Raw genomic sequence first — 59502 nt, 5'->3', positions numbered from 1 at the left:
GCTTTGCTCTGTCTGCTTATTGTTGTTGTTGCTGTTGCTGTTGCTTTTGGCATTGGAGATGAGCAAAGCGAAACAGCGATTACAGTTGCATTACATTAGCGTACAGCGACAGCCTGTGCGTGCCAATGTATATATGTATGTATGTGTGCATGCTTTGGCAAAGTTCACATACTTGCGTGTCCCACTCTCTCAATTGTGTCTATTGCCTTGCACTTGTCCGTCAAATGCGCTCTCTCAGTCAGTTCGGCGTGATGTTGTCGCGTGGTGCTCTGAATAATTTTCTTGCATTTCTTGCATTCTTTCTTTTACATTGTATATTTCTATAGTTTATTATTGTGTGTGTGTGTTCAAGTGAAAAGTGTGTGCAATTTAATTAATTAATGCAGCTGATCTACGCTTTTTGTTGTTGTTACTAAGGTATGTACATTTGTATGTAATGCGCAGCCCTAGTTTTAAGTGCAAAGGAATCTGCTACGCACTCTTTGTTAATTTACTCTCTCTCGCTCTCTTTGGCTGTGTGATTTTTGCTGTTGCTGTTGTTGTTGTTGTTGTTGTTGGCGCATTGCAAGCGAGTTTCTAGACAACGCAGTCGACGTCGACGTCGACGCCTCGTTGGTCAGGCCCTGTGGCAGCTCTGCCACGTTCGTGTGTGGGTTGTGTGACGATTACATTGAGAGTGGAATTGAGTCCGGCTTTAAGGCTTGTGGATCGGAGGGATCTGAGGGATCTAGGGGTCTGTGTCTGCTTATTGTCGACACTGAGGCTTGGCTAATTGCAAGCCTGAGGTTCGCTGATTAATCATCGAACAAGTGGAGGCCACTTACATGCTACGCATGCCAAAAGGGCCATAGATTTCAGTGACAGCCTTGGCCAAGTATTTCCGTAACTCTTCAAGCCAAAGCGCCAAAGCCTAGCAGAGGCGTCTGACAAGGGGGGGTTAAAGTGATGGCGATTCAAATGAGCAATTTATTAAAAACAACAACTTTTATAGGCGTGTGATTTTAGTTTTTTCTTTTAAAATAATCGTTTAATTAAAAATATATTATTTACCTAAATATAGTTTAAGAATGAATAAAAACTGATGCAATAACTATGAAAATAATACCAGAAAATGCTTGAAATATATAAATTTAAAAAAAATTAAGAAAATAATATATAAAATACCTAAAAAAAATATGCAATTTTTTGAAAATTCAGTAAATAAATAAAAAATATTACTTCTTAAAATGCAATTTTTTGAGCAATATATAATCAAAACTATAATAAACAATAAACATTATCAAACAGTTAGCAAGACTATAATAAAAATATAATAAATACTTGAAATAGTATTACTAAAATCTATAATATCTTTTAAACTCATGTATTTCAAGATTCTGATGTATTAGATCTTAGTTAATTATTACCTAGTCTTATTATTATTATTATTACCTATTCTTTCATATTTTTAATTCTTTTTTTTTGTAATACGACTCAAAGAACATTCCCTCCGAATCCCTTCTTCTAAAACGCCTCTGATGAGTGAGTGTTTTTGTGTGTTATTTATGTCGCAATTTTGTCAAAGCAGATTTTGATTTATGTCGTCCACTTTGAGTGCTGAATATGAAATCAATAGATCGATTTAGGCTGTCGTCATTTGCAAATTGAAATCGTGACTTGAAGCTTTAGATAAGGCGCACGCCGTGATCCCGTATAGAATGATCTATGTAAAATAAAGACCCCAATTGCTACTCCGACATATTGTCGTGATCCAAAAATGAACAACAACAAATTTGAGTCCCAAATCCACAAACAATCAAAAAAAAACCGCGCCAAGAGCTGAGAAGAAAACCAGAAAGAAGTTGTCTGTGTGGAAGGTTAATGAACTGCTCAATACTATGATATTTAAATGACGCGCCAAGCGTATAACAGTTTTGTTCTACGCACGCATGGGCAGCACTGGTCAAACAGCTGTGCGAGGGAGAGAGCGAGAGAGAGCACGCACTCAAGGCGCAGGACATGCATAAAGAGAGAGAGAGAGCCAAAGAGAGAGCACGTTGCATAACAGCAGCTGAGCATAACAGTTTAACAGACGCGAAGAGAGAGAGCGAGGCAGAGAGAGAGTACGGAAAACAGAGAGAGAGAGACAGAGAGGGAGTTAAAGTTTTGGAGAGCGTAGGCTACTTAAGTATGTGTGTGTTTGTTGTCGGAGAAACATCTCGTCGAATGTCTCGCACCCTCCCAGAGGGGCCAAGCATTAATGCTATTCGCTTGTTTGGTGCCGATGACTAACGCCATTTGCCACGGCGTTCTACGTTCCACGGCATGTGGCATGTGGCATGCGTTCCGCGTGTCCAACTGCCTAATATGCATGACTTGCCTAAAACGCGTGCTAGCCACTTGCTGTCTTGTTTTTTTTTCCTTCTCTCCTGCTTTTTTAAAAGGGAAATTACGCAAAAAAAAATGATGAAAAAATCGAAAAGGGAATAAATGGCATAAAAGAAAGGGAAAGCGAGCCACAAAAAAAAAGGAAAAGAAAATATAGTAGCAGCAATCGAACATGTAATTAGCACCGTCTAATGGGACAGTTGACTTGACACACACACACACACACACACACACACACACATGCGGACACTCGTTTGCGGCTGCATTGGCGCACTTAAGCGCCAAGCACATTACGCATACGCCCCGTTGCTTCGAGAAGAGCCGAAAAAGCAAAAAAAAATGAATGAAAACGGAATGGAAATAAAAAATGAAAGCGTGGATTTTTGTATTAGATAAAGGCGTTACATGAGAGGGGGAGGGGGGCACATTCACTGGCAATTTACACGCTTTTTTTGCGAGTAATTTAATTTCAAATATATGCGACATTCTGTGGGCGTGGCCGGCCTGAAATTGCCGCCCCGCTTGTCTAATGCTTCAAAATGCGAACGCGTTGACGTCCTCAAGTGATGGACGATGGGCGAAAAGTGGAAAGCGGAAAAGCGGGAGCCAAGCGGGGGCAAGTTGAATTTAAACACATGCACAAGTTCTGGCTACTGGACAATTCTAGATGTGTGTGTGTGTGTGTGTGTGTGTGCTTAGGTGGATTTCGTAAGTGTCATTAACACAGCAAAGCGACCGCAAAAAAGCGCAAAAGCATCTCCAACTAAATAATACGCATACATATGCATAACTAACAGTTCAACTATGCCTCTCTCTCTCTCTCTCTGTGTGTGTGTGCTTGTGGCAAGCGAAACAACAACAACAACGACAGTTGTAGCAACATCAAGAGCAGCAAGGCAACAAAACTAACAACATGCCAAAGAAAAATACATGTATAAAAATGCTGGCTAAAATAAAAATGTCATATAAAATAAGGCAAAAACCTAAGAGCCAACAACGTTCTCCCTCTAAATGTGTGTGACTGTGTGTCTGTGTGTGTGTGTGTGTGCTAGTATGTGTGTGTGAAGCAGGGCATGTCACTTGCGGTTGCTGAAGAGATGATACAGATTGCAAGGCATTTAGTTATGCAAAAGTCTACGTTCGCTTCCCCTCCTCTTCTTCCTCCTCCTCAAAGTGTTCCTTAAATAGGACAAACACACACACACACACACACACCCTTAGGGTGCTGACATTTATGACTGCGATAAGACATATTTTTATTTAAATTATCATCAAGTTACAAAAAAGCACAAGAAAATGAACTGACAAACGTTCAAGGTCAAGCATAAAAACAAAAACCAAAAAACAAATTTGAATTGTTTTGCAAATGTTTCACACGTTTTTCTATTTTCAATCATTGTTTCTTATTTAATTTCCATCTAAATAATAATAATCATCATATTTGACGGCTATCGATTTATGCTTTTTCCGGCCAAGTGTTGGAAATTGCCAAAATATTCATTTGCCACATGATTTATGCATTTGCCGTTTACAACTTTTTCAACAAATCATCGAAAAAGGCAGAAAAAAAAACGAATAATAAGCAAAGCGAGAGCAGTTTTCTCTTTTCTGTTCTTACAATTTCAAGTGTGGGTAAAAGTTATGTACATTAAAAATTAAGACAGTTTTGAGGGCGGAACAAAAGCTTTCACAAAAAAAGTGTTGGTTAATTTTCAATGAGAAATTAATGAGTCGTCTGATGAATATATATTTTAGTAGAACAATTCATTCAAATATATTTATATAGACTTCAATCTAAATGAAGTCAGATCTTAACTCAATCAAAGTCTTTAAAGCGTTCTAAGTTCAGTCCAAGGTTATTCTCTTTTATTAATGCTATTTATTTAGAAGTTTAAACACCTCATATATTTACAAATTTTAATTTAAAAGTAGTCCAATCTTCATCTTGAGCTCACAAATATTCTTAACTCAATTCAAGTCTTTTAAACATTTCCTTAAATTGTTACTATCAAATTGTAGAATAGATTTTTAGTTCAGTCCAAGATTTTTTTATGCTAATTATTTATAAGTTCATATATTTAAAAATTTCAATTTAAAAGTAGTCTAATGTTTATCTTAAGTTAACAAGTATTTGTAACTAAATTAAAGTCTTTAAATCTTCTTAAAATGGTTTTTTGAATTTCAGAAAAGATTCTAAGTTCAGTCCAAGGTTATTCTCTTTTATTTATTTATAGTATAAGTTTATATACCTCATATATTTACAAATTTTAATTTAAAAGAATTCTAATCTTCATCTTGAGCTCATAAATATTCTTAACTCAATTCAACTCTTTAAAGCATCTCCTTAAATTGTTTCTTAAATTTTATAAAATATTCTCAGCTTAGTCCAAGGTTATTCCCTTTTTTTTTAATGCTATTTATTTATAAGTTCATACACCTCACCTACGCCGTGTGATCGTAAAAAGCCTTGCAGGGCGTCCCATTAAATATTATTTGGAATAGAATATTATCAACAAAAAAAAAAAGTAGAATGCGAAACGCAAATGAAATGCAAATGAATGTATTTCGATTTTTAATGTGAAAACGATCAAAGCCTTTGATGATCTATCGAAGAAGAGCTCTCAACTGGCATCGATTCGAAATTCGAATTCAATAGTCTTCATCATCATCGGCGTCATCATCAGTCCACCAATAAAAACCAAAATGCCAAAGACAAAAGCTAGGAGAAATAAAGTTGCTTTCCATCATAAAAAAATACAAAAAAATAGAAGCACAAAAACCAAAACCCAACAAAGGGCATAAAAATGTCATAGGCGTTATGATTTAGCTGATGTTGGCCCGAAAACCAGATCAAATTTAATGTTCGCAATATCATTTAAATACACATCATATCATAAAAGATAAAAACGAAATTTAATCAAAAATTCAAAAATCATTTATTGTTTTTTTTTGAGTTTGGCGTTTTGCATAATTATCGCTTAGATGGGCGCATAAAGAAAAAAGCGTCGTCAACTTTTTGTTTGATTTCCATTTAATTTCTCACTGATTGTTTTTGTGTTATTATCAATTTGGCAGCTGGCACAGCTAATTGCACATATCTTTTCTCTTTGCTGTTATCCACTTGAAGGCCACGCCCACATTTTGCCAAATCGTTGGCATTCCAATTACACTACAGATATCTTGAGTGCATATATATATATACATATATATTGTTTGGGGTCATTTCACGGCGATAATTGTCCATGTGTCATATATCAACAAATCGATTAATCGCTTTTAAATACCCTTTACTTTTCCTAAAAGTGGGGTAGTTTAGTTTCTTATAAACTATGTTGAAGTTGTAACTATATATATCTAATCGATATAAGATTAATCGCTTTGAAGTATATATTTCTTGCTTAATTTATTATTATTATTGACATTTCAACGACATATATATTTAAATCGTTTTTAAGTATATCTTTCCTTCCTCAAAATAGCTTAGTTTCTTATAAACTGTATTGAAATTTCAACTACTTGCGAGTATTTTTTTATATCGATTAATGGCTTTAAAGAACTTTTCTTTTTTCTTAAATTGGGATAGTTTAGTTTATTCTAAACTATATTGAAGTTTAAACTTATTTATCTCTTTCTTCTTTTCTCCAAAAATGGGATAGTTTACGCTTTTATGAACTATATTGAAATTTTAACTACTTCCGAGCATAACTTCATATCGAATAATCGATTTTTTATTTTCCTAAAAATGGGATAGTATTATTTTTTATAAGCTATATTGAAATTTCAACTTCTATAACTTGATTAATCGCTCTTAAATAACATTTCCTTATCTTCAGATTGGGATAGCTTAATTTCTTATAAGTTATAATGACATTTCAATCAATTATATCGAATAATCGCTTTTAAGTATCTCTTTCTTTTCCTCAAAAATTGAAATTACTCAAAATGGTTAGTTTTTTAAAATCTAAATCACTTTTTATCGCTTTAATCGTTTTTACATATCTTTTCCTTTTTTTCCCCCAAAATGAGATAGTTTAGTCATATGAACATATTTATAGAAGTTGAAATTTGAGATAATGTTTATACCCCGTACATTTGAAAAGTATTTCACATTTCTAGGGTATTTTGTTTGCCTAGCTATCGGTTTGTGGCTTGTTTTTGTTTGTCTTTCATTGAGCTACCTGTTCACTTGTTCACTTGTTCACCTGTCCACCCTCGGCTACCTTGTCATTGTCATAAATTCAGATATTTCTCGTATTTTTGCTGTTGTTATTGTCTTTTCTTACCACAAAACGCAAAGCGTTTTGTTTAGCTTCTTTGTGGCGTCGTCGTCGTTGTTGTTGTTGTTTTTGATGTTTTTGTTGTGCATTGTTTTGATTGGCGCATTCAACTTTCGATTTGGCATGAATGATATTATTATATATGTAGAAGATATATTATATACCCACATGCATATCATATATTTCAATAGATGTATTTATTTTTGTTTATTTATTGAACACCTGTAATACGCCTCAGTTGAACTTTTGTCCCCGTTTCCCGTATCCCGTGGCTTTTTGGCTATCGATTGCAATTGATTGAGTGGAATTACTCGTAATACTCGAACAGGATTAATTTGGATGAGCTAATCGTCAGCTCTCCACAATTATTGGATAGTCATTCCTTGTTTTTTCTTCTGTCTTTGTTGTTGTATATCATATATCATATATCACAACATTCATTATTAATGCTTATATTCTCACAATATTGATTTCAATTAGCAAATTGTTGTGTCTCGCGTTGACAGCCCATTGACTATGACCTGGCTACCTTAATGCACTGCAAAAAATTCGTTACTGACTTATTTCTAGCAAGATTTATTGAAGAACATCTTGAAATAAAAATAGATAGTAGAATGTAATATATTCTTATACATTTTATTATGAAGTAAGGACTTTGGAACTCACTTTTGATCATTATCATTACGTTATTACTTCAATGCACTGAAAGAAATTCGTTACTGACTTATTTCTAGTAAGATTTATTGAAGAATATCTTGAAATAAAAATCCATAGTTGATTGTTATACGTTTTCATTGCATTTTATTATGATCATTTTAGATCACTTGCATATAAATCTTTATTATTACCTAATTTCCCCAATGCACTGAAAGAAATTAGCTAAGTACTTATTTCTAGAATGATTAAAGAATATCTTAAAATTTAACTAGATAGTTGATTATTATGAAGTAAGGACTTTGAAACTCAATTTTAATCTCATGAAAGAAAGAAATTTGTTAAGTACTTATTTCTGTCAAGATTTGTTGAAGAATATATTAAATTTAAAATAGATAGTTGATTGTAATACATTTTCATTATAGTTCATTATGAAGTAAGAACCTTAAAATTCATTTATAAGCATTCGAATATAAATCATTAATGCACTGAAAGAAAATTTTTAAGTTATTATTTCTAGGAAGATTTATTAAAGAATATATATTAAAATAAAAATAGATAGTTGAATATATATAAAGTGTTCATTAATTTTAATACATGTTCAATACATTTCATTGAATCTCATTTTTGATCACTTGAATATAAATCATTATTATTGCCAAGATGAAAGTCCTAAATATTTATTCATAATTTGTTTACTGTCAACAGAGATTAATAAATACATGCATCTAAATTACGAATAGAAAGCGCAAAAAATTCGCATTATACGAAATGATTTTTATCACAACGAAGTTGAAATACACTTATTTCAATCAATATTGTTGGGTTGAACAAATTACCTTTATAAGTCCAAATACTCCATCTAAGATTGAAGAATGTTTTATTTTTTGTTGCATCGAGATTGATGTGAATGAACCGCGCAAAAATCCAAAATATTTTAATCCATCCAAGTTGTTTTCATTTAATTATTGATTTGTTATTGTCTTTATCATATTTTTGGGGTCATGACCCACAACAATAACTGCAAGCGGATGTGTTTAAAAACAATAAAAACCAGTCTAACGATTAGATCGTAATAAATCATCAATAAACAAGTAAGAAAGTTACAGTCGAGTGTGCTCGACTAAGAGATACCCGCTACCCATTTTTAATAAAGGCAAAATATTGCGGTATTATTTTCAAAATATACCGAAAATACTAAAAAAATACTAAAAATTTACCAAATGGTATGTTTGGTATATCTATATAGTACCGCATTCAAAATATACCATAGACGGCACAATATACCAGATAGTCAGCCAAAGCAACTAAGACCCCTAGTAAGTAGGCGTTTTTGCCCATACAAAAGTATTTCTTTAATAACTTCGACAATTTTTATCTGATCGCAACCAAATTTTCAGGAGTCAAAACTACTATAGTTGGTATTGTATATACCAAAATTCGAAACTCTAGCTTTATTAAAAATTACGCTTTTTATTCGATTTTTTGATTTGCGGGGGCGAAAGTGGGCGTGGCAAAAATTTGAAACAAACTTGATCTGCGTGCAAACATAACAAATGCTGTCGAAAAAAAATTATAGCTCTATCTTTTATAGTCTCTGAGATCTAGGTGTTCATACGGACAGACGGACAGACGGACATGGCTAATTTCGTCTCGGCTGTTGACGCTGATCAAGAATATATATACTTTATAGGGTTGGAGATGCCTCCTTCTATCTGTTACATACATTTCCTGCTGGCACAAAGTTATAATACCCTTCTACCCTATGGGTTGCGGGTATAAATATCAAAATTCTAAACAATTGACAGCGTAAGTGAATATGTATAGCATGTGGTCGACAACTGATAACTGCGTCTATATATAAAATGTATGTGGAGGTAATCATTACGTAATCGCAACAAGGTCGCAGAAAGTGGAATTCCTTGAAAACCATAATCTAAAGTTCTTTTTTGGGGCTGAAGAACAGCAGTTCTTTGGTTTTCCCGATTTCGAATTTGCAAACATATCTGTTATTTTTCGTTAATCAATTCATACGACCTCAATGATAACCTCGCGAAGCAGACGCCTCGTCCGCTACATTTAAATACACGCAGTTTCAACTATTGAAGGTACAGTTTCAATTCCGCTCATCCAACATGCACTGCAAATTCATTTACTTGCTGCTTTGGCTGATGGTCATCGGCCTGATCCAGGGATCGTTGCAATATTCGCAACACTATCCAGAAGTCGTACAACCGATTCCACATCCGCCAGTGGTAAGCGGAACTCATCCGCGGCAGCCATTGGCAAGCAACTATCCTGCACTGCCAGTGCCAGGTTATCCAGCTCAAGAAGTGCCTGAATATGCAGGGTTACCAGGATCACCATTGTCGGGTTCACCCGGTCTCGTCTATCCCGGCAATTCAGTGTACCCTAGACCACAATCATCGGGTCGACCTGGTCTCGTCTATCCCGGCAATTCAGTGTACCCTGGACCACAATCATCGGGTCAACCCGGTCTTGTTTTTCCCAGCAATTCAGTGTACCCTAGACCACAATCATCGGGACAACCCGGTCTCGTCTATCCCAGCAATTCAGTGTACCCTAGACCACAATCATCGGCTCGACCTGGTCTCATCTATCCCGGCAATTCAAAGTACTCTGGACCACAATCATCGGGTCAACCCGGTCTCGTTTTTCCCAGCAATTCAGTGTACCCTAGACCACAATCATCGGGTCAACCCGGTCTCGTCTATCCCGGCAATTCAGTGTACCCTGGACCACAATCATCGGGACAACCCGGTCTCGTTTTTCCCAGCAATTCAGTGTACCCTAGACCACAATCATCGGGTCGACCCGGTCTCGTTTATCCCGGCAATGCAGAGTTCCCAGGACCACAATCATCGGGTCAACCCGGTCTTGTTTTTCCCAGCAATTCAGTGTACCCTAGACCACAATCATCGGGTCAACCCGGTCTCGTTTTTCCCAGCAATTCAGTGTACCCTGGACCACAGTCATCGGGACAACCCGGTCTCGTTTTTCCCAGCAATTCAGTGTACCCTGGACCACAATCATCGGGTCGACCCGGTCTCGTTTTTCCCGGCAATTCAGTGTACCCTGGACCAGATTCGTCGGGTCGACCTGGTCTCGTCTATCCCGGCAATTCAGTGTACCCTGGACCAGATTCGTCGGGTCGACCTGGTCTCGTCTATCCCGGCAATTCAGTGTACCCTGGACCACAATCATCGGGACAACCCGGTCTCGTTTTTCCCAGCAATTCAGTGTATCCTGGACCACAATCATCGGGACAACCCGGTCTCGTTTATCCCGGCAATTCAGTGTACCCTGGACCACAATCATCGGGTCGACCCGGTCTCGTTTATCCCGGCAATGCAGAGTTCCCAGGACCACAATCATCGGGTCGACCCGGTCTCGTTTTTCCCGAGTATGGCGTTTCCTTGCCAGCTACTGCCGGCTTCATACCGTCTGCTGCGTTGGAAGACTTCGAGCTGCACAACAATCACAATATGCAGGGCTATGGCGACTATAATGATTACTGAAAACGAGAACCTGCAAATGCTATGCTATTTATATGGTCATAAGTTAGGTGTAAGCTTACCCGCTCAAGCAGCGGCAGCTGCTTTTGCTCCTCTCTCCACAATAAACTTGATTTCTGAATGCCCAAAAAATACAAACTAAAAGTATTTAGCAATGTAGCCGGCGCTGCACCTTGAAGAAGACAGCGAAGATGACAACGACAACAATACTTTTCATTTTTCGTTTTTATACCCGCTACCCATAGGGTAGAAGAGTATTATAACTTTATGCCGGCAGGAAATGTATGTAACATGTAGATGGAGTATAATTTAAAGTATAAATAGTATATATTCTTGATCAGCGTTAACAGCCGAGGCGATCTAGCCATGTCCGTCTATCCGTCTATCTGTCTGTCTGTCCGTCTGTCCCTATGAAACACTGGATCTCAGAGACTATAAGAGATAGAGCATTCGACAGCATTTGTTGTGTTTGCATGCAGATCAAGTTTGTTTCAAATTTTTGCCACGGCCACGTTCGCCTCCGCAAATCAGCAAAAATCGAATAACAAGTGTAATTTTAAAGCTAGAGCTGCGATCTTCACAGCCAAATACAATGTTTCATGATTCAGCTCGACTGTCTCCTGCACCTCAACCATCCAATCGACGAGCAGGGTGCGCATCCTGGCCGTCAAATGTATCTGCTTTGGCATATAATCCTCAATGAGAAATTCGGGTTCGCGCAGCTTCAAATAGTTGAAGATGTCCATGGCATAGTGCGACAACTGGAATGGATCATCCCAGTTCTTGCGATCAAAGTCCTCCACATCCTCCGGCACCGGGGCTTGAATGGCCACTATAGTCGTAGAAGCAGCCGAGGCATTGAGCACCGACTCCTCAGTGGACGATTTGTTGGTTAGCTGTTGTTGTTCAGTCTTTTGTTGCTGCTGCAATTTGGCAGAACGACGACGCATTACCTTAAAGTTGATAGACAGGCGCATTGATTCGCAGTTGGACACATTCTCCAAGGCGAGATTCTACTGCATGCTTATGTGTTATAGCTTTAGTATCCGATTTGTTTACTATAGCTTAATCTCTTTCCATATAAAAAAGTTTTTTATACCAGGAAATGTATGTAACAGGTAGAAGGAGGCATCTCCGACCCTATAAAGTATATATATTCTTGATCAGCGTCAACGGCCGAGACGATCTAGCCATGCCCGTCTGTCCGTCTGTGTGTCTGTCCGTCTGTCCGTCCGTCCGTATGAAACACTGGATCTCAGAGACTATAAGAGATAGAGCTATAATTTTTTTTCGACAGCATTTGTTATGTTTGCACGCAGATCAAGTTTGTTTCAAATTTTTGCCACGCCCACTTCCGCCCCCGCAAATCAAAAAAAATCGAATAACAAGCGTCATTTTAAAGCTAGAGTTGTGAATTTTGGTATATGCAATAACTGCTATAATAGTTGCGATCAGATAAAAATTGTGGAAGTTATTAATGAAATAGTTTTGTATGGGCAAAAACGCCTACTTACTAGGGGTCTGAGTTGCTTTGGCTGACAATCTGGTATATTGCGCAGTCTATGGTATATTTTGAATGGTGTACTATATCGTTATACCAAACATACCATTTGGTATATTTTTAGTATTTTTTTTTAGTATTTTCGGTATACTTTGAAAATAATACCGCAATATTTTGCCTTTATTAAAATGGGTAGCGGGTATCTCACAGTCGAGCACACTCGACTGTAACTTTCTTACTTGTTTTTTTTTTTAAAGATTTTTCTGATTTTAAAAAGTAATAATTATTATCGAAGAACCCAACAAGTGGAGACTTTGCCAAGAAATTGTTAAAGTTGCTAGTGAAGTTACAAACCGCAGCTTTAAAGCTGCTATAAGAAAAGCTTTAGCTGGGCTTCGGTGTTGCCGGCAGATGGCGCTTCGAAAACAGGTTTTTGGGTGTACAAATTTGAGTGTTTAAAGAGAGATGGATATAGAAGACAGAGATAGATAATGCTGATGATAGCGAGATACTGGGCTCACTATTTCTTAAAGATTACAAATAATTGTTGTTAATGATTTTAATTTTTTTATTTATGAAAAAGATTAAAATAACTACACTGAAAAAGAACAGTTTCTAAAATCAAGAACATTCGTCTTAAAATTTGACCACTTTAAGAACAAATTCTTAAAACTAAAAACATTAGTCTGAAAAATGCGAAAAATATGACTAAAAATACTAAATTTAGATTACGAAATTGTGTAATACATCAAAATTCCTATAAAGTTTTTAAGTAATTGGAAGGGTTCGATGAATTTGAATTGATGATAAGTATTTCGTAAGAAAAAAGGTTAACATACAACTGAATAACTGAATGCATTAATTAAATAATAACATAATAAATAAATAGTTAAAAAAATCAATAAAATATAATGTAATACTTGAGTCTTAAAATTATAAGATTTTTTTTCTAATAAAAAATAACTTACATCAAATGTTCTTGAAATCAAGATGTGTGTTTTCTGACATCTAGATTTTTATGTTTTTGACGCATTTTTTAGACCAGCATTTTTATTACTAAAACTTCATTTTAGAATTCACAATAGCAAGTAATTTATCAATTAATTTATATTTTTACAAATAATTCAAATTCCTCTTGGAGTCTTACCACAATTCACTAAATATGAACATGTGATATTGTTGAATTGTTGAAATTTTTGAATAAAATAAAATGCATTAATAATATGTTGATTTCCATGTAGAAGCCAATTTTTAATTAAATTGAAAACAGTTTTTACAAAACTTGTCGACATAATTAGAAAAGTGCAAGGCAGCAAAAATGCCAGAACTGAAATTGAAATAAAATAAATAAATAGAAATGTAATTGTTGAGCGCCGTCTGAAAGGTTTCTTTTTACCATTTCAACAATATTGTATGACTGCCAAAGGAGCAGTGAGAGTAGATGGCAGCTGAAGCTGAAGCTGTAGTTGGAGCATGTTTCAACGTTTTGGCCAGCTGCATTGATTTCCATCCGAAAGGAAATTCGATAGCCGGTAACAGAGGTGACAGCCCATAAGGAGAAAATGCTACGCTCTAGTCCTTGCCGTACTTTATGTCCTTGTGGCTTGGTTTTATCTTCGCTTCGTTTTACATTTTTTTTTTCATTCTCGTTTTTTGTCTTTCATTCCTGCCTTTGCTGTTTCTTTTGGCCATAGACGACGACGACGTCGACGACGCCAATTGAATTATGCGCCTGGCAAACACCTGCTCGCCATCCCCTTCATCCCCTCATCCCCCGTTGCCATTCTTTGTAGCACTTCCGCAAAGTTCTGTTCAAATAAGTTTTCTTTGCGACCAACGTCTGGGATAGTTTGGTCTAGTCCTTGCATATTTATTTAAGCTTTGATTTACATAAATTCGCATAGATTTTCGATTTTACGGTTGAGAATGATGATTGTGATGACGATGACGATGACGATGATGATAAGGCCGCTGATTTGTAGCTGCTGCTGCACTAATTTAGATTTAAGACAGCTGGTGCTGTCATAGAAAAGAAACGGAGTTTATGGGGATATAAAAGATGTATAAAAAATCCATCCATTTACAGACATTCTCTGTTAAATAAGTGGAATATTGTAGGGCATAAATTGCAAGAAAAAACAATAAAAATAGACAAATAATTTCAGGAATAATATTGAAATTAATATTAAAATACAAAAAGTGGTAATCACTTGGTTATCGATTCGTAATCATTTGGTTATCGATTCGTAATCATTTGGTTATCGATTCGTAATCAATTGGTTATCGATTCGTAATCAATTGGTTATCGATTCGTAGTCCTTTGGTTATCGATTCGTAATCGTTTCGTAATCATTTCGTAATCGTTTCGTAATCATTTGGTTATCGATTCGTAATCATTTGGTAATCGATTCTTTTGGTAAAGTGGGCAACAGGAGAGCATAGCAAAGATTGCCTAGTTTCGTGTGTATTTATGAGTTTATAAACAATTTGCTACTTAGTTGATATAGTTGATAGAGTAAGCTGCAGTTAATAGGTTATCGATTAATCGATGCGTGTGGACAAATACCTTCACAAATATTTGAGTGCAAATGTATTCGCCAAGTTATCAAAGTGGGCATCAATTGTAAAAAAATATCAATAGACAAATAATTCCTGCGAAACTATTGAAATTTGAATAATAATACATAAAAGTCGTGTTCATTTGGTAATCGATTAGTTTTGTAGAAGAACACTACAAAGATTTGCCAAATTGAAAGTGTGTGTGCTGTTTTAATAATCTGATGGAGCTATAGAAGCTTGATTCAGAACAACTTTTCTTTACTTCTTACTTCTCTATTTTAATACGTAAGAGCGTAATTGTCATGAGGATTTTCAATTCTGGTTTAAATTAATTAATAGCTTAAGTAACGTCATTTTGGTACACAACCAAATTTCGTTCATTACTTAATTAAACTTACTGTTTATGTTGTTGTCAGGGCAAAGAATTTTTGTTCATCGATACCCAATAGCGTAAACGACATTTTTCTGATAATTTTGGTATGCCAAAAGAAAAAACTTTAAGTGCATAAAGTTTTTGCTATTTCGATTGAATTTAAATATATTTAGAAAGATTTTGGTCTGTCAATTATAGCGTATGTCAAATTGACAGACCAAAATCTTTCTAAATATATTTAAATTCAATCGAAATAGCAATACAAGACTCATAAAAGTGAAGTTTAAATGGGATTCAAACTATTATTGTGCCACAAATGTTGTTTGCAATAACAAATGAATACGTAATAGATTCTTACAAATTTGTATTAATTGATATCTAGTTAAAGCTAAGGTTGTTTTTGGATTTATGCCTGGCCCTTGGCCACTAAATATTATAATATATTTATCTATTTAATGTTGTTGTGTTTGCAGAAAGCTTTGTCGAATTTATTGTGTGCTGCGTTGAGTTGAGGTGGTTGCAGCCACGCCCACAGGCTGCACCATTCAGACACGCATAATCACCGCCAAGCATCCAAGCATGCCCGATTCCTAATTCCCATTCCCCTTCCCCTTCCCCTTTCCATTCCCACTCCCTTTCCCTTACCCATTTCCATTTCCATAGCTTGCCCACTATTAATTCGGTTGTTTCGACAGCCTTCTGCCTGGGGAGAGGTTCGCACATACGCATAAATGCCGCTACTTTGTGCCTAAGTGTGTTTGGTTTGCTTTTGCTGTTGCTGTTGCTTTTGCTGTGGTACGGGTCGGTCTAAAGGTGCCGAAGCCGATGAGCAGCAGCCCAAAACAAGATGGAGCAGCAGCACTTGGCAATGGTTGCGTTGCGTTGCATACTTTTTATACCCGTCAACCGTAGGGTTGAAGGGTATGATAACTTTCTGTCAGTCTGCCTGTCTGTTTGTCAGTCTCTCTGTCTGTCTGTCTGTCTGTCTGTCAGTCAGTCTGTCTGTCTGTCTGTTTGTCAGTCTCTCTGTCTGTCTGTCAGTCCGTCTGTCTGTCAGTCTGTCTGTCTGCCTGCCTGTTTGTCTGTCTCACTGTCTGTCTGTCAGTCCGTCTGTCTGTCTGTCTGTCTGTCTGTCTGTCTGTCTGTCTGTCTGGCTGTCTGTCTGCCTGCCTGTCTGTCAGTCTGTATGTCTGTCTGTCTGTTTGTCTGTCTCTCTGTCTGTCTGTCTGTCTGTCTGTCTGTGTGTCTGTCTGTCTGTCCGTCTGTCCGTATGAACACCTTGATCTCAAAGACTACAACCGATATTTTTTTTTCCGAACTTGTTATTGCCATACACAGATTAAGTTTGATTTAGACTTTTATCACGACCCCCCAAATCAATAAAAATTGAATAGCACGCGTAAAGTGTGAAGACACGATAAGTGCACGTAATCATAACTAAAAACTTTATGACTCTTGAAAATTGGATTACAATCACATAAGAATTTAACGAAGTTGTTTGAGAAACAATTTTATGTGACCGAAAAAGGTATATTTTCAACTCTATGGTATATTTTGAATGTGCTCCTATATCAAAATACCAAATATAGCTTTTGGTATATTTGTAGTATTTTGTGGTACATCAATTTGGTATATATTGAGAATAATACTGCACAGTGCTTTTTCTTGAAAATGTGTAGCGGGTATCCCACAGCATATTTTGTACTATATGGTATATTTTGAATGTAGTAGTATACAAATGTACCTCTGGTATATTTTAAGAATAATGCCGAACTGTTTTGCTTTTATTAAATATATGTAGATAGTGGGTATCCCTCAGCACATTTTGTATTCCATGGTGTATTTTGAATGTAGTAATATATCAATGTAGCAATGGTATATTTTAGTATTTTTGCGGTATATTAATTTGGTATATTTTGAGAATAATACTGCACAGCATATTTTGTATTCTATGGTATATTTTGAATGTAGTACTATATCAATGTACCAATGGTATATTTTAGTATATTTGCGGTATATTAATTTGGTATAATTTGAGAATAATACATCAGTGGCGGGTGGGATTGTATTCTATGGTATATTTTGAATGTAGTATTTTTAGTATTTTTATTGTATATAAATTCGGTATATTTTGAGAATAATACCGAACTGGTTTTGCTTTTACTGAATATGGCTAACGGGTATTTCACAGTTGATCACACCCGACTGTAGCTTCTTCTTACTTGTTCTTGTTTTTATTTATTTTTTTTTTTTGGAACTGTGATACGAGTGACAACAGCACGTGTTAATGTGTTACACGCTCGCTATCTCACTCTTTCTATCTGCATCTGCCCATCTTCTCATCTCTCCATCTCTCCATCTCTCTCTCTCTCTCTGTCTCTTACTTCACTATCTATCTCTGTCTATATCCATCATAAGCCATGCATTGTGAGTGTTTTTCGGAGCAAGCTGTTGCTGTTGCTTCTGTCGTTGCCGCTGTTAATGGCCATCGAGAGGACACTCGCAATGCTGTCATCAGCTCTGGCTGCTGCTGCTGCTGCAGCAGCAACCAAGTCCTGGCTGCCGTCCAACTTCAGCTCCAACTCCTGCTGACATGGGTGTTGCGTACTGTTTTCGTTTTTATTAGTGCGTACACCAAAAATTTGTTTACTTTGAGGTGTTTTTCGTTGCTGTTGCTGTTGCCGTTGCTGCTGTTGCTGCTGCTGTTGACTGATTTGGTTTGCGTTGTTCTTCCTGGATGAGCTCTTTCCATGTTGCCCAAAAGTAGCTGGCAGTGAGGCAATTTCGAATACATTTGCTGGTCCATGTTCTAAAGGGGGGCGGGATTCGATATTGCATGCACCAATGCAATAATCAGCAACAGCAACAGCAACAGTTGCTGTCAGTTGCAACTTGCCTGCGATGCAAATGACTTTGCGTGTGGCCTTTCTAATTTGCAAAAGCCAGAGCAGCGTGTGTGTGTGTGTGTGTGTGTTATGTATGTTTGCTTTACCCAATCAGCAAATTCGATATTTCACAAATTGTATCCTAAAGTAGGTGGAGAGTAATGCTAAATTCTTACAACAATGAACTTTAAAGTAGCAACGCTTTGTTGTTTCTTCGGCAGTTTGACATAGTTTGAAATCTTTCTAATTTGTAAATATTAATTGCTCAAAAAAACTGTTAAGAAATTGAATTTCTTTATTTTTGTTATTATTATTATTTATTTTCAAATATAGAATACAATTACCTGTTGTCATTATGCTAAATAAACAGACAAAAGTTTGGTAAAATATACTAAAATACTTAAAATATACCAATTTTCTATTGAATATATTTTCCAATTTACAGAATGAACTTTTGTTTAATTCATTATTCATTTCATTTAGCAAAATGATACAAAATAGAGAGAAATATATCGAAAATATAATATAAAGAATGTAAAGAAATCTTATTTTTAAATTAATATTTAATTTAATTAATTGCTAAAGTATTTTAGCAAATTTTTTAAGAATGTTTTTTAAGTCAGCTAATAAGATTATTCATCAATTTAAAAAATGGATTTCCTTAGATTCTTGTATTATTTTAATTACTAATATCAATGTTGAAAAACTAATTGAGAATTTGCATTGAACTTTCTGGGGTTTTCGTTTAATATACTTCCAAGTAGCTAAATTAAATATTGACTTTTTCGCAGAGTTTCTTTCGTCTTTGTTATTGTAAAACACAATGCAGTTGGTTGTATTGCAAATATTTATTTCGTTGAGCCAACTGTCAGTAAACTATCGAAAAGTTGCATCATTAATGATGTGAATACTCGTAAACTGGTAACTCTGCGAAGTTGAATGGCTTTCGAGTGCACTTCAAGTAGATTCGAATTTTCAATTGTTTGGCTTGTAATAGATAAGTATTTTGCAATCAATATCCTTGAAATTGAACTGCCTTTTCAGGGGGGATTTGCTTGAGCTGCTCAACTCTCGACTCTCGACTCTCGACTGATAGCAATGCCAAACAAATGCTTCGGCTCAAGTAAAGAAAGAGATGCACAATGCTAAAGAATAGGAAAGAGAGTGAGAGGAAAGATGAGAGCATTTTCAGCTGTGATTACCATTCGGGCCATTAGTCTGGGACCGGGCAAGTTGATGATTTCTTTTCTTTTTTTTACCATTGGCAAGTGACTTTCCATGCAAGGCCCGCATAAGGATCTTTGCTCGCCACTTGATGTCCTTTCACATGCAGCATCCGAAAGCATGCGAAATATAAAATACGAACAAAAAAAATAAAGCGAAGAAATTAAAGCAACAAAAACAAAAGAACCAAAAGCGAGAGCGAGAGCGAGGCACAAATGTAAACAGCCTGCGAAATGTGGGCGACTGTCCTATACCCTATGAAAGGAAAGTTCAGAGAGGGTATATTAAAGTGCATAAATAAAAATATAAAAAGGGAAAAGTACTTAGCTAGCAGATTAATTTTTATTCTTGCATAACAAGAAATAATTGAAGCTCTATAATACTAAAGTATTTAACTTTTTAAATCTTAAAAACAAATTCCAATTAAAATATCAGACATGAAATAATTCAAATATTGCAAGATTTTCAAATTTGTTTTCTTTATGAATAAATATATTTTTTGTTTTGATATTTTCGGATTCATCACGCATTTTTTACATTTTAGAAAGAAATTCCCATTATTCCTCTTAAAAATATTCTTATAATTTAATTTATAATTTTGTGTTGTTGTTGAAAATTGGGTTTCTAAGATATTGTTAGGTTTTTTTTTTTTAATATTTTTTATTTATATATGCAATATATACATAAACTTTTTAAACTTAATTGAAAAGAATTTTCGAATGATATCAAAGGGTATTTTCGAGTTAATCAACTTTTGGTAACAGATGAACGTAGAGTATTTAGAGTTTAAATTTAAAACTTTTCCAGCAAAAAAAGGAAAGCAAAGTCTTTAAGAAATTTTGAGAAACGAAATAAAAATATTAATGTAAATTAGTGTAAAATGAAGTGAACCATTTTCAAAACAATTTCGAATTAAACGACTTAATTTGATGTAGATAATTAAAAATGAAATTGAAGTCGAATGACTTTATGTTATGTTAGGGTATCTGCGTGTCTGTCATTTGCATTGAATATGCGCATAAATTCTTCTTGGTTCGCATTCCCGTTAATTGTTGTTGCCAGAAGCCACGCCGCCATGTTGATGCTCCATTCGTGATGCTGGGTTTGAGTTGTTTGGCGGTGGTGTTGCTTTTAACTGCTTAAATTGATACAATTAAGTGCCTTTTGGGCTTGTTTATTTGCATTCGCATTCGCATTCGTATTCGCTTTCGCATTTTTTTCCTCCATATTCCTGTTGTTGTTTTTGTTGTTGTTGTTTGCCCGCCTTATTTATGTGTCCGGGATAACAATAAGTGAAGTGTTTGCCCTTTTTCGGCCGGCTTTTCCATTTGCCTTTTTCTTTCCTTCACTTTGGCCCAGATCCGTTTGCTTTAATGCTAATTGATTTATGACGGCACCACATGGTGGCTCGACATTCACCAGAACCAGAACCATGGCCAGCTGACACCAGCTGCTTTTGCCAGCCTGAAGCTCGATGCTCGCTGTTCGCTCAAATTTGTCAAGCAGCGCAAACAGAGAAAACTGAATGCGGGATCGACCGCGTGTCGATTTTCACACAACGAAATCAAATTTTAAATTGATAAACTCATTGATAACACGCAACACACTCTTAGTATCTATGCCCCACTGAGTCTCTCAATAGTCACAGCCACGAGTATTGATGGCAAGTCCTCTAAATTGGAGTTTCAACTTTCAATACTTTATTAATTACAACTTCAATTGCGGCTTACATTTGTCTTTAGTGTGAATATTGAGTACTGCTAAGAGGGAGATTAATAAACTCTGTCAGGATGATTTTCTTTTGAATATTTTTAATAACATTATTTATTGTTAATTAATTAAAATTAACACTACTACTACTACTAAAAGCCTTTAGCTTTATTTTAAATACATACAACTTAATAATACAACAACATTGCATATAAATAATATTATAACAAAATGGTAATTCAAAATAAAACATTTTTTTTAGTCATTTTTTCAATCAAAATTTCAAATCAAAGAGTGTTTTGTAAATTCTCTATACGAGTATAAGTAAAAATTTGTACTTGAAATGATAAACAAACAAAACAAGCATATTAAAATATTTTGATTTGTTTAAAATAACAAAAAAAATACTTTAAAATTTCTTTCAAAATATATATATCGGCAGTAATATGTTTTTTGTTATGTTTAAAATAAAAAAAAAATATTCGACAATGTCTTTAAAGAATACAAATATTTTATTTGCATAATTAGGCATGTTATCTTATATTTTTAAAATCAAATTAAATGATTTTTAAATGTATTTCAAGCATCCTTCTATTATCCCAACATTAATCAATAATGTGAACGATTTAAATAATTTTAAAATGCGTAAGAGTTTTTCCAATATATCTTTCTTTAATTTTAAAATCTTTCTTTTATTTCAGTTTATATAATCGGCTGTATAATTTGCTGTTCAGAAATGTGAAAATATTTGCTAAATGTAAATATTGGCAAAGTGTGTGTTTTTTTTTTTTTAAGTGTAAAGTAATAAAGTCTGAAAGTGAAAAGTGTAGAGTGTTAAGTGTAGAGTGTAAAGTGGAAAGTGTAGAGTGTAAAGAGTGTAAAGTGTAGAGTGTAGTGTAAATTTTGATGTATAGCTTAATTTTTTTTATAATTTTTTGTTGTTTATTTTACAAAGTGTAAAGTAGAAAATTCTTATAGTGAAAAGTATAGATTGTAAAGTGAAGAGTCTAAAGTGTAAAGTGTAGAATTTGATTTTTTTATTTTTTGTTTTTTTTTTTCATAAAGTGTAAAGTCTTAAAGTAAAAAGTATAAAGTGCGAAATGCAAGTGTATAGTATTTTAAAAGTGTCACAGATCAATCGAAATTTCGACCCACGGTACACAATGCGTGCCCAGTTCGTCGTGTCAGCTCCACTGTGCATGTGAAACAGCGGCTACAGCCGCAGGCTAAAGGCTTTGATAACCCGCTGGCTGCTATATGGCGGCATTATGCCGTTGTTGTAGGCCAAAATACATTAGTGAAATGTAACAAAAGCGTCTGAAATGGGAGCTGAGAATTAGACGAAACGTTGGCTATTAGGCCAAGCCAGCAACGCACAACAACAATAAACAGATGCAGATGGAGTTGGAGTTGGAGTTGGAGATGGAAAACGAAAACGAGAACGAAAAGGCGAGCATAAGCAATGAGAAGTACAACAACAGCAACAGCAACAATAATGGAAACACAGGTCATAATGCGAACAGTTCAAACCGAGGCACAATGTGGCGCCCCTGGGTGAGTTCAATTTCTTTTCATCAGCGTGCGAGAAATGTTGACAGAGAGTTGGAGAAAAGCGGGGGGAGAAAGCGTTGGAGTTTGAGCTATAGAGAGGGAAGAAATTGAGATTCCAATGGCACAGTCGTTGGCTAGAGATAGGCAAGTGTTTAGGCTTTAAAGTTTAGAGCACGGTGAAATCAGAATTTGATAACTATTTCTCTACTATTTTGTATTGCTCTTTTTGGATTTTTCATTATTATGTAAAAGTGGATTTAACTGATTGCTTACAGGTATTTTTTAATGTAGAATAATAGTTAATACTAATAATTTGAGATTGCCTCTTCTATAGAGGAAAGAAAGTGAGAGATAAAGAATTACCAATATTTGGTATTTCATTTAGTAAATTTGGGTATTTTTTAAAGTCGCCAATTATGATAAAATACCAAGCACAGATATTTGTTTATTTATTGAATTTGTTTTAAGCTCGTCCGATTATCATTTTATTTGGTATAAATAATTTCCACATCCTGATTATATGCAATAATACTATATAATATAAATACTAAGCACAGCAACACACATATTTTTTAGGAGCTTCATATTCTCATCACTTTCGATAAAATCATTATTTAATGTGATATTTAAATGACTCTATTTACTACAAATACTCTAAATACCATAAATACTATAAGTACAATAAATACCATAAAAACTATAAATACAATAAATACTATATATACCATAAATACGATAAATACTATAAATACTGTAAATACTATAAATACTATAAATATTATAAATACAAAGAATACTATAAATACTATAAGTATTATAAATACGATAAATACTATAAATACCATAAATACTATAAATACTATAAATACCAAAAATACTTTAAATACTATAAATACCATAAATACTATAAATATTATAAATACTATAAATACTATAAGTACTATAAATACGATAAATACTATAAATACCATAAATACTATAAATACTATAAATACCAAAAATACTTTAAATACTATAAATACTATTAATACCATAAATACTATAAATATTATAAATACTATAAATACTATAAGTACTAAAAATACTATAAATACTATAAATACTAAAAGTACTAAAAATTCTATAAATACCAAAAATACTTTAAATACTATAAATACCAAAAATACTATAAATACTATAAATACCATAAATACTATAAATACTATAAATACTATAAATACTATAAATACTATAAATACTATAAATACTATAAATACTATAAATACTATAAATACTATAAATACTATAAATACTATAAATACTATAAATACTATAAATACTATAAATACTATAAATACTATAAATACTATAAATACTATAAATACCATAAATACTGGAAATAATATAAATACCATATATACTATAAATTCTATAAATACTATAAATACCATAAATACTATAAATACTGTAAATATGCGCTTATATTCTTAATCTTTATGCGCTTTATATTCTCCCAATTTGCTCAAACACTTCCGATAAAATTTCGCAGCAAATAATATTGCCATTTTCTGTATTTAATGGACTCAATTTTGGTATTTTTAAAGCAGCCGCATACTGATTGTTTACAATGAAATACTAAGCACACATATGTTGCTTTATTTATGCGCTTCACATGCTCATAATTTGCTCTTCCGATTATTTGTCGAATGAAATGCAAAAAAATAAAAATACTAGATTTACTTGGGGTTGAGTTTAAGGGTTTGCGAGTTTGTGAGTTTTTGGGGTTTCGCGCTTTTGCTCATTCATTTCAATTTTAATTTACAATTATTGGTTGGTTGTTTATTTAGCTTGGCTTGAGTACGGTTTGGGTTGGGTTCTGGGCTCAAATTGAGTTGGGTAAGAGCGAGAAAATATCTCGCAGTGTCAGCTAAAGAGCGCACGCCGGACAACACAGACCGGGCAACCAAAAAAAAACACCCATAGCAAAGGCAAAGGCAAAAGCAACAAAAAAAAGGAATGTTAGGCCCAAAGGATTCATGACCCAACTGGGCCAAAAACTTTTGCCACAACTGATGCGCAAGAGGCGGGGCGAGGGGAGTGAAAGGGGGGAATGGGTTTGTGGATGCTGCCAAGTACATGACCTATCCAAAAATTTGCCAACTCGAGTCGACGCCTACGCCATGGACACGGACATGGGACGCGACTCGTTGTCGTCGTCGTCGTTTTTTTATTTTTGGCGTTGTCGTGTTTTTTAACAAACATATCATTGATATTTGTTCTTGTTGCTGCCGCTGCTTGTAAATGAAACTTTTTGCCAGTTATTGTGTTGTCGCAACGACATTGAAAGTAACGAGGCAAGCCCTTCAATTTGAAAATCTCTTTTTTTTTGTTGCTCTTTGCTTTTTGTTACACTGCATCGCAGTCGAATCGAACGAGTTTTGGATATTGGTTTAAATGTTGACAAGCTCAATGGGCTTTCAATTGTTAAAGCGGCTTTGAAAAGGTAAACAAATTAAGTAATTTATGGCAATAAACAGTAAACTTTTCAGCAGATGAAAGAGTTCAACACACACACACATCAAAATGACCTTCATAAGATTTAAATTACATTTGACATTTCAAACAACATTTATTTACATTTCGAAAAAATTGATATGTCAACGCATAAGTTAATCAGCTAAAGTTGTTCGCTTTAAAATGGATTCTTCGACAATTTCATTTTTAAATATTATTGACCATTAATATTTTATTGTACTTTACTTTATTGGACAGCTCTTAATTTTATAATTCTTTAATTTGTATGCTTTTCTTTGACTGCTTAGCTAACGATTTCAATTAATAACATTTTCCTACTTTCCTTATCTTTCATTTTTTTTCCTTTCTTTTTTCTTGGCTTATCTGTGCTCACTTTGTAATCTGCAGATTTATTTCATTGTTTTGTTTTATGTTTGGCATTAATTTTGTGAACATGTTTTCTTCTCAGTTTTTTTACATTTGTTAATCAATTACTTCTCTCACATGCTTCTGCCAAGATTTTGCTTTATTCTTTGCTAATTATTGACACACATTTTTGTTTAGGGGATTGTGGTTTAATTCCTTTTTTGAATTCTGCTTCTATTCTACTGCAACTCTTTTACTTGACTTTCAACAGCTTCTGCTACTTTTCAGCCAAACTGTTATTAGATTCTTAGCTGAATCTAGATATTCTGTAGCTTCAAATTGTATTTTAAGTTCTTTTGTATTTACTTTTTAGTTTTTCTTCTATGTATTTAGAACTTTTATACTATTCGTCTGCTTGTTTTGTTGCCAGCCAAAATACTATTAAATTCTTTGCCAAGCAATTAATTTTATTTAATTTAAATTTATTTCTTTTACTACTCTTCTAATGCTTATTTTTCTGTCAATTTTGGTGGTAAATACTGTCAAGCAATTCTTGAATTCTTCCGTAGGTTAATCTATGTTAAAACTTCTCTCATGGTTTTTAGCTCGTTTTTTGTAAGTATTTTTCTGCTGTTATTCTACTACTATTCTAAGATGCTTCTGCATTTAGAGTGTTTTTTTTTAATATCAAGTTCGTTTTCTTCAATTATATAGTATTCTTCTGTAAAATTAACTGCTACATATAGTCAAAAAAAAAACACTTAGAACTTAAAAACGTCTTGAAAATTTGTATTTTTTTTCTACAATTTATTTACTATTCTTCCACAATTCTTCTGACATTTGAAAGGAAAGTGTTTATTTTTTTATATATTTTTCGTTTTTCCTTAAATTGTCTTTGAGTGTTCTTATATTTTTTACATATGGGTAATTCTCTGAGGGATGTCGCGTGCGACCAGCTTTTCAGTTACAAAAAGAAAAATATTCTGAAACAATTTTAAAAATAAGTAAAGGGTATTTTTATAGCTCTAGATTAGTACTTTAATTAGAGCTAAGAATGGTTTTGGAATTTATTTTCTGTTTTGTTTTCTGTTCTGATAATTGCAAAAATTAACAAATTCGTACGCAAAACCAAAAAATGAACGAATTTATATATATTTTATCGTAAAACAGAATAAGTTACTAAAATCAATCTTAGCTCTAAAAATAGTGCTAATCCAAAGCTTTAAGAAAAACCTTCACTTTATTTTAAAATTGTTTTAGTTTATGTTTTTTTTTGTCACTGAAAAGCTGTTCGCACGCGACATTTACCAGAGAATTACCCATATATTATATTTATCAATTTATTTATTAGTCTTATGGTATTCTTCAGACACTATATTTTCTTGAATTGGGAAATGTTTGTATATTATATATTTTTGAGTGTTTTTATGTTCGAGAATTATTCCTCTATTTATTTATTATTCTTTCAGCATTCTTCTGATACTTTTTTTTCTGCCAAACTGTTGAATAATTTGTCAAATATTGCCAAACAATCCTTTAGCTCTGCTTTAGCTTAACACTTTTTTCCTCCATGGTCACTTTCTCTTTTGTTTTTTGATAGTCTAGCAAATGCATGTAAATATCTTCTTTAACCCTTGGCATTATCTGGACTTTGTCGTAGGCGTCTTGTGTTATGCTTATTTGTTAACAATCGCGGTTCACACACATTCTCCTCGAAGAGGAAGAGAGAAAGAAAGGAAATGAAAGGCTGTTAGATGGTTATTCTTGTTGTTGTTGCTGCTGTTGTTGGCTGCTGCTTTTTTTGGGTGGCATTTCTCTCTCTCTCTCTCTCTCTCTCTCGCTCTATCGCTCTCTCCCTCTTACTCTCTTGCTCTGTGGGTGGTTTGTCGGAGGAGGCATTTGGCCGGAGAGTTTACCACATTATTACCAGGGCGCTTGGGCATGACCTAAGGTCTGGCGCCTCCCGTTGTGGGGCTTATTACTTTGTAGCCTCGTCCAGCCTGCTGCTGATGGCAACATCCGAGTGTGTGTGTGTGTGTGCGTAGTGTGTGTGTGTGTGTGTGTGTTGGCATTGGCTTGGTTCGCTTGGCCTGTGGGGTCGACTGCTTCTGAGAGTTTTGTTCATTTCATTTTGTTTTTGGGTTGCGTATGTGGCCGGTGCTTATTAAGCTGCCCTTTTCAGTTCCTGCTGAGCGTGTGTGCCTAGTGAATGTGTGTGTGTGTGTGTGTGCGTAGTGTGCGTGTGTGTGTGTGTGTGTATGTGTGCACATTTAAGCGTCTGTCCGCCATAAAAAACAAATTTAATTTACGTAATTTTCAGTAAATGTCTACATCAGTTTCAGTTTCAGTTTCAGTTTCAGGTTTGAAGTGCGGTTGCCTCAAGAGGGAGATACAAGTGTGTGTGTGTGTGTGTCTGAGAGAGACAAAGAGAGAGAGAGAGAGACTGAGGGAGAGCGAGAAAGAGCGAGCGTGTGTGTGTGTGCGAGTTTGTAGTATATAAATAAATGCAAATTTTTGATTAATTTTTAATAATGCTCATCAAATTTAAACAATGTTGTTGCTGTTGTTGTTGTTGTTGCTGCTTGTGTTTTGTGTTTGCCAATTTGCCAGCTGAACACGCACGCACACATACACGCTCACATGCACACACACACACACACACACTCCCATACACACATGCAAACTGTCTATCCCTGGAAGGCAAGCGAGAGCTTTGCTTTTGCTTTTGCTTCATACGCCCCGTTGGCTGCGCTGCGGCTTATTTGGTCGCACACCCTGTGTGTGGGCAATAAAGGGGAAGGGGAAGCAGAAGGAGGGGAAGAAGCTAGCGAGGAAACCCTTGAATTGCCCTGCGATTCCATGTGACTTGGCTCTGAGCTGGTGTCTCAGTTAATTGCGCTAATAGGCGACAATTTGATTTGCCTTTTTGGCAGTCTCTCGGCGTGTTTCCCCGCTTCCCCTAGACGAAAGCCAAAGCCAAAAACACGCCCAACGCTCCGTCCTTTCTTCTTCTTCGTCTGCCGTCTTTCCACTTCCACTCTTCGCCTCTTCAAGCTAAAATCAAAATCAAATCAAGCTGAGAGCTCAACTCTCAACTCGCCTCTTTACAGAGTTGTGATTTTTCTTCCTGTTCATTTTCTTTTGTTGTTGTTGTTGGCTTTTCCGTTTTATGTTCATTTTTAATAAGTAAAGTGCTCTTTTAAAATTGTGCTGTTAAAATGTTAACAGACTGCCGTTCAATTGCTTTGGCAGCTATCAAATAAAACTATTCAATTAAAGACTTGTGGTCAATAAATGTATTTCACAGGTCCGATGCAATAAATGCCAATTAGTTCATTTTTTTTTATTGTTGTTTGCTGTGCAATTTTAATTTAATAAACTAGCTCACTTTTTCTTTAATTTTCATGTTTCATTTCATTTAATACCATTTACTTGATAAATCAGCAGTATTTAAATTTCACAAATAAAACCGAAATTCACTTTTTATACTAAATGAGAATAATGAAATTCAAGTAAAATAAGAAGATGAAGTGTAAAAGAAAATTTGTTTTTGTTTTCCTCATAATTAAAACATCAAATGCACGGAAACAATTGAAATAGCATTTTGTTAGTAAAATATTAACTTGGATTGAGCCTGAAAATTTATTTACATTTGTTGGCAGCTGAAATTAGAAACGCTTTTTGGTATATTTTTAATATTTTTTGTTATATGTGTGTGGTATATTTTAAAAATAATATCGCTCTGCTCACGGGTTATACAATATTAATATACCAAATAAAGTTTGCGGTATATGTCAGTATTTTTTGGTATATTAGTTTGGTATATTTTAAAACATAATACCGCGTTGCTTGTGGTTTTCAAATAAATTTTTTGGTATATTTTAGTATTTTTGCTATATTAGTTTGGTATATTTTAAGAATAATACAGCACTCACATCGGGTAATAAAATATCAATTTAACAAATAAAACTGTTGGTATATTTTAAGTATTTTTTGGTATATTAGTTTGGTATATTCTAGGATTAATACCATGCTGTTTTGTTTAAATCTCCCTCGATTGCAAACTTATTACTTGTTTTATTTTATATTATATTAATATTATAGCATATTCTAATAGAAGTTTTTAAAGGTAAATTTGTTAACTTAATCGATGGGCTTAGCGCTTAAGTTTCCCATTTCCTTGAGCATAGAAGTATGAAATAGAAAGTCTGCTCTCAAGTTATAGAACGCTAAGCTCGCCAGTGATTTGTAGCCTCTATTTTCACTTATTTTTTTTGGTTTTTTGCTGCGCTCGCAATCGCAATGTTCGTTGTAAGCTGCAACTGCTTGCACATTGTTCATACGCCGCGTGCGCCCGACGTAAACATCAATAACATAAAGTTTAATTTCTTTTCTACTGCTGTCGCTGGCAATTCAGCCACAGCTGTGTTTATCCCTCTCTCTTTCACTCTCTCTCTCTCTCTCTCTCTCTCTGGCTCTCTTTTTTTTACTTGCTACTCCACTTTAACTCCAGCTTCATTTTTGTGTCGCTCTGTTGTTGCCCCATTTGCTACGCCTAATCTGAGCCTCTGCGTTAATTTGCATGCATCGCTTTGTTGCCCGTTGTTGTCGTACTTGCTGTTGCTTCCCTTGTTGCTGTTGTTGCTGTTGCTGTTGTTGCTGTCATCGCTGCATCGTTCTTGGCTCCATCTGCTTGCCGCTTCCACTTGTCGTTCTTTTCTCTGTTTTTTTGTATGTAGTTGTTGCTGCTCTATCTTTCATTCTTTCTTCTGCTGCTTTTATGGCTGCGACGCCATTTTATTTTTGCATTGGCTTAGCTGTTGCTGTTGCTGTCGTTGTGGCTGCTTCTGGCATCGCTTAAAACTGCGCGCAACTTCAATTTAATAATACAAAAAAAAAGAAAAAATTCAACAGCAGCAACACAAAAAAAAAAGAAAAAAATCTGCACTCTTATTATGCCATCAACAATAAAAACAACGCTGACGTCGTTGACGACGGCCACGCAACAATAATAGCAACAACAACAACAACAGCGACCGACTGGCTACAAAAAAGTTTGCCGCTCAACATTTTGCACCGCATTTTGTGCAGCAGCAACTTAATCATAAAAAAATATAATAAAACACGCAAGTGACAGTTAAGTGCCCAAAGCCCGGCGACAAGATATCCTACAATGGGGATTACAATATTATCATTTGAACTTGACTTTTCTCCATAACTATTTAAGACAAAGCTTCACATTTTTTTATAAAATAAATTTATTTATAGTATGTTAATTAACAAGTTGTACATATGAACAACGAATTGGGAATTAATCACAGTATGAGTTTCAAATATTTACAGGCATATTTATATATTTACTATTTTACAACGGGTCTTAAGTGTTTATACTCAATGGTATATACCAAATTTAACGTCTGGTATATTGTAGTATTTTTGGCTAATAATCCGGTATATTTAGAATGTGTATTTTAATATGAATGACAATCTTGTATATTTTATACCTAATGGTATATACCAAATTTTAGAGTTTGGTATATTTTTGTACTTTAGGTTTACATTCTGGCATATTTTGCATGTAGTTGAACTATATCAATAGACTGGTATATTTTATACTCAATGGTATATACCAAATTTAACGTCTGGTATATTGTAGTATTTTTGGCTAATAATCCGCATTTTGAATGCGAATTTTAATATGAATGACAATCTGGTATATTTTATACCTAATGGTATATACCAAATTTTAGAGTTTGGTATATTTTTGTACTTTTGGCTTACATTCTAGTTGTACTATATCAATAGATTGAGAAACTCGTATATTTCATACTCAATGGTATATACCAAATTTAACGTCTGGTATATTTTAGTATTTTCCCCTGAAAATTCGGAATATTTTGAATGTACATATATTTTAATATGAATGTCAATCTGGTATACTTTATACTTAATGGTATATACCAAATTTAGAGTTTAGTATATTTTAATAGTCTTGGCTTACATTCTGGTATATGTTGCTTGTAGTTGGATTATATCAATAGATTGAGAAACTGGTATATTTTTAACTTAATGGTATATACCAAATATAACTTTTAGTATATTTTTAACTTAATGGTATATACCAAATTTAACTTTTAGTATATTTTTACCTAACAATCTGACAAATTTTGAGTGTATTAGTACTATATCAATATACCAAATATAGCTTAGGTATATTTTTAGTATTTTTTCGGTATATTATTTTGGTATATTTTCGAAGAAACAGTGAGATTTCGCTTAGATATCTTACATATTTTTATTTAATTTAATTGTTTTTTATTTCCTACAATCCAACATCTCTAGTTGCCAATCTACCCACTTTGTGCACTCGAATGCAGGGTATAATATAAGAAAAACATTTGGAGACGCCGCGATAAACTTTGCCAGCAGCGTTGCCGCTGGCCGCATCAGCTAAGCATCAACAGCAGCGGAGAAAGCAACAAGAACAACAACAAGAACACAAGCAGCAACAAATTCTCTGTGGGCGTGGCAAATCACCTTGCGCCTCCCACGACAGTAAAAAAAGTCCAGAGCACACAGTGTGCGATGTTCATTTGTTGTCCTAGATTAGAAGATATTCGTAGAGGCGAGCTCAAATGATTATTATGAATAGTTGCACTAAATATTAGTGCCAAACATCTTCATAATAAAAGTTAATATAGATACTCAATCATTATTCGGGAGGAATTCTAATAACTATTTCAATGGAAATCTAACTAACTTCGTAATCAAGCTAACTTCCACTTCAACTGTAGCGGAAATAATTCAATTCAATTTATTGTTGTCCAGTCGATAATTTCTCATATTTTAGTTGGCGCTGAAAATCTGGTATATTTGTGTACTCTATGGTATATTTTGAATGTAGTACTTGATAAATATACTATATGATTATAAATATATAAATATAGCTATCGTTATATTTTAGTATAGTTGTGATATATTAATTTGACATATTTTATGAATTTGCTAAATTTCAGGAATAATCCCGTATTTTTTTTTTGCTTTTATAAAAAATTGTATTTCTTTTTATTTGAAATGTTTCCTTAATGCATTCTCCCACAACAAATATAAATAATTTCGAATAGTAGCAGATTACTTCGCATATTATGTTATCTTTTTCTGACATTCTTTAGTAGGTATGGTTTAATATATATTTCTTTATATATTATTCATTAATAGTGCTTTATCCTTATAGTATGCAATTGAAGAACTTCTCTTAATTTGCATTTTTCATACTTGTTTCATTATTCTATTGCTTTTCAATGATCCTTGTCACTAATAATTGTTCTATAAAATAGTTATGTATATTCATTCTTATAATTTGTAATTTTTTTAAATTTTGTTTATGGAAACTTTTCGTTTTTGAAATTCTTTAATAGTGAATTGAAGTTCTGTCTGTGAACTTTTATTTATTGCTGTTTGCAATTTACTTTTTATACCCGCTACCCATAGGGTAGAAGAGTATTATAACTTTGTGCCGGCAGGAAATGTATGTAACAGGTAGAAGGAGGCATCTCCGACCCTATAAAGTAAATATATTCTTGATCAGCGTCAACAGCCGAGACGATATACCCATGTGCGTCTGTCCGTCTGTCCGTCCGTTCGTATGAACACCTAGATCTCAGAGACTATAAGAGATAGAGCTATAATTTTTTTTCGACAGCATTTGTTACGTTTGCACGCAGATCAAGTTTGTTTCAAAATTTTGCCACGCCCACTTCCGCCCCCGCAAATCAAAAAAATCGAATAACAAGCGTAATTTTAAAGCTAGAGTTGCGAGTTTTGGTATATGCAATAATTACTGTAGTAGTTATGATTCCTGAAAATTTGGTTGCGATCAGATAAAAATTATCGAAGTTATTAAAGAAATACTTTTGTATGGGCAAAAACGCCTACTTACTAGGGGTCTGAGTTGCTTTGACCGACAATCTGGTATATTGAGCCGTCTATGGTATATTTTGATATACTATATCGATATACCAAATATACCATTTGGTATATTTGTAGTATTTTTGCAGTATTTGCAGTATTCAGTATATTTTGAGAAAAATACCGCAAAATATATTTCTTTTATTCAAAATGGGTAGCGGGTATCTCACAGTCGAGTACACTCGACTGTAGCTTTCTTACTTGTTAAACTTAATTTGCTCTTAAATTCTTATTATGATCTTCCTCTCAAGTTGAACTTTATTGCAATGAACTGTGACATTAACATCCAATGTCTTTCATCTTTTAAGTTTAGTTAAGTTAGCTGTTCAGTTCGAATTCGATTCAGTACGCATTTTGCTTATCAAATTCTCGCTTTTAAAGCTGCACGCTTGCGCGTCTAGCTTTGAGTTTCGAGTTTGGAGCTTTGCAATGCAATTGATTTGACTGGCTGAAAAAAGGGTTAAGATGATGAGACGATTGAGCTGTGACGTCAGGGCCGCGGAAGTTCAGTTGCAAGTTGTAAGTAGCAAGTGGCATGTGGCATGTGGCAAGTGGCAATGCAATGCAACGCAACGCTGCGCTGCTGACTGTTTGTTGATTGCTGCCCCAGTGACCCACTTGCAAAGGCTGCGACTCCAACTGCTGCGATTGCTGATGGCAGCAGCAACTGCTGCTGTTGCTGCTGTTGCTGCTGCAGCTGTTTGTGGCAGCATCGCCGCAAGACAATTGCAACAAAGAGCGAGAAGCCGTCGCCGTCGCCACAGTTGCCATTTAAATGCAAAACATATTCGTTTTTGGGGCTGGGCGCCAAAGTCAAAGGACTGCGAATTACGCCACAGAAGAGCGAGTGAATTGCAGAGAGAGAAGAGAGAGAGAACGAGTAAGAGAGAGAGAGAGAGATTTCTCGTCTATTCAACATCGTGTGACTTGCGCACTTCAAGTAAAATTTGCTCATTTTCGTGGTGAATTCGCTGTGGTAAAAGCTTCGAAGAGCCAAAGAGCGACACAAAGTTAAGAGCAAAATGCTTAAAGCAGCAGCATTGCTGGCATTTCCGCTAATTAAACACTTTTCCCTTTTGAGTAACACACCAGAAAAAAAAGAACCATAAACAGAAACAGAAACCTAAAGGACCACAAGACCCATCAAGGACTAAGAATGAGACCAAGAGCAAGACATTGACTACGACCTAAAATCTACGGCGGCATTCTTCGTCACATTTTTGCTCGAGACCGAGTCGCCAAATTGAGACATAAATGTTGCTGTTGTGCCAACATTGAGTAGGGCACAAAAATGTTTGAGACAGAAGCCATTTTGTGACAAATTCCTGCTTAAAGTTCCAACTTAATCTCATCCATAAAGCAGAAACAAAAAAATAATATAAAAACAAACATGTCTTGGCAATTCAATTTAATTGCAACTGCATTTGAATTTGTTTTTAACATCGATTGATATGCATATTTTATGTATTTATGCAGCAAAAATGACAAGAACATTAACTTTACATATTCATTTTTTGAATGAACTTATAAAGAACATAATAAATGTAGTAACAATTAGAAGAACTTATAAAGCACACAATAAATATAGTCAAATATTTAGCTGTTTATTGAAATATTTTCATAAATTTAGTAATTTTTTTTAATTATAACGAAATTTATAACAAAAATTTTACATTTACTTTGGATATCAATCTTCACGAAGTAAGTAATTGTAATAACAAATGCAACTAAAAATACTTAGTAGCCTATTGAAGTTATATACTAAATTATTAGTATAAGTAATTATTAAGTAAATAGTTTTGTTATATTGTTGCTTGAATATTAGTCGAAGATAGCAATCACAATACATACATAGCTATTAACAGAAAGTTATATTTCACTATTCAGTATATTATTCAGTATTTTATTAGCCATCTCTATAAGATTGTATGCTTTTTTAGTTAATTTTTTGTTGTTGCTTGCTTTACTTATTTTATTATATTATTAACTAAGGTTTCTATTTTTTCACTATTCAGTATTCAGTATTCAGCATATTATTCAGTATTTTATTAGGCGTCTCTATTGGCATTAGCTTTTTTTTTTTTTTTTTTTTGTTGTATTTTCTGTGGTTTTCTTCAAAGCATGTTATCAACATTTTTGCACACGTTGCCTGTAAATAAAGAGATTCTTAATTTCTATTCAAGATGTTACTTTCTTTTGATTTTGTTTGAAGTAACTTAACTTTTTTTTGTTTACAGATTTCTGTTATGTTTGTTATCAAATTTTTACTAATATGTAGTAAAAACTTTGAATAGACTTTTATCAAATTGAAGTGTGTGAAACGAAGGAGAGAATGAATTTTAGTTTTTAAAAACTAAATAATAAAAATGTTGTTGGCTTTATATTTAGTGTTATTCAGTTAGTTGAATTTTGTTTTATTTTGGCCATGGCTTATAATTGGGCTGGCTTTGGAAACAGTTTGTACAACACTTAATTAGCAGTTTTTGTGGAAAATGATCAGAATGTGTGGCAGTGACAAGACTTCGTCTTCGTGAGTTTAACGAGCTGTCTGGAAAATGTTCTGCTACGTGTTTTGTCCACCCCATCTGGAGCAGATTCGAACAAAAGCAACCCCAACTCCTAACCCGCAAGCCGAAAACCCGAATCCCGAAACCCAACCCCAACCTCAACCTCAACCTCAACCCCAAACCTTGCAGACAGCAACTACAATTCCAACTTTAGCATGTTTGTTATGGCAATCATTGTCGTTGTTGTTATTCTAGTTATAGTTGTAGTTGTTGTTGTTGTTGTTGTTGTTGTTGTATTTGGCAAGCTGTTTGTTTATTTAAAGCAATTGAAAATTAATTAATTTACTTACGTAACCGAAACTGACACAAAATAAATAAATGTGCATACACCGAAAATTGTCGTCTATCTGCTATCTGCTGCTGCTGTTGTCAAGCGAGCGATGTGAATGAAGATGAAAATGAAGTTGTCCATTGCGTTGCTGAGATGGAAATAAAGATGAAGGTAAACTAGAGAAAGAGATGGAAATAGAGTTGATAATATATAATATATGGGAAGGCAGAGTTCAGATAGCTATAGAGATGGAAATGAAAAAAAAAGGTGGAGATGAAGTTGGGAATGTAGAGGAAATCAGATAAAACAGCAGATAAATATGGATTGGGGTAGAAATATGAGATGAAAATCGAAAATGAAATTAAGAGAGTTATGGATGTATAATTATATGAATCGAAATAAAGCGAAATATGAAGATAGACATGAAGATATACATATGTATATGCAATCTGAGATTAAGATAGAGTTGTAGACAGTTGTCGAAAGATGAAAATAAAAATATAGATAGATGTAGATATAGAAATGAATATGGCGATCAAAATGGACGTAAAGACTGAGGCAGAAATTGTAGATGCAGATGAAGCTTTAAATGGAGATATCTATGTATTTAAATATAGAGATAGAGTTGTCGACACCGAAGAAAATAGAGGTAGCTATATAGATATAGATCAAGATTAACATAGAAATAAAGTTGGAAGTACAAATCTATATCTATATCTATATCTATATCTATATCTATATATCTATATCTATATCTATATCTATATCTATATCTATATCTATATCTATATCTATATCCATATCTATATCTATATCTATATCTATATCTATATCTATATCTATATCTATATCTATATCTATATCTATATCTATATCTATATCTATATCTATATCTATATCTATATCTATATCTATATCTATATCTATATCTATATCTATATCTATATCTATATCTATATCTATATCTATATCTATATCTATATCTATATCTATATCTATATCTATATCTATATCTATATCTATATCTATATCTATATCTATATCTATATCTATATCTATATCTATATCTATATCTATATCTATATCTATATCTATATCTATATCTATATCTATATCTATATCTATATCTATATCTATATCTATATCTATATCTATATCTATATCTATATCTATATCTATATCTATATCTATATCTATATCTATATCTATATCTATATCTATATCTATATCTATATCTATATCTATATCTATATCTATATCTATATCTATATCTATATCTATATCTATATCTATATCTATATCTATATCTATATCTATATCTATATCTATATCTATATCTATATCTATATCTATATCTATATCTATATCTATATCTATATCTATATCTATATCTATATCTATATCTATATCTATATCTATATCTATATCTATATCTATATCTATATCTATATCTATATCTATATCTATATCTATATCTATATCTATATCTATATCTATATCTATATCTATATCTATATCTATATCTATATCTATATCTATATCTATATCTATATCTATATCTATATCTATATCTATATCTATATCTATATCTATATCTATATCTATATCTATATCTATATCTATATCTATATCTATATCTATATCTATATCTATATCTATATCTATATCTATATCTATATATAATGTTTATAAATACATATGTATTTAGAGGCACAGATAGAGATAGAGATAGAGATAAAGTAGTAAAATAGTAGAATAGAAATGGTAATAGAGAAGGTAATATAAATTATATAGGGACGAAATTATTTATTGGGATGAAATCGAGGTTGAGTTGAAGATATGAATGAAAATGAATATCGAAATAGAGCTAAAGAAAGAGATATATATTAGATGCGGATATAGAAAAAGATGTATCTAAAACAAAGCGGGTAGAAAGAGAATGAGATGCATATATTATGCTTCTGATACTGACAACGAGGCGTTCAACTTGAAGTTGAAGTAACAACAGCAACTGCAAATGGTCACAAGGCCGAAGTAGAAGTAGAAAGAGAAAGAAGAAGCGACAGAGGGAAAGAGAGAGAGAGAGAGAGAGAGAGAGAGAGAGAGAGAGAGAGAGAGAGAGAGAGAGAGAGAGAGAGAGAGAGAGAGAAAAGGAGAGATAGAGAGGAGCAAAGTGCGAGAGTGACATGAATTGTTTGTGTATGTCTGTCTTTAAATTATAATAAAGCGTAACAGCAGCAGCAACTGGCAACTGGCAACAGCAACACTTGCAGCTGCAGCTGCAGCTGAAACTGAAGCTGCAACAGCTGCCGCATTAGCTGAGAATGAAGTTGCAAAATGATGCGTCAACTGAAAAGTTGGCAACGTTTAGTTGTGTTCATTGTTGTTATTGCTGGCAAAGTAGTTTATGTTATTGTTGTTGTAGTTGTTGTTGTTGCTGGTTGTTGGTCGTTGGTTGCTGGTTGCTGGTTGCTGGTTGCTGCTGTTGGCAGCAGGTAATGTCGGAGAGTCGCTTGGCTTGCTGCACTTTGGCGTTGCCTGCAAATGACATGCATCAAATTGAATGAAAACATTGTAAAGTGCAAAGTCTCAACAACAACAACAACACACACACACACACACACACCGATACACACACCAACACACACACACGCACACCAACACACTGTTAGTGAATGTGGCAGACAAGCGGAAATGATTTTTGGGGTTGTGGCAATTCGGACTTTGCCGTTGACCAAATAAGCCAATGAAATTAGTTGTCTCTGTCTCTCGCTCTTTCTCTCTCTCTCCCTCTCTCTCTCTCTCTCTCTCTCTCTCTCTCTCTCTCTCTCTCTCTGTCTATCTCCATCTCACTCTATGTTTTGCACTGTGCAATCATAAATTTTTGCATTATGAAATTAAAATTAAGAAACCACGCGCAAAAAAAAAGAAGCGAGTGAAAACTTTTGCTGCTGGCCAACAGCCAACAATTGACAACAACTTTCCACAGCAGCCACAACAACAACAACAACAACACTTGCACTGTATTTGCATATTTCAAGTAGTAAATTAGATTTTCGCTTTTTAACTTGGAGGGGCAACAATTTGCAAAAGTTCTGCCACACACACACACACACAACCACAATTGAAAATGTTGAAAGCCAACAAAGAGCGTCTTCGATTTGAGCGAATTCTGACAACCATTATTTCAAATTGAATGCTTCTTTGCAAAATTTACATTTACTCGTAGCTGCCGAGCTTTAAAATAAATATGGAGAGCCATGAACTTTGCCAAATTTCAAATAGAACAAGACAAGTCGGAGTTCATTCATTAAAATATTTGAATTTAGTAAACAGTTTTATCTATAGAAAGTGATTGAAAAGAGAATTCTTAATTTCTTCTCATTCTCATTCTCAACAACGATTGAATCTATGAAATAATTATTCTATATATCATTTAAAATGCAACTAAAAGGTAGTAGAATTCTTTAATGCTAACGATTGTGTTTAGTAAACAACGAAAATCTTAGATCACGTTTGAATTTAGTAAACAGTTGTGTAATATTTTGAGAAGCAATTGTTTTATCTCTAGAAAGTGATTGAGAGGAGAATTTATAATTCCTTTATAATGAAGGATTAAAGTAATGAAATAATTATTCTATATAGTATGACAAAGAGCTGAGATTAGTACATAAAATGATAAGCTAACTACTTTAGGAAATAATTATTAGTATAAAGTTTGTTGTCATTGTATAAATACGTATTGTTGGATAAAAAGTTTGACTGTCATTACACGAAGTTTTCAGACAACACTTGTGACCTTTATGTTTTAATAATGCGCACATAAAAGATCATATGCAAGTTTGTATGAGATTGCAAAGGTGTTTTTTCCTCTTCATGACTTTCACTTTTAATAATTCACATTCACAAATTTAATGCCAATCATTTGGCACAAATTCTGCGTGTGTATTTTTGTTTTTCATGTGATTTGCTTTGTTTTCGTTGTTGCTTAAGAAAGGACTGCGACAGATTACGTATACGAGGCGTTGCGTTTTGCCCACGGTTTATTTGGCAAGCGGCGTGGCAAAGCGGGCAGGCAGCCAAAGGCAAAACAGTGTCAACAACAGTAAGAACAAGAATAAGAAGAAGAAGAGCTGTTTTCAATTGCTGGTAAAAATGTTGCTGCAACTTTGTTGCTGACGTGTTTGCTATTGGCAGCGACAACAGCAACAACAATGGCAACAAACTGTCGCAGCAAAACAATAGATAATGATGACACGTCAGCTTTTGTCATGTGACAATAAGCAGAGCAATAACAACAACAACAGCAACAACAACAACCATAGCAATAACAGCAACACATGAAGCTACTCGATGTCTGTTGTCAGCAACAGCAGCAGGAAAAGCGCGCAAAAGTAACAAACTCGAATATAGTCGATATAGCGGACTATTGCCATCGCACTCTACTCCCTCTCTCTCTCTCTATCTCTGTCTCTCACTTTTCTCTGCTGCTGTTCGTGCTGTGACAACAACAACAACAACAACAACAGCAACAGCGGCTGTAGCTTACAGTGGATCAAATTTGGCCAAAGCGCCAGAGGCAGCGACAGTGGCAAAGGGAAAAGGACAGTGGAAAAGTGAAGGGGGAAGGCAAAGGGAAAGGGAAAAGAGAAGAGATGCTTGCCTATGGACAGCACAGACATTTGGTTAGCTGGTTAAACAGGGGGCAAAGAACACTAGCTCGATGGAGATGGACTGTCTAGCTTGGTTCGTTGGTTGGTTGGTTGGTTGGTTGCTTCGATGGTTTGCTGGAGTTGAGTTGAGTTGAGTTTGAGTTTGAGTACACGGCACCAACTGCAGCGGAAGTCAATGTAAAGTAACGGAAAAGCAACCACAAATACTCAAACGCGACACACGCACACACACACACACACATCAGAGACAGCATACACATGGCGTCTACTTATACATGCAGAATATGTAGAACCAAGTGATGCACGGCAGGCGACAAAAGCTGTCAAAAGCAATGACAAATTCAAGTGATTTTCATAATAACAGCAAATTGGATAAGTTTTTGGAAGGAATAGCGAAATTAGAGGAAACTATCTATAGAAACATATTTGAAAAATAAAATATTTTTAATTTCTTGAAGTGATTTTAATCAAGTTAAATAAATAAAATGGTTGTGATGGATATTATGGTATATTTTGTACTATATGGTATATTTTAAATGTAATGGTATATCATTATACCAAATACAGTGATCAGTACATATTGGTATTAAGATACTAGTATATTCCATTACGCTCAAAATATACCATATAGTAAACAATATACTAGATGATCAATAAAAGCACTGCAACAGCTGCCTTACAAATAGTAAATCTAAATCTAAATCTGGTATATTAATATACCATTACGTCCAAAATATACCATATAGTAAACAATATACCAGATGATCAATGAAAGCTCAGCAACAGCTGCCTTACAAATAGTAAATCTAAATCTAAATCTGGTATATTAATATACCATTACGTCCAAAATATACCATATAGTAAAAAATATACTAGATGATCAATGAAAGCTCAGCAACAGCTGCCTTACAAATAGTAAATCTAAATCTAAATCTGGTATATTGATATATTACGCTCAAAATATACCATGTAGTTAAAAAATATACTAGATGATCAATGAAAGCTCAGCAACAGCTGCCTTACAAATAGTAAATCTAAATCTAAATCTGGTATATTGATATATTACGCTCAAAATATACCATGTAGTTAAAAAATATACTAGATGATCAATGAAAGCTCAGCAACAGCTGCCTTACAAATAGTAAATCTAAATCTAAATCTGGTATATTGATATATTACGCTCAAAATATACCATGTAGTTAAAAATATACTAGATGATCAATGAAAGCTCAGCAACAGCTGCCTTACAAATAGTAAATCTAAATCTAAATCTGGTATATTGATATATTACGCTCAAAATATACCATGTAGTTAAAAATATACTAGATGATCAATGAAAGCTCAGCAACAGCTGCCTTACAAATAGTAAATCTAAATCTAAATCTGGTATATTGATATATTACGCTCAAAATATACCATATAGTAAACAATATACTAGATGATCAATAAAAGCACTGCAACAGCTGCCTTACAAATAGTAAATCTAAATCTAAATCTGGTATATTAATATACCATTACGTCCAAAATATACCATATAGTAAACAATATACCAGATGATCAATGAAAGCTCAGCAACAGCTGCCTTACAAATAGTAAATCTAAATCTAAATCTAGTATATTAATATACCATTACGCCCAAAATATACCATATAGTAAAACCTATACTAGATGATCAATGAAAGCACTGCAACAGCTGTCTTACCAATAGTAAATCTAAATCTGGTATATTGATATACCATTACGTCCAAAATATACCATATAGTTAAAAATATACTAGATGATCAATGAAAGTACTGCAACAGCTGCCTTACAAATAGTAAATCTAAATCTAAATTTGGTATATTAATATACCATTACGCTCAAAATATACCATATACAAATAGTAAATCTAAATCTGGTATATTAATATACCATTACGCCCAAAATATACCATGTAGTTAAAAAATATACTAGATGATCAATGAAAGCTCAGCAACAGCTGCCTTACAAATAGTAAATCTAAATCTAAATCTGGTATATTGATATATTACGCTCAAAATATACCATGTAGTTAAAAAATATACTAGATGATCAATGAAAGCTCAGCAACAGCTGCCTTACAAATAGTAAATCTAAATCTAAATCTGGTATATTAATATACCATTACGCTCAAAATATACCATATACAAATAGTAAATCTAAATATAAATCTAAATCTAGTATATTAATATACCATTACGCCCAAAATATACCATATAGTAAAAACAATACTAGATGATCAATGAAAGCTCAGCAACAGCTGCCTTACAAATATTAAATCTAAATCTAAACTTGGTGTATTGATATACCATTACGTCCGAAATATACCATATAGTTAAAAATATACTAGTAAATCGAATGCTTAAAAAAAGATGTTTGACTAGCATGACTGAATGTGACGCGTTTGTCGCCTGGTCGAAGTTAAAAGGAAATTGCCATAATGTGTGTGGCAGCTTCACGAGTTGTGCTCGAGCTCAGTTTGAGTTTGAGTTGGAGTTAGAGTTTGGGGAATGGGCATCGACTTTGGTTTGCTTCCTGCTGGCAGCGCAGCGCAGTGTTATTCACAGTATTCACTATTCACACACTCGCTATTCATTTCCTTTTATCTGTCGCTGTCGTTGTTGTTGTTTCTGTTTGTGTTGCTGTTGTTGTTGTTGTTGTCGTTGCTGCTGCCGTTTTTAATTTAGTTTGGTTGCTTGCTTGGCTTTTAGTTAGTCAGACAGTTAGTCAGGCAGCCACGAATGAGTTGAAGTTGAAGCCAGAGACAGAGACAAAGACGGAGGAAGAGATAGAGAAGCTGTAGTTGAATATGATGCTGAGGCTGAAGCTGAAGCTGAGACTCTGCCACTGACAAGTCGACAGTTGGCAGTACGTGACCCGCTGAGATCCAGTTCCATAGAGCGAACTTCTCGCTCTTGTTCTCTCTCTTTCTCTTTCTCTGTCGCAGTTCTCAGTTCGCAGTTCGCAGTTCTCACTTGGCAGTTGAGAGTTGAGTTCTCTGACATTTGACGTTCCACTTTTGCTCTGGTGCGTGCCTCAATTGTCTCATTTCATTACTCTTTGTTGTTGGCCAAGTTTTGTGCGTGCAGCATGAGGAAAAACTATAGGAAAAGCGCAGCACACACACACACACTCTCTCTCTCTCTCTCGCACACACACACACACACTCGCAACTCAACAAAGCCAAGCCAAGTCAATTTAATTTATTTTGTCATTTTTGTTGTTTGGCAATTTGTTGTCATCAGTCACATTGCCACTTCTCTCGCTGTGTGTCCCATCGACTTATTACACACTTCTATGCCACTGACTAAAGCTGCACTGTCACTGTCCCGTCTCACTTCCCCCTCACATCCCTCACATCCCTCGAGTGACCCCTTGACCCGACCTCATGCTGTTGCTGCCCTTTGTGTTCCATTTGCTGACGCATTTAAATTTCTGTTTGCACTGAGCACATCGATGGCGACTGCTGCCAACGTAATTGAGTCGACCTCGACACGAACTCACACACGCACACTCGTACACTCACACACACACTCACACACACACACACACTCACACACACTCAGCAAGTCAGTTACATGCGACTCTTTCAATAGTTGCCAATTTTCGCATAGAATTTCCAACTTCTGTTGACGAATGAATGGCGAATGTGTACGAATGTTTTTCTCTTTTTTTCTTTTGGGTGAATCATTCGCGTTTTATTCGCATCTGTTACGCTTCATTCACAACATTAGCGAAACTTGAATTTAGTTGTTGTTCGACTAAAACGAATATGCAAAAGCATTTATACTATCGAATTTGTTCGAACATAAAACTATTTTTCATGTAATAAGCTATTTTTTGGTCAAGTCAAGCAGCATGACAAATAAATGAATAATTCATTACGTATACGCAATATTATGTATACGCATTATTCATTTGCTAGTTGACAAAACTTACGTATTTGTTAGGCAATACTATATCATTTTTGTTATTAAAATGCACATGTCACTCGAAATATTTATGTTTTGCTTTTTGGAAAAAATAATGTAAAACAATGGTTATGCTTGGCAGTTTTTTACTGCTTTCAAAAATACGCAAAAGCGATTAAGTTTTTATGCATTTGAATTATTTAATGATGATAATGTATATATTATGAATATTTTTGTTGTTTTCTCAGTTATTTCAGCTTTATTTAAAAGGACAAAATCGAGTTGAATGAAAATATACCAGAAACAAAACAAAAAAAAATTTAGAAAGCTAGAGAGAGAGAAATGTGCTCGACTGTGAAATATCCGTTACTCACTTTTAATAAGGTACATTTTGCAAATATACCAAAAAAATACTAAAATATACCGAAAACTATAGTTTATCGATATACTAAATATAGTCAACTATAGTTGTCGCAATATTTTAGTATTTTTTTGGTATATACTAAAATATACCGACAACTACAGTTTATCGATATACTAAATATAGCCAACTATAGTTGTCGCAATATTTTAGTATTTTATACCAAAATAATATACCAAAAATACTATATATATGTAGTGGTTATATATTTGGTATACGAATATACTAATACATTCAATATACATTTCTAGTATTTTGGTATCAAATTATAGTTGTAATATAATAAACGTACATTGAATGTTTTAGTATATCGATATACCAAATTCAGGCATCGGCCTGTACATTTTAGTAGTTTTGGTATATTAATTTGGTATATTCCACTGTTTTGCATCCCTTATTGCATATGGGAAGCGCGTATTTCAAAATATACAAATACAAATATTAGCCTTTGTGTAACAGGCCTAACAAATTAGAATGAAGTAACTATAAAAATTTATAAACTCTGGTAAATGATTATTAAATTGAAACATATATGTATGTGTAAACCAAAGCGTTCAACTATACAAAATAATCAAAAAACTATTATTAAATACTCGTAATGACAATATTTATAGAACTTGCAATTGCAAGAAAGGATCAACCAATTATTATGGTTAATAATAGCGATGCTTAACCGTTTGACCCGCTGCGTAACCGATTCGAAACCGGTTCAATTATGTTGCCTGCCATTTTTCATTTGCTGTAGCTGTCTTAAGAGCAGCTGTTGTGCTTTCCTCTTTTCCTCTTTGCCTCTTCCCTTCCCCCCCCCTCCCCATTTCACATCTGCCCTCTTCTAGCCCGGACTGTTGCTCAGCACTTTTTTTGCATCCTGGCCATAATTCCGCTCATCATGTCCTTGGCCAACATAAAAAGCCCGAAATGAATGAGCGAAATTAAGCGAATGGCGAGCAGGCGTCATTTGTTGCATGCCCAACGAGGAGGAAACTGCTTAGGGGAGCGGGGGAGGGGGGGCGGGAGGGGATGGCCAGTTGAGTCAGTGGTTGGACACTGGCGCAACTCGAGCGCTGCATTAATGCAAAAGTTTAAGTGTTGCAAATGACGTTGATAATGGGCAAAACGATGAAGAGCAGCAGCTGGCTGGAGGAAAGAGAAGAGAGGGTAAGGGTAGAGGAGTAAACAGAGAGAGGGAGAGTGAGAGAGAGAGAGAAGATAGAGTGAAAGAGAGAGCATGGCAAGCACTTTGCTGCTGTTTTTCTCGGACTCCATTTATTCTTCTTCCCTTTCTGTCTCCCTTTGCCAGCTCGCATGTGTCCTTGTTGTCCTTGCTGTTCTCTCTGGTCGCTTAATATGTAATTTATAATTTTGATTACGCTGCCAGCGTCGCCGTCAACGTCGACGTCGCTGCACTTAATCCAAGCAGATAAATGTATCTGCTTATTAATAATATGCGGTCGCTGACTGCAGTTCTCCCTCTCTCGCTCTCTCTCTCTCTCTCTTGCTATCTGGGCTGAGTCAGCAGTTCAAGTGTTTGCATTAGCTTGACAGTGGGCGTGGCAGTAGCAGCAGCCCACTTTCACTGAAGGCATGGCTGCGTCAGAAATTAATGGCGCGTAATTTATGAAAATTATACAATTGCTTCGTCTCTGACACTCTGTCTGTCTGTCTGCCTCTGTCGGCCACGCCCAGCTGCAGCAAACAAATCATAGACAGCACCAAACAGCAGTCGACTGCCATTTCCATTCCCATTCCCATTCCCCTTTCCCCTTTCCCCCCTCTCAGTCTCAGTCTCCTCTTCGGTCTGCTGCAGCCTCAAAATAGGCAAAATGCCTTTCAGCTGCTCTGCTTACTTTGCCAAAACTTTATATGAAGAAAGTTTGGCACAGCCGTCGACAGCGTGACTAAGGCAGGGGGGTGGGGGGTAGCGGGTGGCATGTGGTGTGGCAGCAACATTTTATTAACAGGCGTCGTCTATGAAAAGCTTAAAAAACAAAAATTAATTTAAATTACATATTTGCACAAAACAATGCGAGCTGCAGGCCAGATGAGTATGAGGATGGCGATTGGAGGTTTGGAGGTTTGGAGGTTTGCGTGTTGCAGAGGCGGAACCCCCCCTCCGCCCTCCGCCCGCCTCCCTTCCCCGCTTAAGCCCACCCTTGCTTCCTGTGCTGCGTCGTTGCTGTTGTTTGCCCAAAAACCTCAAATTATACAAATTTACGATGTTTCGCTGAGCGGCTCTGCCAAAAGCCAGCAGCAACAACAATCAAGGCGAACAACAGCAACAGCAACAGCAACAACAACAACAACTTCACGCACAACCAACACAGCAACAACAAAGTCAAAAAAAATACAACGGAAAAAAACCAAGCATAAATAGAAATGAATTTTTCAAAGAATTCAAGACGAAATTGCGTATACGCTGCAGTTGAGCTGAAGCTGAAGCTGAACGATGGAACAAAGCGTAGAAGTAAAGAGTAAGGGAGAGAAAAGGGCAGATAGAAAGTTGGAGAAAAGCATGTCAAGCGGAAACAGGTTGAACAAACAACAAATGCAAATGCTGAATAAAGAGGCTAGATGATTAAACAAGTTAGAGAAGTTGTAGAGCCTGAGATGAAGAAAGATCTGGAAGAAGGAAAGAACTATGAGGAAAAGAAGGAGTGAAGAAATTTAGTATGAGAAGGAAAGAGAAAGCAAAGGGAGGAATACAGAAGAAAGATCTGTGTGAAGAAAAGACCAATAAGGAAATAGGAAAAGAGAAGAAATCGAGTAGAGAAGAAGAAAAGAGAAAGCAATTGTGAAAATACATAATTTATATCTATATGATAAAGAGTTAAATGCAAAAAAATAATATAAATAAAGGATAACAATTAAAGTAAAAAAATAAAATATTATATAAATATAATAAATAAACATAAAAATATATGTAAACTAATTACAACTTCAATAGATGTATGTACACATAAATATAGCCAATTAAAATTGATGTGAAGTGAATAAAATTTTGAGAGATGGAGTTAAAAATTACTACTAAATCGAATTTAAGGAAAGTCAAGTATGTAAATAGAGAGAAAGAGAAAGAAAGAGAAAGAGAGAGAGAGAGAGAGAGAGAGAGAGAGAGAGAGAGAGAGAGAGGGAGAGAGAGAGGAAGAGAATTAAATAGAATTAAAGAGAAAGAGAGAGAAAGAAAGACAGCGAAATGGGGAGAAGTATAGAAAAAGGGATAGAAAGGGATATATATAAATAGAGAGAACGAGCTAAAGAAAGAAAGGGAAATAGTGACTGAAACAGAAATTGAGAGACAGATGTTATTAGTCACTTTATCGTTTTACTAGATTTTATATTTAAATGTAAAGCATAATAACAAAAGAGGGGTGAAAACAGTGTGACCATGCGTTTGGAATTTAGGGATTTTTATTATGTGGGATTTTTGATAAGAATACATTAATGATGCTGCTGATGATTAGAGATGTGACATTTCATAATATTTGACATCTCATATATATAAATAGAGAGAACTAGAGAAAGAGCTAAAGAAAGAGAGTGAAACAGTGACAGAAACAGAAATAGAGAGACAGATGTTATTAGTCACTTTATCGTTTTACTAGATTTGATTTTTGAATGTAAATCATAATAACAAAAAAGGGGTGAAAACAGTGTGACCATGCATTTGAAATTTAGGGATTTTTATAATGTGGGATTTTTGATAAGAATACATTAATGATGCTGCTGATGAATAGAGATGTGACATCTCATAATATTTGTAAACAATTTAGGTGAGAACGCTACAAGCTGGCTGTGAGAACTGAGCGACTGCATTGAGGTCGGCACTTGATGCGTGTAGGGTGCATTAAACAAAAGCCAAAGCCCAAACTTTTGTAGCGGAAAACGGAAATGTTTTACATGCACGCGGCGATGGCGGCCATGGCGGAAGTGAAGAGGGAACTGCAAAGAGGGAGAACGAAGAGAAAGACAGAGAGAGACAGATAGAGAGAGAGAGAAAGAGTGGAGGGGATGGCGACTAATGGTGGCATGTGTAGGTGGCTGATGTTGTTGTTGTTGTTATTCCTGCTGCTGCTGCTGCTGAGGTGTCTGGCGGTGGTGGCGAGGTGGGCGGTGACACGCCCACAAAGACAGCAAGCAAAGTCATGTCAGTGTTGGGTAATTTTTCTTAACAAGCGACGCGACGCCGCAAAGTATGCAACGTAAAAAAGCGTCTTTAACGCCTCTCTCTCTCTCTCTCTTTCTATCTCGTTCTCGTTGTGTGCGGCAGCTTAATTAGTGATTATTCACACACAGACAGGGACAGAGAGAAAGAGAGAGCGAGAGATACACGTGTGTGCAATTTTAAATATTTAAATCGCAGCTTTTAGCCTCCAAAAAAAAAACAGCGTTGAAATTAAATAAAATGTTGCACAAAACCACAACAAACGTGGCTCAACGTTGCCAACTTTTTTGTGTCAGCAACAACTACAGCCACAATCACACACACAGCAAAGACAGACAGACAGAGACAGAGACAGAGACAGAGACAGAGACACACATTGAAATATGATAACAAAAAATGGCAGACAACAAACAAAATAAAACGTTGATGGAAAAACCCCAAAAACCAAAGCTCAGCTCATTCAGAATCTCCTCAATCACAGCCAGAATATCAAATCTCTCATGCTCAGCTCTCAGTTCTCAGCTCTCTCAGTCCCTCAGCAGTTGAAGCAGCTAAACAGCTAGTTGCCGTTGGCCAAATGCGCCAGTTAATTAGCTCATAAAATATGCACAATGGCAACAACAATTCGCACCTTGGGCCACAAAGGTGAATGTTGAACGCTGAACGCGTCGGCGGCCCCCAATGAAATAATTGAGTGCCAAAGCAACAACAACAACAACAACAAAGGGTGGCAACAAAAATAACGACAGTGTTGGCAAATTTAAATAGAAGCAGCACAACAACAGAAAAAATTCTGCTACATGAAAGTTGAGCCAGAGACGAAGCTGAAAATACTCTAGGAAACTGAATTGTTATAAATTATTTTATAAATATGTAGAATATTTCACTTTCTTACATTTTACTGAGCATCATATTACGTATGCGTAATATTTTCCATCTTATTTTCTATTTATTCCAAAAAAATATTATATAAGAAAACATAGAACAATAAAAATAATAAAAAATAATATAATTATACTAAAATATAAAGATTAGGAAATACATATATGGGAATATATGGGAATATTACGCATACGTTATATGATGTTAACTGAAAAAAAAAACTTTATCTGCTGTTAAATAAGTAAATATGAGGTTAGTATAAAATAATATAATAATACAAAAATACAAGAATTGTTAGAAACTATGAAAAAGACATGGGAAATATTACGTATACGTAATATTATGTTTACTGAAGAAGAAATTAGATATCCAGGTAAATAAGACACAAATAAAATAAAAGAATAATACTTAATTACACAGATTTTTAGAAACTATCACAAAATAGATGAAAAATATTACGTATACGTAATATGATGTTTACTAAGATTGAAGGAGAAGAAATATTTGTTTGTCCAACGATTAGAGAAATTGCTGAATGGAAAGAACACAAAATACGAGCATTTAAATTATGGTAAATGTTTCGAATTCAAATGAAGGGAATGAATATTTATTTTATATTTGAATAAATTCGTAGTTCTTAATAATGTTTTCATTTTTTATCTTAGAGAGATATAAAGAAATATTAAATGAAATAGATTATTTATTTAATATTTTTCTATTTACCTTTAAGATAAATTACTTTAATTCTCTTAACAACTGAAAAATTATTAGTGTTTTTATAAAATTTCTTTATCTCTTAGAGCAAATAACAAAGTATAATAAAAATCAAGTAATTAATTAATTCAATTATCTTTCTTACTATATAATAATTAGTATTTTCATAAAATATCATGCCAATAAATTAATGTACTTCTCTTTTTTTTTCTCTTGCAGCCACTTAACACAACAGAGTAAGTAAACACACACAATTTCAATATATTTTTTGGGTTTAAAGTCAAAATACATTTTACTTGCAAAATTGAGTTGAAGAGAAGTGCTGCTGCTATTTTTTTTATTATTTCTTATTAAAGCTTTCATGTTTAAGTGGCAACCTTAGTTGGGAATAGAAATATATTAAAGGTTCTTCATTCGTGTAGAATAAATTTGTAGTATGAAGGTTACAAAACGAACGCCAAGCTTAGTATGCTTCAAAAATAATTAAGACTTTTGGGTATTACGCCAATTGAAGGCATGAAAAAATTGCAAATCAAGTTACGGGTTGTCCTCGTAGTTGATGTTGTTGGTGTTATTATATTTTTCGGTGTTGTTCCGGCCATGTATTGCAGATGAGCGTATCTGAAGTTTATGAACTTTGTAATTACACACTTTATTAATTTATGCGCTGCGGGGGATGAAATGGAAAACTTGTGCCAGCTCTTTCACTTCACGAGGACAACACAAAAATACTTTATATAACAGAGAAATGACTCGAGATGCTCAAAGACAACGCAAGAGCAGAGAAAGAGACGGACAGACAGACAGAGAGAGAGAGCGAAGTCTAGAGCAATTGTGGCAAAAAGACAAAAGCAGAAACAGAATCGAGGAACAGAGACGAAGAACAACATATTAGCGCTTTATGGGCCAGGACAAAGGAAAGGTAGAAACAGAGAGAGAGAGAGAGAGAGAGAGAGAGAGAGAGAGAGAGAGAGAGAGCGAGGAGAGGAAGCGTGTTGTGGGTGTCAGAGACACAAAAATGATGACAGACAGGGTCTTTGCTTATAAATCTTATAAATTAGGCAGATTTCTGTCCCCAGCGTACAAATTTGAAATAATGCCTCGAAATTAACCAACGACACACAAAAATACACAAAAATTATTTACCAAAATGCTTTTGCTTTGTGTTCTTTCGATTAGAAATTGCACAGCAACAACAACAGCAACAACAAAAGCCAAAATGGAATTAATTAAAGTCAAGAGAATCACACGGCCGAAAACATAACTTAAAGCCAAGACATTTATTTTTTAATTCTTGTTTTTCTTATTTTTTTGCATTCGGGACGTAAAAACTAAGCTCGCTGAGCTGACCGACTTAAGGTTACAGCTGGGGACTTGTAAAATGTGTTGAAAGGATAATTACCCAGCGAGACATTTTGCTCGGATTTACTTTTTTGAGGGGGGACTTAATAGCTCTGCATTTTGAATGCAAATAAACAGCTGATTGGCTTGAAGATTTGACAGAGACTGGGATGAGATTCATAATTAGAAGTAACAAGCTTGTGATTTAATTTATACCGTATGGTATATTTCGAACGTAATAGTATATCGATATACCAAATGTGGACTGGGATGAGAATTTTAATTGGAAGTTGAGTTGCGAAAGTTTTTCGAATTTTTTTCTGTCTGTTTTATTTTACATCTTACATATATATTTTTGGAATGTAATAGTATACCGATATACCAAATAGTGAGATAGTAGCGGGTAAGAAAAAATATACTAAAATAATATAACGAAAATTTAAAAATACACTGATCACAAGTATATTTTGAAAAAAAAAAAAAAAAAACAAAATCAAAGCTGTGCAGTATTATTCTAAAAATATACTTAATATACTGAACACTAGTGCATTTTAGTATTTTTCGGTATATTAATACATTTTGAACAATGGTATATCTTTGCATTTTTTGCATATTGTACTAAAAACTAGTACATTGTGGTATTTTCGGCATATTATACCGAACACTAGTATATTTTTAGCATTTTTCGGTATATTTCTTTGGTATATTATATTTATATTATTCTTTATACTGAACACTAATATCTATTTCAGTATTTTTTCGGTATAATTTATTTGGTATATTTTTATAAATATACCGTACTGTTTTGCTAGTATATTTTGGTATTTTCGGCATATTATACCGAACACTAGTATATTTTAGCATTTTTCCGTATATTTGGTATAATATATTTATATTATTCCTTATACTGAACACTAGTGTATTTCAGTATTTTTTCGGTATATTTTATTTGGTATATTTTTAGAAATATACCGTACTGTTTTGCTAGTATATTTTGGTATTTTCGGCATATTATACCGTATTCTAGTATATTTTAGCATTTTTCGGTATATTACTTTGGTATATTATATTTACATTATTCTTTATACTGAACACTAATATCTATTTCAGTATTTTTTCGGTATAATTTATTTGGTATATTTTTATATTATGTGGTATATTTTTATTTCTTGTTGCAAAGCTTTTAATTTCTTTTGCAGCTTTCTTAATGAAAGCAAGTGTTTGTTTTGATAAGATTATTTTTATTTTATAGTATTTTTTTGTATTTTACGGTCAAATGAACTTGAAGTTGTCGTAGTTATTTTGATAAAGCAGAAAAAATACTGCTCACATGTTTTAGTATTTGTTTTTGATTATATTGCTTACTTCAGTTATTTATTCGCACGTCTTAAAACTCTTTTATTGATATGCAAATATTGCAGAAACTTGCTTATATTTGCTGTGCAAAATGATGCATAAATTTATGATTATTTCAGCAAGAAAAAATACAACATTTCGTAAGGAAATTGAAAAGTTCAACTTTTAGGTAGAATATTGGAAAAAATGTGAATTTGAAAAGAGAGAGGAGAGAAGAGAGAAGAGGAATTCAGTACGTTAAAGGCAGAGTTTATTTGCACTGTGTGTGTTGTATTATACAATATAGTTTTAATTAAGATACCGTAATTCATGAAACTATTCGAATATTTTGAATTTGCACTCGTGAATACATTTAAAATTGTGAATAGTCTGTTGTGGTTGTGTCTGTGTGCGTGTGTGCCTGTGTGTGTGTTGTTTTTATGAGAAGAGTATTTCAAATAACTCAATGCAGAGAAAGTGGGAAACGATGTCTCAATTGAAAATTGAATTTACAGTCAGCACAGAATACAGAATACAGAGCAGAGAGAAATTTGCTTGTGCAGCCAGCCGGCTATGAAATGTAAATTCATGTGCGTCAATTTATTTGATTTCAATTACCACCCACCCCCCCTCGATCCCCTCCCCCCCTCCGGCAGCATCATTGTCGATGGTCATCAACGACAATGCGAAAATATTTACAATTTAATTAAAGTGCAAATGGCAAAAGTAATGTCCAAAAATCACATAGGGAAATGTTCTTCTCAGAGTGTGTGTGTGTGTGAGAGAGACAGTGACAGAATAAGAAAGAGAACGCTGTATAACAATCAAGTCAAGGGGCCAAGTGTGAAGTGTGTTTATCTTGGAGTTGCGAGTTGCCAGTGGAATAATATTTTATATGCTCTTTCCTTCGCTCTCTCTCTCTCGATCCCCAACCTTAGCGTCAAGGTGTCGCAGTGCTTGCTCAGAATATATAATGGCCCATAAGGTTCGGTTTCGGTTACATACATCTCTGTATATACATATAGTATAGCTGCTGACTCTGCTCCTCTTCCTTTTTGGGTTTCGGTTCGGTTCGGTTCGGTTTCGTTTGGTTTGGTTTTCTGTTTTGCATTTGGCAAACGCGGCGCGTGCTTAAAACTCTCTTCAAGCCAAGTGCCAAAGTGCCGGGTGCCGGGTGCCGAGTGCTTTTTCGTCCTTTGGTCCACTCTCCTTCAAAGTTCATAACTTATGCATGTGATATGTGGGAGTCGCCTCCCCCACCCGCCTTTCCACCACCATCAAAAGGAGTTCGAGTCAAGAAGAGCATAAAAATTATGGCGCCCAAATGGCGAACAACTATTTTCGATGCGACATTCCTTTTCGTCCCCCTCCTTCCTTCCTCTCTTCCTCCCTTCGTGAATTTGCCGAGTGTGTTGGGGAAAAGTGCAATAAAAATGGTCAAGTTATTATTTACCGGCAGGTGGAAAAGTCACGAACGAAACAGAGACACAAGCACACACACACACACACACACACACACACAGACACACACATGCACTGTGGTATAAAAGCTATTTGTTAAGTGTGCCAAAAAAACATAAAAACAAATGTTGCTGTTTATTTAAAACGCATGACTTTTGCTGTAGTTTATTTAAGCGACTGATAAGGAGAGCTTCAAAACATCTTATTTCTCAGATAGTCAAAATGGTAAAGATATTAAAATTGTGGTTTTTCTTAGCCTAAGCCTGAGTTGTGTACGTAGCTTCGAACTTTTTTATTACTACAAGTCGTTGGAAAATTAATTAGTCTGAATAATAAGAGAGAAGAAGAGAGAGAAAGAAAGAGAAAGAAAACGCGCGTGAGTGAAATATGGAGAGAGAAAGAGAAAGAGACAGAACTTAAAGGAGAGACACAAGAGAGGGAGAGAGAGTGAGAGAAAGAGAGAGAGAGACAGAAGGAGAGAAAGAAAGAGATAGAAAAAGAGCAAGAGAATGAGCGAGAGAATTAGAGAGAGAGAGAGAGAGAGAGAGAGAGAGAAAGAGAGAGAGAGAGAGAGAGAGAGAAAGAGAGAGAGAGAGAGAGAGAGAGAGAGAGATAGAGAGAGAGACAGAAGGAGAGAGTATGAAGAGAAAGAAAGAGAAAGAAAACGCGAGTGAGGGAAATATGGAGATAGAAAGAGAAAGAGACAGAGCCAAAAGAAGAGACACAAGAGAGGGAGAGAGAGAGAGAGTGAGAGGGAGAGAGAGAAAGAGAAAGAGAGAGAAAGAGAAAGAGAGAGTGAGACAGAGAGAGAGAGAGACAGAAGGAGAGAAAGAGAGAGATAGAAAAAGAACAAGAGAATGAGCGAGAGAATCAGAGAGAGAGAGAGAGAGAGAGAGAGAGAGAGAGAGAGAGAGTGGGAGATCATGAAGAGAAAGAAAGAGAAAGAAAAACCGAGTGAGGGAAATTTGGAAAGAGAAAGAGACAGAGCCAAAAGGAGAGACACAAGAGAGGGAGAGTTAGAGATAGTGAGAGAGATAGAGAAAAAAAGAGAGAGAAAGAGAGAGACAGAAGGAGAGAAGAGAGAGATAGAAAAAGAGCAAGAGAATGAGCGAGAGAATCGGAGAGAGAGAGAGAAAGAGAGAGAGAGAGAGATTGAGAGAGAAGAGAGAGAGACAGAAGGAGAGGGAGACACAGTGAGACAGAGCAAGACCGAGACAATGAGGGAGAAAAAGAGTTGGGAGAGAGAGAGAGAGAGAAAGATAGAGAGAGAGAAAAAGAGAGAGATATAAAGAGATAGAGAGAGAGAGAGAGAGAAATAGAGAAAGAAAAAAAGAGACATACAGATGCAGCCTCCCCCTTGCTGCATCTGTATGTCTCTCTTTTTCTGAGAAAGAATGAGAAAGAGATAGAGAACGGGAGACAGAGACAGAGAGAGAGAGAGAGAGAGAGAGAGAGAGAGGCAGATAAAGAGATCGTAAGAAAAAGAGAGAAAAAAAGACAGAAAAAGAGAAAGCTAAATAAATTGAGAACTTAAAGCTCTTTCCAATTATCATTGTTTGGATTTCGTTTAAACAATTTAAATTGAAGAAAGCTTGGGTTCATTTAAGACTTTTCTTTTCGGCTTTAATCTGGCATATTCTTAAGAATATTCATTTTTTAATTTCAAATTGTAGTCGAATTTTGATCTTGATTTAGAAATTTAGCCCCTTAGTTCTATTTTAACATGATGATTCAAGATTCTATTGATTGTAGTACTTATTTTTGGCTGTAAAGAAAATGTTGCTCTTACTCATTTTACTTCAGCAACAAATTTGGGAAGAAGAAGTTTTGAACTTGATGAGGCTAAAGTAGCAACTTTACGAGTATATTTGTTTTTTGTTACACACATCAGATTGTCGTTATCTTGTCGTTGAAGCGAAGAAGAAGAAGAAGCAAATGGCTGGCAAATGAAATGCAACCCTTTAAATTATATCTACAACATTTTATTCAATTTTCCATTGGTTTGGCATCGAGTCGAGTCGAGTCGAGTCGATGCGATGCGGCGATGGTTTGGGACATGTGGCGTATACGCTATAATAAAATATGAATCATTTATGAATATGTGCGAGCACTAATGCAGCTGTATGTGTGTGTGAGCGTGTAAGTGTGTGTGAAGCAAGGTGATGTGATGTGTGTTTGGTTGCTACTAAAATCATATTGCAAATCGCATCTTGTGTTGTAAAATTTATTAAAGCGGAAATTATTCATTGCACGATCGAATGAGCTTCATGATTGCCACTCACACTCACACACACACACACACACACACACACACACATGCGCAGCGTGTATCTGTGTGAGGTAATCAAATACACATTCATGCAGATGTGTCTGTGTGTGTGTGTGTTTGTGTGAAGAGCCTTGATTAACGATAAAGTTACCGTTGATGTGCCATAATTAGCCAGCAATGTGGCAATAAAATGCATCAAGTGCACAAGACGATTTAAGCATTAAGCACATCACTCATACGACACGTGTGACAAGCCAAAGCTTCTCATTTCACACATTATTCTTTCACATTTATTTCCCCGTGTGTCTTGCATTTACGAATATGACATTTACAATTAGCCAGCCTGGTCAGCAGTAGATGCTTCAGTTTAAGCTGAATGAAGTTGCAACAATTTTACATACCCTGTAAAATAATGCGGTGTTGTTGAAGCATTGTAAAATTGCTTAGAATGGTTGAAGAAACGACCAAATGCAATGCAATATAAAATGGCAAATCTATTTTCATATATGACAGTCTATATGCTATGCCCTGTAAATTGCAGAATGCTAGCAGAGCATGCTCAATTTATTAGTGCTTTTGCGAAGTTAAATAAAAACACGGAATGTGATGCAGTCGAAGCAAAATTAACTTTTTAAATCAGTAACGAATCCATTAACGCAATTATAGATTATATTTTTTTCTAAGCAGTTTCATAGAAAACGTTTATACGTCTATACCCTGTAAGCAGAAGAATGTTGGCATGCCCAACTTATTCTTTCTTTTGCTTTTCCGAAGTAAAAGAAAAATACATAAATTAAATGAACTCATTTAATCAGTAACTTATCTACTAACGCGGTTACTTTTATAGAACACGCTTTATTTTTTATACCCTGTAATCAGCGGAATGCTAACAGCGCTTGCCTAACTTAAGAATTCTTTCTAAAATTGAACTATTAATGAATAAATATGCTGCTTCATAGATTTTAATAATTCGTTTCAACTCCCAAAGTGTTAATGCAATTACAGGGTATTTTTTTGTTTTCCAAAAGTAATTACCTAAAACAGACTATTTGCTATACTTTGTCAGCAGAAGACGAGATGTTCTAAGAAGAAATAATTCGAATCAAATTAAATATTGCTTACTTGGAGTATGAGTTAAGATATTACTCTGTGAAAAGCAGAATAAAAGCAGAGTATGTTAAGAAATGAGATCCGTTGTAAATAATAAATTTAATAAATTCTTTGCTAATCTATTAACTGAATAGTATTTTTTGAGTTGAGAATTTCGTTGAATATTCTTGTAAAAATCAATAAAAATCTATTATTATTATTATTATGTGGATATTTCTCTTGACAGCTTATTAAAAGTCAATTACACGGTATCTTGAGAGCATTCGTCTTTTCTTACTGTTGAGGATAAAAGCAGCTCTCGCTTTTGATATTTCTGCATTTGCATTTGCTGTTGCAGTTGGCATCCTCCGCCTGCGGCATTTTTTGATTAATAAAAATTGACATTACGCTGGCATTAAAATTGAGTCCAAGTGGTTGACAGTCTGACTGACTGACAGACTGAGTGACTGTCAAAGTGAATGACGAACTGTTTGCTTGTTGTATCAATATTTAATATTTAGTGGTATTTATTGTTCTCGCTCTATTTTCAATCGCTCACTCGCTGGCTGCAGCATATTAAATTCATAATATTGTAATGCGAATAATGCCAACTGACATGACAATGACTCTGGGACTGGGACTAAACCAACGACCTGAGGTAGAGAGGGGAAGAGGGGGGAGGTTAGCGGGGTAAACACACAAGGGAGAAATGAACAATAAAATGAAATGGCATGGAATGAAACGTAAAACATAAAATTGTGGCTGACATTATTAATATATGCACACACACACATACACATATACACATCGAAGCTGTGGTCATTCGTTTCAATTAAAGTGCGCACACACACACATACACACACACACACACACACATAGTGCAGGCAAACGGAATTGCTACTCAATCATCATAACCATCCCATG

General features: G+C 34.6%; 1 protein-coding gene across 1 annotated transcript; it reads left to right on the top strand.

The window, feature by feature from the left end:
- Nucleotides 1-22205: 22205 nt before the first annotated feature.
- LOC132796741 (ras-related protein RabX-like) lies at nucleotides 22206-51323 on the top strand. The gene is made up of 2 exons (XM_060808004.1): nucleotides 22206-22640; nucleotides 51303-51323. Exons 1-2 carry the CDS (start codon nucleotides 22479-22481, stop codon nucleotides 51321-51323), a joined length of 183 nt encoding a protein of 60 aa, XP_060663987.1. The 5' UTR covers nucleotides 22206-22478.
- Nucleotides 51324-59502: the final 8179 nt, after the last annotated feature.

This window comes from Drosophila nasuta, chromosome X (assembly GCF_023558535.2).
Source record: "Drosophila nasuta strain 15112-1781.00 chromosome X, ASM2355853v1, whole genome shotgun sequence".
In the NCBI taxonomy this organism is placed as follows: domain Eukaryota; kingdom Metazoa; phylum Arthropoda; class Insecta; order Diptera; family Drosophilidae; genus Drosophila; species Drosophila nasuta.
This window is presented reverse-complemented; position numbering and strand designations above follow the sequence as displayed.

What these genes read in the sequence shown, in the direction of transcription:
- LOC132796741 (XM_060808004.1), top strand. Translation starts at nt 22,479, where the DNA reads ATGCAGATGGAGTTGGAGTTGGAGTTGGAGATGGAAAACGAAAACGAG. An exon ending in GCACAATGTGGCGCCCCTGG is followed by an intron (nt 22,641 to 51,302) that starts GTGAGTTCAATT and finishes TTTCTCTTGCAG; the next exon opens with CCACTTAACACAACAGAGTA.